The 60,948-nt window shown below is 46.5% G+C and overlaps 2 protein-coding genes across 2 annotated transcripts; one reads left to right on the top strand and one right to left on the bottom strand.

Moving 5' to 3' along the window:
- The first annotated feature begins 5,845 nt into the window (after positions 1–5,845).
- On the top strand, positions 5,846–9,793 carry bola1 (bolA family member 1). The gene is made up of 2 exons (XM_060820694.1): positions 5,846–6,016; positions 9,157–9,793. The coding sequence occupies exon 2, from the start codon at positions 9,182–9,184 to the stop codon at positions 9,620–9,622; it is 441 nt and encodes a 146-aa protein (XP_060676677.1). The 5' UTR covers positions 5,846–6,016; positions 9,157–9,181; the 3' UTR covers positions 9,623–9,793.
- Positions 9,794–11,792: 1,999 nt separating this feature from the next.
- Positions 11,793–29,063, bottom strand: LOC132805492 (synaptic vesicle glycoprotein 2A-like). The gene is made up of 12 exons (XM_060820601.1): positions 28,487–29,063; positions 23,102–23,282; positions 20,747–20,898; positions 18,087–18,220; positions 17,328–17,417; positions 16,531–16,641; positions 16,276–16,364; positions 14,309–14,473; positions 13,571–13,704; positions 12,997–13,200; positions 12,603–12,762; positions 11,793–12,107 (listed from the first exon to the last, which is right to left on the bottom strand). Exons 1-12 carry the CDS (start codon positions 29,061–29,063, stop codon positions 11,924–11,926), a joined length of 2,181 nt encoding a protein of 726 aa, XP_060676584.1. The 3' UTR covers positions 11,793–11,923.
- Positions 29,064–60,948: the final 31,885 nt, after the last annotated feature.

The raw sequence follows: 60,948 nt of genomic DNA, 5'->3' as shown, positions 1-60,948 counted from the left end.
GCTGCCTTGTAACCCTCAATCACCCAAACTGAGCCTTTACATTTCATCCTAACATAAGCCTTCTTCTTCCTCTTGACCAGAGTTCCACTTCTTTCGTAAACCACGGCTTGCGCGCTCTACAACTACCTCCCTCCCTGACAGATACATACTTATCTAGGACACACAGGAGCTTTTCCTTGAATAAGCTCCACATTTCTAATATTCCTTCCCCATCCTATGCTTCCTAAACCTTGCCTAATCGCATCGTAATTGCCTTTCCCCAGCTGTAACTTTCCCCCAGTGGTATACACCTATCCATTTCTATCACTAAAGTAAACATAACAGAATTGTGATCGCTATCACCAAAGTGCTCATCTACTTCCAAGTCTAACACCTGGCTGGGTTCATTACCCAATACCAAATCTAACGTGGCTTCGCCCCTTGTTGACCTGTCCACATACTGTGTCAGGAAGCTCTCCTGCACACATTGGACAAAAACTGACCCATCTATAGTACTCGTAGTATAGTGTTCCCACTCAATATTTGGAAAGTTGAATTCCCCCGTGACAACTACCCTGTCTCTCTCACTCCTATCTAGAATCATCTTTGCTATCCTTTCCTCTACATCACTGGTGAAAATGTGTTGCTGGAAAAGCGCAGTAGGTCAGGCAGCATCCAAAGAGCAGGAGAATCGACATTTCGGGCATGAGCCCTTCTTCAGGAAAGGCTGCTCTTTGGATGCTGCCTGACCTGCTGCGCTTTTCCAGCAACACATTTTCAGCTCTAATCTCCAGCATCTGCAGTCCTCACTTTCTCCTCTACATCATTGGAACTATTCAGAGACCAATAGAAAACTCCCAACTGCGTGATCTCTCCTTTCCTGTTTCTAATCTCAGCCCATATTACCTCAGTTGACGAGTCCCCAAATATCCTTTCTGCAACTGTAATACTGTCCTTGACCAACAATGCCACACCTTCCCCCTCTTTTACCATCTTCTCTGTCCCTACTGAAACATCTAAATACCAGAACCTGCAACAACCGTTCCTGTCCCTGCTCCATCCATGTCTCCAAAATGGCCACAACATTGAAGTCCCAGGTACCAACCCATGCTGCATGTTCATCCACTTTATTCCGGATGCTCCTGGCGTTGAAGTAGACACACTTCAAACCAACTTCTTGCTTGCCGGTGCCATCTTGTGTCCCTGAAACTTGATTTCGGACCTCCCTACTCTCAACCTTTTCTATACTCGAACTGCAATTTTGGTTCCCATCCCCCTGCTGGATTAGTTTAAACCCACCACAATAGCCTTAGCGATTTTCCCCTCCAGGATATTGGTACCCCTCTGGTTCAGATGAAGACCATACTGCTTGTAGAGGTCCCACCTACCCCAGAAAGATCTCCAATTATCCAAGAATCCAAAACCCTCCCTCCTGGTCAGACTGACTCTAATCTAAAAAACGGATTTACAGACTCTTACATGGATTCATGCAGATTTTGAGCAAGGTAAAATGTAATTTTGCAAGTACAGATTAACCCCACAAACATATCTGTATGTATGCATACAGGCATGTGTGTGTGTATGTCTGTTGGGGGGATCATGGTTGTCTGTGAGAGAGTGTGCGTATGTGTGTGAGTGTAAAGTTATGTAAGTCTGTGAGAGGGTGTGTGTATAGTTGTTATTGAGATGAACAGCCACAGAGCCATCCATTTGACATGCTTCCTCCTCTAGTCTTTAACAAAGTTAAAAATCACACAACACCAGGTTATAGTCCAACAGGTTTAATTGGAAGCACTAGCTTTCGGAGCGATGCTCCTTCATCAAGTGGTAGTGGAAGGCTCAATCCTAACACAGAATTTATAGCTAAAATTTACAGTGTGACGTAACTGAAATTTAAAGTCTGGTTGAAGATTTGTAGCTCGGGTGTCCATTGTTGTGGTTCTGTTCGCCGAGCTGGAAGTTTGTGCTGCAAACGTTTCGTTCCCTGGCTAGGGAACATCATCAGTGCTATTGGAGCCTCCTGTGAAGCGCTGCTGTGATGTTTCTTCCGGTATTTATAGTGGTTTGTTCTTGCCGCTTCCGGGTGTCAGTTTCAGCTGTAGTAGTTGGTATGTGGGGTCCAGGTCGATGTGTCTGTTGATGGATGTTCTTGCCGCTTCCGGGTGTCAGTTTCAGCTGTAGTGGTTTGTATATGGGGTCCAGGTCCATGTGTCTGTTAATGGAGTTTGTGGATGAATGCCATGCCTCTAGGAATTCCCTGGCTGTTCTCTGTCTGGCTTGTCCTATGATGGTAGTGTTTTCCCAGTCAAATTCATGTTCCTGGTTGTCTGAGTGTATGGCTACTAGGGATAGCTGGTCGTGTCGTTTTGTGGCTAGCTGATGTTCATGGATGCGGACTGTTAGCTGTCTTCCTGTTTGTCCTATATAGTGTTTTGTGCAGTCCTTGCATGGTATTTTGTAAACTACATTAGTTTGGCTCATGCTGGCTATTGGGTCCTTTGTTCTAGTGAGTTGTTGTCTGAGTGTGGAAGTTGGCTTGTGTGCTGTTATGAGTCCTAAGGGTCGCAGTAGTCTGGCTGTCAGTTCTGAGACGCTCCTGACATATGGTAGTGTGGCTAGTCCTTTTGGTTGTGGCATGTCCTCGTTCCGTGGTCTATCTCTTAGGCATCTGGTGATAAAGTTGCGTGGGTATCCGTTTTTGGCGAATACCTTGTATAGGTGTTCCTCTTCCTCTTTTCGCAGTTCTGGTGTACTGCAGTGTGTTGTGGCTCTTTTGAATAGTGTCCTGATGCAGCTTCGTTTGTGTGTGTTGGGGTGGTTACTTTCATAGTTTAGGACTTGGTCTGTGTGTTGGTTTCCTGTGTACCCTTGTGGTGAATTCTCCGTTGGGTGTTCTCTCTACTAACACGTCTAGGAATGGGAGTTGGCTATCCTTTTCCTCTTCTCTCGTGAATCGTATTCCTGTGAGTGTGGCGTTGATGATTCGGTGTGTTTTTTCTATTTCTGTGTTTTTGATGATTACAAAGGTGTCATCGACGTATCTGATCCAGAGTTTGGGTTGGATTTGTGGTAGGGCTGTATGTTCTAACCTTTGCATAACTGCCTCTGCTATGAGTCCCGAGATTGGTGATCCCATGGGTGTTCCGTTGATTTGTTCGTATATCTGATTGTTGAATGTAAAGTGTGTGGTGAGGCACAGGTCTAGTAGTTTAAGTATGCCGTCCTTGTTGATAGGTTCGGCCTCCTGTGTTCTGTTATGTATGTCCAGTAGGTTGGCTATTGTTTCTCTGGCTAGGGTTTTGTCAATCGATGTGAACAGTGCCGTCACGTCGAATGATACCATGGTTTCTTCTTTGTCTATGTGTGTATTCCTGATGATGTCCAAGAATTCCTGTGTTGATTGTATGGAGTGTTTGGATCCGCTGACTGGGTGTTTCAGTTTTTGTTGTAGTTCTTTGGCCAGTTTGTATGCTGGTGTCCCTGGTAGTGATACTATGGGTCTGAGTGGGATGTCTGGTTTGTGTACTTTGGGTAGTCCGTAGAATCTGGGGGTGTTGTTGCTTTCAGGTTTCATTCTTTGCTGGTCCGCTTTGGTTATCTGTCCGTTTTTTTGTAGATTCCTTAGTGTGTTGATTATTCTATTGGTGAGTTGTGGAGTGGGGTCGGAATCCTTCATTTGGTAGGTGTTGGTGTCTGCAAGTAGTTGTTGTGCTTTATTGATGTAGTCTGATTTATCTAAGATGACCGTCATTCTGCCTTTATCTGCCGGTAGTATGATTATGTTCTTGTCATTTTTTAGTGCTTTCAGTGCTTCCCTCTCCTTGGTGTTGAGGTTATGTGTATGTCGTTTTCTTATCATCATAGGTACGACCGTTTGTCTCACTGTTTGTTGTGTCTCTTCTGTCAGTCCATTGTTCCTGAGTGTGCATTCTAGTGCTGCTAGGAATTTGACTGGGAAAACACTACCATCATAGGACAAGCCAGACAGAGAACAGCCAGGGAATTCCTAGAGGCATGGCATTCATCCACAAACTCCATTAACAGACACATGGACCTGGACCCCATATACAAACCACTACAGCTGAAACTGACACCCGAAAGCGGCAAGAACATCCATCAACAGACACATCGACCTGGACCCCACATACAAACTACTATAGCTGAAACTGACACCCGGAAGCGGCAAGAACAAACCACTATAAATACCGGAAGAAACATCACAGCAGCGCTTCACAGGAGGCTCCAATAGCACTGATGATGTTCCCTAGCCAGGGAACGAAACGTTTGCAGCAAAAACTTCCAGCTCGGCGAACAGAACCACAGTAACTGAAATTATACATTGAAAAATTGTTTGTTAAGTCTTTCATCTGTTCGAATACAGTGATAGTTTCACTTCTTTCATGTGTAAATCACAAAACCTTTTTTTTTAAAAATTGCATTCTCGGGTTAGCTGTTAACATTGGTGATAGTTAGACAATATGTTGAAGGTGTTGGCCCCCTGTGTTCTCTGTCTATGCCATGATGTTTAGATTGATTCTAATCTAAAAAGTGACATAACGGAGTTTTACATAAATTCATGCAGTTTTTGAGCTCAGAGTTCTACATGAATGCATGCAGTTTTTGAGCAAAGTACAATGTAACTCTGCAAGTACAAATTCACCCCACAAAATATATGTGTGTGCATGTCGGTCCTTGTCTGTGTGTGTGCGTCTGTCTGTCTGTCTGGGTTGGGGGTTGTGAGTGTGAGAAAGTGTGTGTGTGTGTGTAGTGAGTGAAGAGTGTCTTAAGTCTGTGAGGGGGTGCATGTGTGAGTGTGGGAGTATGTATGTCTATAAGAGTGTGTGTGGGTGTCTGTGTGTATCTGTGTCTGTGTGTATGTGAGAGTGTGTGTGTGTAGGAATATTTGTGTGTGTGTGTATATAGGAGTGTGTGTGTGTGTGTGTGTGTGTGTGTGTAGTGCAATGGTGATCACCTGTAATGTGACATGAACCTGAGGCCCTCCCTATGGGTACCGAACTTAGCTATCAGCCTCTACTCTGCCACTTTCCTCTGCTGCCTGTCCCGAAACCCACCTTGGAGGACGGTCACCCGAAGGTCCAAGGCTGAGTGTCTTGGACCACTGAAGTGTTCCCCAACTGGGAGGGAACCCTCCTGTCTGTTGATTGTTGTGCGGTGCCCATTCATCCGGTGCTCGGTTTCCCCAATGTACCATGCCTCCGGGCATCCTTGCCTGTAGCGTGTAAGATAGACAACGTTGGCTGAGTCACATGAGTACCTGCCATGTACAAGGTGGGAGGTGTTCCCACGTGTAATAGTGGTATCCATGTCCACACTCTGACACGTCCTGCAGCGTCCACCGTGACAGGGTTGTATGGAGTTGTCCTGAGAGCCAGGCAGCTTGCTACGAACAATGATCTGTTCGAGGTTTGGCCTTTGTTTAAGACAGAGAGCACAGGGGGCCAACACCTTCAACATATTGTCTAGCTACCACATATTGTTAACAGTTAACCTGAGAATGCAACATTTTTAAGAAACGTTTTGTGATTTACACATGAAAGGAGTGAAACTATCATTGTATTCTAACAGATGGAAGCTAGTGTGCTTCCAATTGAACCTGTTGGACTATAACCTGGTGTTGTGTGATGTTTAATTCCAACACTGGCATTTCCCAATCACTCTGCGGTCATTGTTTTTACCTCATTGACTTTAACGGACACCCTCGGCTTTCATTTGGACGCCCGCTTTCCCGCCTTCACGCCTGCGCAGTGAGTTGACAGCCGTGGCAGGAAGGAGTGCGCATGCGCTCTGACACACCACCCACTGGGACAACAACTCCCGCCGAGCCACGCGCCCATCTGCGCAGGCGCGCTGGCCGAACGCGGGCCGGAGCCGTTGGTTGACAGTTGCCCGGTCTCGCGCGTCAGAGAGAGGGCCCAGGCCTGAGCCTGAGGCGGACCCACAGCCCGAGCCCCTTCACCGGCCGCTCCGTCATTGGATTTTCACCCGTTCACCGGATCCTTCCTAACGATTCGCCGAGGTAGGACAAAGAGTGCCGCACTGTCGGAGGGTCAGTGCTGAGGGAGCGCCGCACTGTCGGAGGGTCAGTGCTGAGGGAGCGCCGCACTGTCGGAGGGTCAGTGCTGAGGGAGCGCCGCACTGTCGGAGGGTCAGTGCTGAGGGAGCGCCGCACTGTCGGAGGGTCAGTGCTGAGGGAGCGCCGCACTGTCGGAGGGTCAGTGCTGAGGGAGCGCCGCACTGTCGGAGGGTCAGTGCTGAGGGAGCGCCGCACTGTCGGAGGGTCAGTGCTGAGGGAGCGCCGCACTGTCGGAGGGTCAGTGCTGAGGGAGCGCCGCACTGTCGGAGGGTCAGTGCTGAGGGAGCGCCGCACTGTCGGAGGGTCAGTGCTGAGGGAGCGCCGCACTGTCGGAGGGTCAGTGCTGAGGGAGTGCCGCACTGTCGGAGGGTCAGTGCTGAGGGAGTGCCGCACTGTCGGAGGGTCAGTGCTGAGGGAGTGCCGCACTGTCGGAGGGTCAGTGCTGAGGGAGTGCCGCACTGTCGGAGGGTCAGTGCTGAGGGAGTGCCGCACTGTCGGAGGGTCAGTGCTGAGGGAGTGCCGCACTGTCGGAGGGTCAGTGCTGAGGGAGTGCCGCACTGTCGGAGGGTCAGTGCTGAGGGAGTGCCGCACTGTCGGAGGGTCAGCGCTGAGGGAGCGCCGCACTGTCGGGGGGGTCAGTGCTGAGGGAGTGGGCACTATCGGGTCAGCGCTGAGGGAGCGCCGCACTGTCGGGGGGTCAGCGCTGAGGGAGCGCCGCACTGTCGGGGGGACAGCGCTGAGGGAGCGCCGCACTGTCGGGGGGACAGCGCTGAGGGAGCGCCGCACTGTCGGGGGGTCAGCGCTGAGGGAGCGCCGCACTGTCGGGGGGTCAGCGCTGAGGGAGCGCCGCACTGTCGGGGGGTCAGCGCTGAGGGAGCGCCGCACTGTCGGGGGGTCAGCGCTGAGGGAGCGCCGCACTGTCGGGGGGTCAGCGCTGAGGGAGCGCCGCACTGTCGGGGGGTCAGCGCTGAGGGAGCGCCGCACTGTCGGGGGGTCAGCGCTGAGGGAGCGCCGCACTGTCGGGGGGTCAGCGCTGAGGGAGCGCCGCACTGTCGGGGGGTCAGCGCTGAGGGAGCGCCGCACTGTCGGGGGGTCAGCGCTGAGGGAGCGCCGCACTGTCGGGGGGTCAGCGCTGAGGGAGCGCCGCACTGTCGGGGGGTCAGCGCTGAGGGAGCGCCGCACTGTCGGGGGGTCAGCGCTGAGGGAGCGCCGCACTGTCGGGGGGTCAGCGCTGAGGGAGCGCCGCACTGTCGGGGGGTCAGCGCTGAGGGAGCGCCGCACTGTCGGGGGGTCAGCGCTGAGGGAGCGCCGCACTGTCGGGGGGTCAGCGCTGAGGGAGCGCCGCACTGTCGGGGGGTCAGCGCTGAGGGAGCGCCGCACTGTCGGAGGGTCAGCGCTGAGGGAGTGGGCACTATCGGGTCAGCGCTGAGGGAGCGCCGCACTGTCGGGGGGTCAGCGCTGAGGGAGCGCCGCACTGTCGGGGGGTCAGCGCTGAGGGAGCGCCGCACTGTCGGGGGGTCAGCGCTGAGGGAGCGCCGCACTGTCGGGGGGTCAGCGCTGAGGGAGCGCCGCACTGTCGGGGGGTCAGCGCTGAGGGAGCGCCGCACTGTCGGGGGGTCAGCGCTGAGGGAGCGCCGCACTGTCGGGGGGTCAGCGCTGAGGGAGCGCCGCACTGTCGGGGGGTCAGCGCTGAGGGAGCGCCGCACTGTCGGAGGGTCAGCGCTGAGGGAGTGGGCACTATCGGGTCAGCGCTGAGGGAGCGCCGCACTGTCGGAGGGTCAGCGCTGAGGGAGCGCCGCACTGTCGGAGGGTCAGCGCTGAGGGAGCGCCGCACTGTCGGAGGGTCAGCGCTGAGGGAGCGCCGCACTGTCGGAGGGTCAGCGCTGAGGGAGCGCCGCACTGTCGGAGGGTCAGCGCTGAGGGAGTGGGCACTATCGGGTCAGCGCTGAGGGAGCGCCGCACTGTCGGAGGGTCAGCGCTGAGGGAGCGCCGCACTGTCGGGGGGTCAGCGCTGAGGGAGCGCCGCACTGTCGGAGGGTCAGCGCTGAGGGAGCGCCGCACTGTCGGAGGGTCAGCGCTGAGGGAGCGCCGCACTGTCGGAGGGTCAGCGCTGAGGGAGCGCCGCACTGTCGGAGGGTCAGCGCTGAGGGAGCGCCGCACTGTCGGAGGGTCAGCGCTGAGGGAGCGCCGCACTGTCGGAGGGTCAGCGCTGAGGGAGCGCCGCACTGTCGGAGGGTCAGCGCTGAGGGAGCGCCGCACTGTCGGAGGGTCAGCGCTGAGGGAGTGGGCACTATCGGGTCAGCGCTGAGGGAGCGCCGCACTGTCGGAGGGTCAGCGCTGAGGGAGCGCCGCACTGTCGGGGGGTCAGCGCTGAGGGAGCGCCGCACTGTCGGGGGGTCAGCGCTGAGGGAGCGCCGCACTGTCGGGGGGTCAGCGCTGAGGGAGCGCCGCACTGTCGGAGGGTCAGCGCTGAGGGAGCGCCGCACTGTCGGAGGGTCAGCGCTGAGGGAGCGCCGCACTGTCGGAGGGTCAGCGCTGAGGGAGCGCCGCACTGTCGGAGGGTCAGCGCTGAGGGAGCGCCGCACTGTCGGAGGGTCAGCGCTGAGGGAGCGCCGCACTGTCGGAGGGTCGGCGCCAAAGGAGTGGGCAGTGTCGGAGAGTCTGTTTCTTGCTACTCCAACAATTGTTCTCCCTCTCCCTGCATAGTGCATCATTTCAGTGCCCTTTCATATTTATTGAGTAGCTGACAGCACGACTCCCGCCCTTTCCTGGTGCACACTTTCTTGTAATAGCAGAAATGTTGAGTGATTCACATTTAAAATACCTAACATATCTTTGCACTTAGTGGTGTGTCCAAGAATTTCTCCTCTTTCACAGTCGGCATTTACAGTATTGCCTACCCCAAATTTAATGTCTTTGAAAAAGGATGGCGGGGAGTTTATTTAACTTCTCTTTCTTGGATACTACCTAATCTATTGTGGTGATTCAGTAATCTCAAGGAGGCTGTGAGGAATATGAATGTTCACCTCTTCCTCTAATCTCAATCATTTCCCTGGGATCACTAACCAGCCTTACTACTTCAGTTGGCAGGTGATAACAGCAGCCTGGATGAGCACCCTGCTGAAGCTGCTCCGATCTGTGCCAGTCCTTAGCTCAAGAGCAGTGATAATGACCTCGGCAACTCATGCCATGGATGGGCCAGTGATGAGTGCCATTCACCTAAAGCTGGAGCAGAGACTGACACCCACACACTTGCAGGTCATCAATGAGAGCTACATGCATGCGGTGCCTCCTGGCTCAGAGACCCACTTTAAGGTGGTGGTGGTGAGTGAGAGATTTGAAGGGATACCTTTGCTCCAGAGACACCGGATGGTCAATGACATTCTGAAGGAGGAGCTGGCAACCAGGATCCACGCCCTTTCAGTCCAGGCCAAGACACCCCGGCAGTGGGGAGCTGAGCCTCACTTCGACAGGAGCCCGGCCTGTCTGGGAGGGTCCAAACATGACCCAAATGTGGCAGTCAAACTGGAAGCACTTTCAAAAGACTGAGGGGCTCTGAGGAGGTTATGCAGGCCCCAGGACAAAAGGACTGATTCAGACAGGAGTCACTGTCATATTAAACACCGCTGGAATGTTCCAACAAGGCAAGACTTTGGTCATGTGCTGCTTTAAATATGGCAACTGATCAAGAAAATAAATTTGTTTGCCTTGCAATTTCAATTATCTCTATCATGTTAAATAATTCCAAACAGAAAGCATCCATTTAGCTCATCACTCCTATACTAGTTGTTAAAAAGAATTGTTTGATTTGTCGTACTCTCCCCAAGCCCTACAAACCTACCATTTTAAGGATTTATTAAATTTCCTTTAAAATATTATTTGTAAATCTGCTCGTCCAGGCAGATTACAACAACTGATCGCATGAAAATCATCTCCCCTTTCACTTTTAAACTTGTGTCCTTTGGTTTCTGGGTCTTCTGCTTGTTTTCCCCCATATACTCTGTTGAAAACCCTTGTATAAAATCTGATTGAAGATTTGTAGCTCGGGTGTCCGTTGTTGTGGTTCTGCTCGCCGAGCTGGAAGTTTTTGCTGCCAACGTTTCGTTCCCTGGCTAGGGAACATCATCAGTGCTGTTGGAGCCTCGTGTGAAGCGCTTCACACGAGGCTCCAACAGCACTGATGATGTTCCCTAGCCAGGGAACAAAACGTTTGCAGCAAAAACTTCCAGCTCGGCGAGCAGAACCACAACAAAACCCTTGTACTTTTGAAGACCTCACTAATCTCTGGTTCTCTAGTTTCTTAAAGTGACACAACTGCCTCATTGGAAAAGTTTCTTCAACATTGAACTTCCTCCCTGGGTAGTGATCCAAATGTGTGAATCAAGACAGTGTGTTGGTAAGTTTTGACTGTTGGGTCCTCAACCCATCTTCATCCAGTGTCCAGTTAGAGTGCAGGAGACTGACTTGATTTTTCTCTTCACGATCCTGAGTGTTAAAGTAACTGTAGCTCCTCGGGAAATATAGATCAAAGGCAATCCAAAACAATTAAGATAAGGGGCACAGCCAGCAATGGATGGTCCACAGTTCTTTATTTATTTTGTTACAGCTTGGAGTAGATCTTTGCCATTGAGAGGCCTCTTTCTTTAAATATAATACAAAACAGCTAAAATTCAGACACACTACAATTGTACTCTATTATATCTGAAACTATACAGATAACCTCCATCTATCACAGGGTTTTATACAGACAGACAACAAGGCAGCAAGGAATAGTCGCACAACTGCACAAAAACAGTTACACACTCACACATACTAGTTTCTAAATCTATAGCATTCACAAGTCTGAACAAACCTCTCACCAGAGAATTAAAACGAGACGCAGAGTAGAAAAATATTTGGCGATTGACAACGGATCACTCCTTACAACAGCCACAGAGCCACTGATTGTCACCACATCGGCCTACTGTTAAGTGAGCACCATGGGTCGAGACAGGTACAGGAAAGGGAGACACAAGGAGTGAGGGATGGAAAAGGGAAAGGAGTTTCAACTTGTAATAAGATTCTGATTTTAATATTTCATTTGTAAATGATGACCAGACTCAAAGGGCTCAATTAGTGTGCTTAGGTTCATTAATTGGGTCTGGTTAGGAATTAACCAGTGACTGTGATGATTGTATCACTTCCCGCACACCAAGCCAGCCACAATCCTTTACTCCTTTGCCCCTCAACACATCTCTCTCACATACACGCACATACTCTCCAGTAATCACCAGTTTCAAATTGGAAGGAATAAATTCTCCCTGTGCTTCCCCAACATACCCAACAGCCCTGTGCTTCACCCTCGGACTTGATTATTGTATTGAATCTAACTGGGTAAGGTTACTCTGGACAGCTACACTAAAAATTGCACAAACTCTGCCTCATACCAGTAAATGAAAAATTGGATCACTGTACAGATCACATGATTAGGGCCTAGCAAACTATGCCTCAGGATTGGGCCTGGAATCTCAACCACACAGTATTTACACTTTGAGAATAATCCAGGAAATACATACATAACACTGCCATTCCTGAGCTTACATGGCAGATGATTTGTGCTCTGGGGGTTGTCAGGTTATTCTACTCTATGGGTTCTGTGCTCCTCCTACACCTTGTACCACTGTGGTCTGTACAGTGAGATTTGTGTACACAAATACCAGAAGGGTTTATTTACACCAGCAGGAGTTGGTAATGAGTTCTATAGAGTTTCATTTCTTGTCCACATGGGAAAACATACAAAAACAATATGAAAGAACGGAGAAAGATGAGTCACAGTGTCTACATCTACAGGGGCTCTGGCTGAAGCCAGACTCACTGCAGCACCTGGCCACGAGTCTCTGGGAGTTTTAGAGCCAGGTAACTGCCCAATGCCAGGGCAACAGAGGCCAACATGATGGGCACTGCTCTGGTAACTCCCACAAAGGATTGGAATATACTGATGCCCAGTACGGCCGCCAGCTTACACAGAGCATTGAGAAATCCGAAGGCTGTGGTCCTAGCAGAATAAAAAAAACACTGATTTAATAAACAGGGCAAAAGAAAACAGAATCAACACAGCTCGAACCATCACGAAAACCAACCTCCCACCCGTGGATTCCATCAACACTTCTCATTAATGTTTGCATCAAAGATTCCTCCCACCCTGGTTATGCTCTCTTCCAACCTCTCCATCAGGCAGAAGGTACAGAAACTTAAACACATGTGCCAACAACTTTGCTGTCTCAGAGAGAGAGAGAGAGAGAGAGAGGAGACTGGTGGTGATTTAACATGAGGGCCACCATACTTCAGGTAAGGGGAGAGTCCTTCATGGTAACCTCAGCCAGTGATGGGAATTGAACCCACGCTATTGGCTTCTTATGCATCACAAACCAGCTATCCAGCCAACTGAGCTAAACCAATCCAAGGGAGGGGTGCAGCCCATGGTTGACAAAGACAAGGTAAGGGTAACATTACCAGGAAACCAGCACCCTTGCAAGAGACTGACTCATACCGCTTATCAGATGGATAGAGCTCCACTGTAATGACATCGAGTGCGTTCCATGAAGCAATGCTGACTCCCCCGAATAGACAGAGCAGTGCGATCATCGCAGACTCATTATTACCAAAGGACACAAAGAAGCAGCTGATGCAGGAGAGTGTGCTGGAGCCAGCTAGTGGTAGGGGGGAAAAGAGATTAGAGAGAGAAAAGTTATTACACACTACAAAACTCCAGAAAATCTATCATCTGGATTATGGTATGGCCCAGTGATATGGTATAACTTGACTGGCTAGGACAGGGCTAGCAGTAAGGTGTAAGGAGGCACTTGCACATCAGTCAAAACAGCTGGAGCCCTGAGGAATGAGACACCATTCCATATACCTCATTTACTACTGCTGCCACTCACCCAGCATCCTAAGCCGACCGATCTTGTCCAAGAGAAGAGCAGACACTATGTTTCCAGGCAGTACAGCTAGAGATCCCAGGAAGCTAACAAAGTAGATCATGTAGGCATTGTTGTCATCGCTGAAGTCAAGCTGACAGCCCTCCTTACTGTGAAGGAACGTACTGTTTATCAGACGGCAGCCCATCAACTTATAGTCAAAGAAATCTGTATAAGCAATAACAGCAATAACAGTTCATCAGCATGACATTGCAAGGACATTCTAACTCTCCAGACAACTGAGAATCCAATTCCCCACTCCACCCTACATCTGAGTACTAATCAGGAGCAGACCCTCTAACTAAACTTCCAACCCCGAACATACATACATTCCCCATTGAGTCCACTCAGAGACACACTGTCCACTAGCATGCTGTTCCAATTAATATTGGGAAGAGCTTCAGACAGTCAACTTTCTGATAGATGCCCATAGGTTCCCCTTGATAATACAAACAAGCTCTCACCACCTAAGACAGTTAGATGGAGGGGAAGTGAGAGCAGTTGGTAGTCACAAGCACAAGACACGCAGCTAGTAAACCTGTATTGTAGAAGAGTGTTGAGATAAAGGTGCAGTTCTTGAAGAAACTGTTACTCGAGGTAATGTCTTCAAAATAACATTCTTCAAACAGGGAGTCCTCGAATATCACTGATTTCAGCTTCATCCCAATAAATCTGTCCAAGATAACAAGAAAGTAATATCATAATTATCTCTTAATGCTGCACTTTCAGCATGAAAATTGTTCTAACTCCTCTGTGAACATAAGGAGAGTGAGAGATAAGACCTTGGTGTGAGCGAGGGATCCCAAGCAACATTGCAGCCTCACTGCCTCTGAGCTTGTGACCCCTAAATTCCAGCTCACAGACCCTGCCTGGGGGTTGTAAGATAGACTTTTGAAGCCTTGCCCTGAAAGGACAGTTTTAAAATTTTCATACCAAACCAAGCATAGACAGGTAATGTCAAACAGATCCGCAATGTGTAAATGAATGGTAAGATAATCCACACCGTAAGGACTGGGAACACCTGATCTCTAATCTCAGGTCAGATAGAGATCAACTAGAGTTTCCAATCTGATTCCCAGCCTCGCATCTGGTGAGGCCATAACATGAGGTGGAGTGTGATGCCTGCTCAACTCCATTGCTTTCCCTGTCCCTCGGAGTGGATCCGTCTGGAAGACAACCAGTGCCCACAGCTGTAGGGAAGGTTGTGCTTCCATTAAGACTCTAATATTACACCTAGGACTCTCCGTGTCTTTGATGTAATTTTGTGGGCACTCACTTGTCATTGTAGTAATCACCATTCTTGTGAATTTGATTTTCAAGGGTAAAGTTAAAGGTGAAGTGTTCAACCTTCTCCTTGTAGAAGACTTTAGTGCGTGAGGAGTACTCCATCATCTGCAAATATTTGATCATGTCCGGGAACCATACTGTCAGACCATAGTAACTGAAGAACACAGAGCTTATGTCAGAAGGTTGTGTGGCAACCACACTCCAATTGTATTTCAGAAACATCAGTTTGGTTACAGAGTAAAAACTTTCTCTACATTGTTCCAATCAACCTCATCCAGAACAAGTATAGTGCAGTTTAGATACGGAGTAAATTCATCCTATGCTGTCCCCATCGAAACACTCCCAGAATAGATACAGTATGGGGTTATATACAGAAGAAACTTTCTCTACTATCTTAAACTGAAAGTAAAGTTGCCTTAATACTGTCCCCATTAAACACTCCTGGGATAGTGATAGCACAGGGTGAGATACAGAGTAAAGCTACCTCTACCCTGTCCCCTGTTAAACCCTCTCGGAACAGGGACAGCACAAGATTAGATAACTTCAAATAGTGAAGCTACCTCTACTTTTTAAAACTATAAGTAAATGGAAGTAAAACTTCCTTAACACTGTCCCAGTCAACACTCACAATTTGGGTAAGGCACAGGGTTAGTTACACTGTAAAGCACCCTTTATACTATCTCCCTCCTGCACCCCTACTCCCCAGAAACAACATACACTCAGAGGATGGGGAAAGCATGGGATCAGATACAGAATAAAGCTCATTCTACACTTCTCAAATATTCCCAGGACATTAACAACAGAATAAACTCCTCTTTTAAACTGAAAGTAAAGCTACCTTGATGCTGACCCTATCAAACACTCCCAGGACAGGGACAGCACAAGATAGATACAAAGTAAAGCTGCCTCTTTTCTCAACTGAAAGTCAAGCTCTCTGCCTGTCCTATCAAACACTGCCAGGGCAGGTACACCACAAGTTTAGAGATAGAGTAAAGGTTCCTTTACCTGTACCATCAAATATTGTCAGAGCAGGGACAGACTGGGGTTAAATAGAGAATACAGCTTTCTCCATGCTGTTCCCATCAAACATTCTCAAGGTTTGATACAGAGTAAAGCTGTCTCTATACTGCCCTCATCAAACACTGCCAGGACAGGGACAACACATCGTCAGATACAAAGTGTCACAAAGCTAGTTCCTTTTTTCTCTAAAAGTTGTTCAAGGAGACTCTGTCCTTGATTTTTTTCAGAGGGGTAATTAACTGGGCCAGGCTCTGATCAGTCAGGTTTGGTACAGAGATGAAAAGGATTTTGAGAGGCCTTTTGTTTATATGTAAACAGATGAGACTTCAGGCCAAAGTGGTCATGTTTTAGAAGTGACCTGTATAAAGAAAGGGGAATGGTCAGCTGTCTAGCTGAGCTGAGCAGTTTTAGTTCAGTCTGACCTGGTGAAGAGTTAAACAAGGAGCTGTGTGGAAATCCTCTCTCTTTTCTGCCCTACAACTTCAACCTGTAAGCATATGTTCCATTTATACTGGTTTTTAAAGGGAGTTTGCTTATTGTGATTGGGTTGCGCTTATTCGGAACAGCATAATTAAGTCTAATTGGATAGGCCGAGTTCTGGACGGGTTCTTTATTCTGTTCTTTGTGTTTCATTGTATAATTTTGTGAATAAATCTTTGTTTTAAAATCAAGTAGTCAACCTAGCTAACTCGATCTGGGTAATTATCACGGCACACTTCCTGAAACAAATGGCAAAGTTATGGTCTGAGCTGCTTGCTTAAAAATGTTTTGAGTGGTCTGGCTTAGTCCATAACAAGAGTAAAGCTCCTGCTCTACCATCTCCATCAGACACTCCTATGAAAAGTATAGCATGGATTTAGACATAACCTCCTTCTCCTTCTCCCTCCACACCCCGTCAAACACACTCGGTCTGTCAGGACTGAATAACAAACCAACCTAAAGGCCATTGTGAACCACACTGCCATCATAAGGAATGTTGTGCGGCGGTACTGGATCGAGAAACACTTCAGGAAGTTGCTCCGAACCTGCACAAACAGAAAATAAATGAATGAATGCATTACTGTCAATCCAATGCACAACCTAGTTCCCTGCTTTACCTTTATCTGTGTTCCACACCCCATAGGAGGGAAATTCTCATGGTACATGCACTTCCTGGCTGCATGATTTATAATTATGACTGAGGATGTATACCTGCTGAAAGATGTTGGTGAAGCGGACTAGCCAGCGTCGGTACCAAGTGCCTGTATCTGACTGGATCTCGATCAGTTCATCCAGCTGTTTGGGGGTTTTAATGTGCGTTACCTGTGGAAACACAAACAAACAACCAGCATTGAGCAAAGACGTAGTGCAGCTCAATAAAACTACTCATAATTAACTTTACTGCAGTGTTCAAAATCTTCTATGGCAATGGATATGCAAAAGATGCAGGAGAGCCAACCAGTGAATAAACTAACAATTGACATGCAGAATAGCATACCAAACCACAGCATAACCTTCATTCAAAGGGAACAAAATGATTGTGAAGCTTAAGAAAAATTGTCACATTTAATTTATCAGATAACAATCATCACTTAACTTGCAACTGTTCACTGAGACTCTTCAGCACCTACAAGACAAATTCAGGAATGGGCTGCAACACTCTCCACTTTTTCTGGATTAGGGCAGCTGCTACAATACTCCAGGAGTTCAACAACATCCAAGAAAGATAGCCTGTTTGATCAGCAGCACAAACCCTGGGTTAGATAGCGAGGAGAAATTAGCCAGGGTTCCTGGTCCTGATCATTGTCCAATGACCCCAGATAAGAGAGAGAGAGGTTAAATCAGCTAGAGCTTCTGCTCATGATCCATATCCAATGATCTGGAATTTAGAGAGGAGGGAAATCTCCATGCAGGGACTAGTTTATTAAAGAAAGCTAGCCTTGCCACAACCTGAAAAGCCTATCATTGACTCAAAGTTCAGTGAGTTGTGACCAAATCAAGATACTCACAGAGAAGACCCGTTCCGGGAAGCCTTTGGCCCTCATGTTGACGTCATGAACCTGCTTGAGAATCATCCAGCCCTCATCGTGTTTGCCATTCTGTCAGAAGATAGATAGAGCAGGTCACTCTGCCGGAATAATCTGCAAACTTTTCAGACTAATCAGATTTGTCACTGTCTCTCTCTGTCCGGTAGTTCCTCTAATGTGAGCAGTGCTGACACCTTTCCAGGTCTGAACTACTTGGATCCAAATACCAGCAGTTCCAATATCATAGCAATAAACTCAAGACAGAGACCCATACAGCATCTCATTCCAGACCACATTATGAAGGAAATACAACTCTCATTTTCAGTCAAGGAAGATACAGCACAGGGTGAAATACAGAGTAAAACTGCCTTGACTTCTAAACAAAGTAAAGCTTACTCTACACAGTCCCCATCAAACACTCGCAGGACAAGTACATCATGGGGTTACATACAGAAAAACATTCTGTCTACTCTTTTAAACTGAAAGTAAAACTCCCAAGTAAAGAGCTCTCTACAGTGTCCCCATCAGACACTCCAGGACAGGGACAGCACAGTTTTTGGAACAGAGTTGAGCCTTCTCTGCACTGTCCTCATCAAACACTCAGTATGGGGACAGCATGGGATTCAATACAGAGTAAAGCTCTCTAAATTAATGAAAATCTTCTGCCAGCCTTGTGCCTGTGGGTTGTGCTGAGGATTGTAAGCAAGCATGTAGTGAAAGAGGGGAAACAGTGGTAGTTACCTCTAGGTAGAAGCGAGGACTCTCAGGCATGAAGTTGAGGGCCACAATCGCAAAGACGGAGGGAAAGGCACAGACAAGAACAAAGACTCGCCAACTGTGGAACTGGTATGCTGATCCCATCTGGAAACTCCAGCCTGGAGGGAAAGGGAAGGAAAGGGAGAGGTGGGGGATGGAGGAGAGTGATTGAATTGAGACAGTGCAGGAAATTAAGAGAATTGGATGAGGACAGGATATGGGGATGGAACAAGATGGGAAGGGAAAGGATAGTGACAGGAAGGAGATCAAAGATGGGAAAGAGAGCAGTATGTGACATTAACACAAATAAAAGAGAACAGAAGTGTTGATATGAGATTAAAAACCCAATATCAAGGAAGATCATAGCATGATAATAAGCAGGGTAAGTAGATCAGAGGTAGGGGAGAAATGATAGAGAAAGTTCAGAGAAAAGAGTGTGACACAGTGTTACACAGAAGGGCTGAGTTACAATATTGTTGCATTTTATGAGGGTTCAATGATTTAATGCAAACCAGTCCTTACCTTCGGTAACGTTCAAGCAGCAGTGAACCTGACCTCGGTGGTGGGCAAGTTGTTGGAGGGAATCCTGAGGGACAGGATGTACATGTATTTGGAAAGGCAAGGACTGATTAGGGATAGTCAACATGGCTTTGTGTATGGGAAACCATGTCTCACAAACTTGATTGAGTTTTTTGAAGAGGTAACAAAGAAGATTGATGAGGGCAAAGCGGTGGACATGATCTGTCTGGACTTCAGTAAGGTGTTCAACAAGGTTCCCCATGGGAGACTGGTTAGCAAGGTTAGGTCTCATTGAATACAGGGGGAACTAGCCATTTGGATACAGAACTGGCTCAAAGGTAGAAGACAGAGGGTGGTAATGGAGGATTGTTTTTCAGACTGGAGGCCTGTGACCAATGGAATGTCACAAGGATCGGTGCTGGGTCCACTACTTTTCACCATTTATATAAATGATTTGGATGCGAGCATAAGAGGTATAGTTAGTAAGTTTGCAGATGACACCAAAATTGGAGGTGTAGTGGACAGCGAAGAAGGTTACCTCAGATTACAATGGGACCTTGATCAGATGGGCTAATGGGCTGAGAAGTGGCAGATAGAGTTTAATTTAGATAAATGTGAGGTGCTGCATTTTGGGAAAGCAAATCTTAGCAGGACTTGTACACTTAATGGTAAGGTTCTCGGGAGTGTTGTTGAACAAAGAGACTTTGGAGTTCAGGTTCATAGCTCCTTGAAAGTGGAGTCTCAGGTAGATAGGATAGTGAAGAAGGCGTTTGATATGCTTTCCTTTATTGGTCAGAGTATTGAGTACAGGAGTTGGGAGGTCATGTTGTGGCTGTACAGGATATTGGTTTGGCCACCTTTGGAATATTGCGTGCAATTCTGGTCTCCTTCCTATCGGAAGGATGTTGTGAAACTTGAAAGGGTTCAGAAAAGATTTACAAGGATGTTGCCAGGGTTGGAGGATTTGAATTATAGGGAGAGATTGAATAGGCTGGGGCTGTTTTCCCTGGAGCATCGGAGGCTGAGGGGTGACCTAATAGAGGTCTATAAAATCATGAGGGGCATGGATAAGATAAATAGACAAGGTCTTTTCCCTGGGGTCGAGGAGTCCAGAACTAGAGAGCATAGGTTTAGGGTGAGAGGGGTCAGATATAAAAGAGACCTAAGGAGCAGCTTTTTCATGCAGAGAGTGGTGCGTGTATGGAATGAGCTGCCAGAGGAAGTGGTGGAGGCTGGTAAAATTGCAACATTTAAAAGGCATTTGGATGCGTATATGAATAGGAAGGGTTTGGAAGGATATGGGCCGGGTGCTGGCAGGTAGGACTAGATTGAATTGGGATATCTGGTCGGCATGGACGGGTTGGAACAAAGGGTCTATTTCCATGCTGTACATCTGTATCACTCAGTGAGTCAGTGTAATATATCAGTATTAATTAGTTTCCCAGCACCAGTACAGAATGGGATTTGGTAGAGTTATGCTTCCTCTCCATTGTCCCCATTGAACACTCCTAGCACGTGTATAGTATGCGGTTACATACAGAGTAAAACTTCTTTGATGTTGTCCCCATCAAACACTTCCCCATACGAGACCAGCACAATTTATCTGTATTAACCACACTGGTGGTGCACCTGTTATTTGTGAACCGTGCTGGAATTTCACACCTAGTTTTAGATTAGATTCCCTACAGTATGGAAACAGGCCCTTCAGCCCTTCCACACACCCTCCGAAGAGCAACCCACACAGACCCATTCCCCTACATTTACCCCTAACTAATGCACCTAATACTGTGGGCAATTTAGCATGGCCAATTCACCTAACCTGCACATCTTTGGACTGTGGGAGGAAACTGGAGCACCCAGAGGAAACCCACACAGACACAGGGAGAATGTGCAAACTCTACACAGACAGTCGGCCAAGGCAGGAATCGAATCTAGGACCCTGGTGCTGTGAGGCACCAGTGCTAACCACTGAGTCACCGTGCCGCCGTGTTTTAGACACAATGATTGTGATATTGGCCTTGAACTCCCTGCATTATTGTCTGGTCCTTGACCCATCCTCAGTACTCCATCCCAGGTTGACTTGATATTTGTTGTGTAGCTCTTGCACCTGACTTTGATGCCCTTACCGTAGTGAGGGATGATGGCCCACGCCATTGCTGAGGCATAAATTCCTCCGATCATCCAGAACAGGCAAAGCCAGCTCAGGTGCTCCCCTCTCTTCTCCTGGGCGAGGAACTCCGAGAAGTAAGAAAACACAATGGGAATAGAACCACCAATTCTAGAGCAAGTGAATGAAAAAGGCTTGGTTACACACCACGATCTTACTTCAGTTGTTGGTAAAGTGTTGGAAAAGGTTATAAGAGATAGGATTTATAATCATCTAGGAAAGAATAATTTGATTAGGGATAGTCAGCATGGTTTTGCGAAGGGTAGGTCGAGCCTCACAAACCTTATTGAGTTCTTTGAGAAGGTGACCAAACAGGTAGATGAGAGTAAACTGGTTGATGTGGTGTATATGGATTTCAGCAAGGCGTTCGATAAGGTTCCCCACAGTAGGCTATTGTACAAAATGCGGAGGAATGGGATTGTGGGAGATATAGCAGTTTGGATCATGAATTGGCTTACTGAAAGAAGACAGAGGGTGGTGGTTAGTGGGAAATGTTCATCTTGGTGTCCAGTTACCAGTGGTGTACCGCAAGGGTCAGTGTTGGGTCCACTGTTGTTCATCATTTTTATAAACGATCTGGATGAGGGCTAGTAAATTTGCAGACGACACTAAGGTCGGTGGAGTTGTGGATAGTGACGAAGGATGTTGTAGGTTACAGAGAGACATAGATAGGCTGCAGAGCTGGGCTGAGAGGTGGCAAATGGAGTTTAGTGCAGACAAGTGTGAGGTGATTCACTTTGATCGGAGTAACCGGAATGCAAAGTACTGGGCTAATGGTAAGATTCTTGGTAGTGTAGATGAGCAGAGAGATCTCTGTGTCCATGTACACAGATCCTTGATAGTTGCCACCCAGGTTGACAGGGTTGTTAAGAACTGAAAATGTGTTGCTGGAAAAGCGCTGCAAGTCAGGCAGCATCCAAGGAGCAGGAGAGTCGACGTTTCGGGCATGAGCCCTTCTTCAGGAATGCCCAAAACATCGATTCTCCTGTTCCTTGGATGCTGCCTGACCTGCTGCACTTTTCGAGTAACACATTTTCTACTCTGATCTCCAGCATCTGGAACCATGAGGTTATGCTGCAGCTGTACAAACTCTGGTGCGGCTACACTTGGAGTATTGTGTACAGTTCTGGTCACCGCATTATAAGAAGGATGTAGAAGCTTTGGAAAGGGTGCAGAGGAGATTTACTAGGATGTTGCCTGATATGGAGGGAAGGCCTTACAAGGAAAGGCTGAGGGACTTGAGGCTGTTCTCATTAGAGAGAAGAAAGCTGAGAGGTGACTTAATAGAGACATATAAGATAATCAGAGGGTTAGATAGGGGGGACAGGGAGAGCCGTTTTCCAAGAATGGTGACGGCAAGCACGAGGGGGCATAGCTTTAAACTGAACGGTGATAGATATAGGAGATGTCAGAGGTAGTTTCTTTACTCACAGTAGTAAGGGTATGGAATGCTTTGCCTGCAACGGTAGTAGATTCGCCAAGTTTAAGGGCATTTAAGTCGTCATTGGACAAGCATATGGATGTACGTGGAATAGTGTAGGTTAGATGGGCTTCAGATTGGTATGACAGGTCGGCACAACATCGAGGGCTGAAGGGCCTGTACTGCGCTGTAATGTTCTGTGTTCTATAATTTGTTCAGCACCATCATTGAAGCTGGTTTTCCTTTCAACAAAGAAATTTGCAGCGAGAGCAGTTTACAGGGAAATAGTGAGTGAGGACAGTTACCAGACATTTCTCCCAATACCTCTGCATGAACAGATAGTGAGATTTAGATGCTCTCTCTTTGCAGGCTATGAGTTTCTCTTTTATTGATCTCACATGACCAGGAACCTACAAAATGTTATCAGCTAGCTGTCACTTCATTCAGAAAACCACTGCCTCCGTTCTGTCTGGCTGTTCCAGGGAAAGGCAGTGTTATGTATATGTCTCTCAATGAACTTCAATAAACACAAGGTTTTAAACTATAAATATATCTTTACACAGCCTCTTTGTGTAGGCAGTGTCATAATCCAAAAATAATGTCATTATACCAGGAGGTGACTGGACAGTGATCAGGAGCAGAAACCCTGGTTAAATTTCCCCTCTGTCTTTAGCCCAGGGGTTAATGGACAGTAATCCTGCCTAATTTCCCCACCCTAGTAATGGCATGTACTCCCCATAAGAATTGTGATCTTGGCTAGTAAAAGGAATGATTCATTCCTGGATCACAGTGTGGGGTTCTCCTGGAAGTTAACCCACATCAGGGAAGGCAGGCTAACACAACACAACTTTCAGAATGAGGAAGGGTGCAAGGAAGCAGAGCAGTCTACATTACCCAACACCAGAGAGAAGTCTGCAGAACAGGAAGGTCCCATATCCTTGCACAAAGGATGAGAAGAAAGCGCAGACACTGTTTACTGAAAGAGAGATGAGCAGACACTGCCTGCGGCCCATTCTGTCTGCAAGACCTCCCCAGAGGAAGGCCCCCACCATCATCCCCAAATATACGATTAGCCCTGCAACAGAAAAACAACAGTCAGAATGAGACACTCAGTGTATACTGAGCTACCCAACTAGTTCAACCTCTTCACAGGCTGTCCTTAACCTGTCACACTTGAGTCTCCTGTTTGGCTGATCAACCACACACTTTACCGTTTTTTTTTTCTGTAGCTCAGTGAGCAGTATCACTCCATATATCACACGCCAAGTCTCATAACTCATTGTCCTGTCTTTCCTGTCATATATTGATAATGTTTCTAAGTTAAGAAGGGTCCTGCTGGAGATACATGGTGAATTCTCAGCAGTATCAGGATACATTGAGGGAGAAGAGATTTAGAGGGCTATTAGACTCGAGGTATTGGTCATTTCCCCACAGAAACAGAGTCTTCAGTTCACTTGCTTAGTCTTTTACCTCCTGTTTATCCTTGAATTCTTTAAAGTTATTTTATCTGAATTTCCTTTCAAATACACTGATGGTCTGTTTCCAACACACTAATGGGTAGCAAGTTCCTGATCGTCAGCATTTACTGCATCACTGAAGTGCATTCCACATTAAATGATACTCCACATTAAAGTCTGCCTATCCAGCTAGTCTCTCTGTGTCTGTAGTGAAACAGAATCATCCTCAGCATCGTAGCTTCAAGAATCATTGGTAACATCGGCAAATGTTGAAGTGTTACTCTGCATTCCATATCATTAATGTACATCAAAGGGATGCAGGGCTCCTAGCACAGACCCTAGGAGAACCTCACTGTCTGTCACTCTCTAGTCTAAGAAACACTCATTTGACACAACTCACTATTTTCAGTCCTTATCACTTTTTATCCAACTGTGATCCTCTTATTTCATGAACCCCAGTTTTGTTAACCTGAGTTTTTTGTGGTGGAACATTGTTAAAGACCTACCTAAAATCAATAATATTTATAGACTGTTACAATACGGGGTTAAACCCCCCCCTCCCCCACCCCCGCTAATTTTAAACCAGCAACACAGAAATGATTTATCCTGTGCAATAATCTGTGAAAATGCAAAAGGCCAAGAACTATTTAAAGTAAAAATTAACAACTTTATTTCTTACAATATAACAGAGAACAATTAACTAACAACTCTTTACAACTCCTTCCTATAACCTATCTTTTACTTTCCCTTCTATAATGCTAGTCTGACAAAACCTCCAATTAAGATTTACAGAAAAATTAAAATTTCAAAACCAGCCAGCTGTTGAATCTTCTCTTTGAATCTTCCTCTGTAGATTTGCTCTCCAAGTTGGTGTCAATCTTTTTCTCTGTGCAAACTCCTTCTCCAGACAGGTACCTCTCAGAGAGTTCTCACTAGCAGCCTACAGCTGTTGGCCCTTTGGCAGTTCTCCTCCAACTGTTCAATTTTGTTTCGGTTTTATACCCCAAAGCATTGGATCATTTCATCGGTCTTAATATCGTCAAAATACTAAATTCAAACTTGATTGGAGTTTGGTATTTTGGAGGATAATTTAAACTGATTGGCCAAATTGGAATTTGTTTTGTTGACTCCAGGCAACCCAGTTAATCTAGATGTTCGACCAAATATTATGTTGTTACCTTATTCAGAACACTTGGTGCTCAGGTAGTTCTGCTAGCTTTTAACTCTCTTACAGGTACAGTACCCCTTACACCTTCATAACAAGACAACAATGTATTCCTTTCAGCTACTTTCGCTGGAACTTCACCAAAAAATGGAATATACAGTAGCGCCTTGACATGCGAATGACCCCGTTCACAAACAAATCGGTTTACGAACAGGATCGTACATAAAATTTTGCTTCAACGTACATATGAAATTCAAGGTACGAACGAAGGTCCGAACGCAAAAAGCCCATGTGCGACCACGTGGTTTCATTGTTCTGCTTTGCTACGCGCTTGTTGAACGCAACAGCTCTCGGTCCCCTCGTGATCTCATTCAGTTTGTCTTTGGCGCGTGCACTGTGAACAGCGTTCGTTGCTACGTCCAAACATTCTTACACTATCCAAACAATGGGAAAAATTGATTCAGTTCGCGAACTTGTCGTTTCGCAAACCGGGTCCCGGAACAGATTAAGTTCGTAAGTCGAGGCGCTACTGTAGTTAGTAAAGCACAATCTGCCTTTCACACATTCATGCTAGTCTCCTTAACAAATACAAATCTCTCCTCGTGCCTGCTCACCTGCTCCTGGATCGCTATTTCTAAAAGCCCTCCTACCAGTAACGTTAAATTGACTTGCCGGTACTTAACTAAGAAAAAAACCCGAAAGAACTGTGGATGCTGGAAATCAAAACCAGAAACTGCTGGGGCAGCTCAGCAGGTCTGGTAGCATCTGTGGAGAGAAATCAGAGTTCACGTTTTGGGTCCAGAGTGACACTTCCTCAGAACTTAACTAAGAATGTCTTCACATTCTTTCTTCAGTAATTATGTCAAATTTCCCATTCTGCAGTCTTCTGCCATCTCCCCCGTGCCCAGGGCAGATTGGAAGATTATGACAACCCTTTAATGTCTCCACTGCTCATTTTCTTTAATTTTAAGTGATTTATCCACTCTTTTCCAATACATTCTTCCTATCAATTTTCACCTCATTCATTCACTACCATTTCTATGTACTAATTTTATCAGTTCATTCTTCCTTAGTCACTAATGCAAAGTACTTATGATATATTATAGCCTTGCCTTGCACCACTAAGCGTTGACCACCCTTTTTGTCCTGAATAGGAACCCTCTGTTGTTTATGATTGACGTATGATTTATATGTTGCTACAAGACGTTTTGGCTTCAATGTTAACTGCCGTTCTGTTCCCATATTCTTTTTGTTTGTCAGTCTAACTTTTTCCACTTCATTTCCCCTATTAACATACTGCATTTGGCCTGATCCTCACAAAAGAATTCCCCTGATGGGAATCATGCACTCTTTTATTGTTTCATTATATACTCCATTTCTCTGGTCATACATAGTCTAATGGATGAGGAGACATTTCCTCCAGTTAAATATTGGGAAGGCTAAAGCCATTGGCTTCGGTTATCAACACAAATTCTGTTCCTTAGTCTCTTTTCTACTCATCCTCCAGGTAACTGAGTCTGATCATGTTATTTAAAATTTTGCATCACATTTGACCCTGAGATGAGCATCTGACCAGATATCTACTCTATCACCAAGGAAGTCTCTTTCACAACATTGACCTGCTCCACACATCTCAATTAACCTGAAGTCCTCATTATTCATGCCTTTGTTAACTCTAGATTTGACTATTCCATTATTCTTGGTTAGTCTCCCAAATTCTAGTCTCTGTAATTTGAAGTAATTCAAAGGATGAGCCTTGGAGGCATGTAAAGGATATTAAATCAGTTACACGAGTGAGAAGATAGAATTCTATTTCACAGCCTTGAAGTGATGAGGACCCCTGAGACAGCATGTCCCTCTCTGAGTTACAGTGAGATGATGAAGGATATGTGAATGGTGTTGGACTGTTCTGATTTAATGCTCTTTCTATTCTATGTCCCTGAAGAGTGGGTCACTGTCATTGTGAGATGCACTTGAGCTGATTGCAAACTGCGACACCAACAGCCTCTAAAACACCTTGAGTATGTGAGCAGCCTCAATCAATGGTGGAAATGTGTTGCTGGAAAAGCGCAGCAGGTCAGGCAGCATCCAAGGAGCAGGAGAATCGACGTTTCGGGCATGAGCCCTTCTTCAGGAATGAGAAGAGTGTGTCCAGCAGGCTAAGATAAAAGGTAGGGAGGAAGGACTTGGGGGAGGGGCATTGGAAATGCGATAGGTGGAAGGAGGTTAAGGTGAGGGTGATAGGCCGGAGTGGGGTGGGGGCGGAGAGGTCAGGAAGAAGATTGCAGGTTAGGAGGGTGGTGCTGAGTTCGAGGGATTTGACTAAGACAAGGTTGGGGAAGGGGAAATGAGGAAGCTGGAGAAGTCTGAGTTCATCCCTTGGGGTTGGAGGGTTCCCAGGCGGAAGATGAGGCGCTCTTCCTCCAACCGTCGTGATGCTATGGTCTGGCGATGGAGGAGTCCAAAGACCTGCATGTCCTTGGTGGAGTGGGAGGGGGAGTTGAAGTGTTGAGCCACGGGGTTGTTGGGTTGGTTGGTCCGGGTGTCCCAGAGGTGTTCTCTGAAACGTTCCGCAGTAGGCGGCCTGTCTCCCCAATATAGACGAGGCCACATCAGGTGCAGCGGATGCAGTAAATAATGTGTGTGGAGGTGCAGGAGAATTTGTGGCGGATATGGAAGGATCCCTTGGGGCCTTGGAGGGAAGTAAGGGGAGGAGGTGTGGGCGCAAGTTTTGCATTTCTTGCGGTTGCAGGGGAAGGTGCCGGGAGTGGAGATTGAGTTGGTGGGGGGTGTGGACCTGACGAGGGAGTCATGGAGGGAGTGGTCTTTTCGGAACGCTGATAGGGGAGGGGAGGGAAATATATCTCTGGTGGTGGGGTCCGTTTGGAGGTGGCCGAAATGACAACGGATGATATGATGTATCTGGAGGTTGGTGGGGTGGTAGGTGAGGACCAGTGGGGTTCTGTCTTGGTGGCGGTTGGAGGAGCGGGGCTCAAGGGCGGAGGAGCGGGAAGTGGAGGAGATGCGGTGGAGAGCATCGTCGATCACGTCTGGGGGGAAATTGCGGTCTTTGAAGAAGGAGGCCATCTGGGTTGTTCGGTATTGGAACTGGTTCACTCCAGCCTATCACCCTCACCTTGACCTCCTTCCACCTATCGCATTTCCAACGCCCCTCCCCCAAGTCCCTCGTCCCTACCTTTTAACTTAGCCTGCTGGACACCCTTTCCTCATTCCTGAAGAAGGACTCATGCTCCTTGGATGCTGCCTGACCTGCTGCGCATTGCCAGCAACACATTTTCAGCTCTGATCTCCAGCATCTGCAGTCCTCACTTTCTCTTCCAGTCTCAGTCAATGGTCCGCTCTGTGTGTGTCTAATAACCTGCAGCACTATGTGTGTGTAGGCCACACACAGACCCCAGCAACCGAACAAACCCAGTGGCGAAGGTATCAAACCTACACGCGCACACAGGGAGTGTGGAGTCTGGTCTTGTCCCACATGCACATACAAAGGCAACAGAGCAGTATGTGGGTCACACAGCAGTGTCTGGGAACTACACAAATAGACACAGAGGAGCAGACCCCTGAGCATACATATACTTATGTGAATTCCATTGATTCTGTTTGAGCAGTTTTGGATTGAATGCTCATTGTACTTACCGAGCATGCCTTTGTTGGAGTCAGATAAACACATGTCCTTCTCAGCACTGGGCAGCACAAACCCAACCACAAAGACCTCCACCCCATCTGCCATGAGTGCCAGGCCCAGAACAAAGTACAAGGTCCACTGGAAGCGACCATGACCACATTCCTGTAAGATGAGCTCATACTGCTGGGCCAGCTGTTCCTTCTCCTTCTCCCGTTCCCCTTCCATCTCCTCATAGTCCCTGAAATCATCCACCATGGGCTGCGTGCTTGCTATGTGGTCATCTGCCATCTTGTTGGCGTGGGGGATGCCCTGATATTCCCCCTCATAGATCTCGTCTTCCTCATCATGGCCTTCAGTGGCATCGCTCGAGCCTCCTTCTTCATCGTTTCCACCTGAGTAGCTATATTGTGGCTGGTAGTCATCGTCATCGTCCTCTTCCTGGAAGCGTGTGTAAGAGCGCCGACTGTATTCATCGTGGAGTCGGTCTGTACCTTTGGCTACCTTTTTAGCTGCCTGCCGCTTCACTTCCTTAGCAATGTCCTTGGCCCCTCTGATGAAGGCTGTCCGGTCTTTGAAGTTGTCATCCATGGCGACCTGGCTCAGGAGATGTGTGGGGACTTTCAGGAAGTTTGACCGTGCCAGTCACATCCAGGAGTGAAACTTGGGTGAGGTAGTCACAGGGAACACAGGTTCCAGATGGAGAATCTCAGTGGAGCAGGCAGGAATTGGACAAGGAGAGTGACGAAGATGGAGAACAAGCAGTAGCTGACCCAGGACAGCAAATGGAAGCTGAGTCCAGAGAGGAAGCAGGAAACAAGCCAGGAGAACAAGTAGGAGTCCAAATCAAAGATGATCACACAAAGACAGGGATATACCTAATGATTTAAAATAAAGGCAGTATTAGGGAGTAGAGTAGGATGGTAACTTTGTCACAATGTATTAGCTTTAATTGCTGGTTCAGCTGATCCTAAAAAAAGAAATAAAGAGTCAAATGGATTTTATTGGTCACAGTGACACCAGCATGGACTTGGAACTGTTTGAGCAGAGTTGTTCGACTAAAGGAAGCAGAATTGTTGAAACTATGCCAAGGTAGGGGCTCACAGTTTGCAGCCTGTCTCCCACACTGAGCCCTGTGAAAGTTTAATTACACCAGAGTGGATCAGACAGAAAGTGCTCCCACAGGAGTGAAGGCTGGAATAATGCACAAAGATTAGATTTCTTAGATAGTTGACAATTTCACGGCATTAGCGCAGCAGGTCAGGCAGCATCCAAGGAACAGGAAATTCGACGTTTCGGGCATAATCCCGAAACGTCGAATTTCCTGTTCCTTGGATGCTGCCTGACCTGCTGCGCTTTTCCAGCAACATATTTTCAGCTCTGATACTCCAGCATCTGCAGACCTCACTTTCTCCTCAATTTCACAGCATTAGACAGCCGACCAGTGGGTGGGTTGGAGACAGTTAGCCAGAGCTTGTATGACAGTACCCTCTCGAAATGGATAATGTAGGACTGGTCTTTACCCGGGACTGTGTATGTGGCTCCATATTAAGGAGCAGAGACAGATTGCAAAGCTGGACAGAGAGAGAGAGAGCCAGACAAAGAGAGGAGACAGAGACAGGGAGACTGGGCCAGACTCGGAGAGGGAGGCAGGACTGTAGAGGGACAGAGGGTTGTGCAGAGAGAGAGAGACATGGGCAGAGAGAAAAAGGACAAGGGCAGAGAAAAGGAGACAGGGGACCAAGAAAGATGAGGTGGGGGCAGAGGGGTAGAGACATGACAGAGAGATCAGAGAACCCTGATATCAAAGGACATAAATGTTAGAATTAAAAAGAAAAGAGAAGCTTATAGCAGATATCAAAGGTTCACCAAGGCAGAGACCCCAGAGAAGTCTATAAAGTACAGGGGAGGAGGATCATAATGAGGAATTTAGGAAATCAAAGAGAGTGTATAAGAAAGCATTGACTGGTAGAATAAAGGAAAATCCAATGGGACTTTTTAACCACATAAAGAGCAAGGGAATAATTAAAGAAAGAGTAGGACCTATTAGGCACCTTAGAGATAAGACATAGGCCCAGTCTGAATTGAATACTTTACCGTTGTTGTGGGTATGTTCACCGAGCTGGGAAGTTGATTTGCAGACATTCTGTCCCCTGTCTCGGTGACATGTACAGGGCTCTGGAGCCTCCTGTGAGGTACTGCTGTACGGTGTCTTCTAGGATTTGGTTCTGCTCCTGCTGCTTCAGGTTACCACTCCCATTAGTTCACTGTTGTGGCCTGTATATTAGGTCTCTTAGCTATATCAGGTGTTTGTTGATGGAGTCCATGGACGAGTGCCATGCTTCTCGATCCAATATTCTGGCCACTACAGCAAACTACCGGAACCGGCAGCCAGGAAAGCCATTTAGTCTAAGGCGGATGTTATTAGAAAGAATGCTGAGGGACAGAAGATATCTGCACTCAGAGGTATACAGATTAATCACATGTACTCAGCATGGACATGTTAAGGGAAAGTCATGTTTGACAACTTATATCAAATTTTTTGTGGTGGAAACCAGGAGTAAAAGTAATGCATTTAATGTGAGGTGTTGCATTTTGGAAAGGTAAATTGGACAGGACTTATACACCTAACGATAAGGTCTTGGGGAGTGTTGCTGAACAAAGAGACCTTGGAGTGCAGGTTCATAGCTCCTTGAAAGTGGAGTCGCAGGTAGACAGGATAGTGAAGAAGGTGTTTGGTATGTTTGTTGTGGTTCTGTTCACCGAGCTGGGAGTTTGTGTTGCAGACGTTTCGTCCCCTGTCTAGGTGACATCCTCAGTGCTTGGGAGCCTCCTGTGAAGCACTTCTGTGATCTTTCCTCCAGAGGATGTCACCTAGACATAGGACGAAACGTCTGCAACACAAGTTCCCAGCTCGGCGAACAGAACCACAACAATCAGCACCCGAGCTACAAATCTCCTCCCAAACTTTGATTTGGTATGTTTGTTGTTATTGGTCAGTGCATTGAGTATAGGAGTTGGGAGGTCATGTTGCAGTTGTACAAGACATTGTTTGGGTACATTACTTTTGGAGTACTGCATGCAATTCTGGTCTCCCTGCTGTAGGCAGACTGTTGTGAAACGTGAAAGGGTTCAGAAAAGCTTTACAAGGATGTTGCCAGGATTGGAGGATTTGAGCTAAAGGGAAAGCCGAATAGACTGGGGCTGTTTTCCCTGGAGCGTCAGAGGCTGAGGGGTAACCTTATAGAGGTTTATAAAATCATGAGGAGCATGGATAGGGTAAACAGATAATCGGGAATCCAAAACTAGAGGGCATAGGCTTAGGGTGAGACGTGAAAGATTAAAGGACCTAAAGGGCAACTTTTTCACCCAGAGGGTGGTACGTGTATGGAATGAGCTGCCAGAGGAAGTGGTGGAGGCTGGTACAATTACAACATTTAAGAGGCATCTGGATGAGTGTATGATTTGGAAGGGTTTGGAGGGATATGGGCCAAATGCTGGCAAATGGAACTAGATTAATTTAGGATATCTGGTCAGCATGGAGGAGTTGGACAGAACTGAAAATGTGTTGCTGGAAAAGCGCAGCAGGTCAGGGGAAAGAGCAGGAGAATTGACATTTTGGGCATGAGGCCTTCTTCAGGAAAGAAGCCTGTTTTCATGCTGTACATCTCTATGACTTGGTGTGGTCTGCATGAGCTTTAGCAAGGCTTTTGATTAGATCCCTCATGGCAGATTGGTCAACAATGTGAATTCATGGGATCCAAGACCAGGAGACACATCAGATCCAAAATTGGCTGTGAGGCAGGAACCAGAGGGTGATGAGTGAGACATATTTCTGTGAATAGAAATTTGTTTCTAATGAGGTTCCATAGAGCTTGGTGCTGGGGCCCTTACCACTTGTATATATTAATGATTTGGACTTAAATGGGAGGGGGGTGGGGGGGGGGGGGGGGAAAGAGTGCCATCAACAAGTTTGCACATGACACAAAAATTGGTCAGGTGATAAATAGTGAGAAGGGTAGCCGTAAAGTGCAGGAGGATGATGGTCAGCTCAGCAGGATAGTGGCAAATGGAATTCAATCAGGAAAAGTGTGAAGTATTGCACTTGGAGAGGCCTAACAAGGCAAGGGATGACACAGTTGAATGAAAGGACCCTGTAAAGTACTGAGTGACCTTGGTGAATAGTTCTACAGGTGCCTAAAGGTGGCATGGCGTGTAGATAAGGTGGTTAAGAAGGCGTGTGGAATACTTGCCTTTATTAGCTGAGGTCTGGCACACAAGAGCAAGGAGGTAATGCTGGATCTGTATAAAGTGCTGCTGTGGCCACATCTAGTCTACTGTGTGCAGTTCGGGTCCCCACGTTATGGTCAGGATGGGAAAGCACCAAAAGGAGCAGAGGAGGTTTACAAAGATGCTGCCTGGACCAGAGAGTTTGAGCTATAAGGAACGAATTGGTACATTTGGGTTGGTCTCCTTAGAACAGCAACGGTTGAGAGACGATCTAATAGAGGTGTATAAGATTATGATGGCTGAATGGTCTCTGTGGAGAAGGTGAGGTCTGCAGATGCTGGAGATCAGAGCTGAAAATGTGTTGCTGGAAAAGTGCAGCAGGTCAGGCAGCATCCTGATGAAGGGTTTATGCCCGAAACGTCGAATTTCCTGTTCTTTGAATGCTGCCTGATCTGCTGCGCTTTTCCAGCAACACATTTTCAGCTCTGAATGGTCTCTGTGCAATGAATGTCCAAGAGTCAATTAGGGCCAGAGAGAGGGGTATGGTAGAGAGAAAGATGAAGCAGAGAGAGAAAAGGATGGGCAGAGAGAGGGACAGAGACAAGGACAGAAAACATGGAAACAAGGGTAGAGAGAGTATTGGCTAAGGAGGTGAAAGGGGCAATGGAATTAGTGATGATGTTAATATTGAGAATGACAAGGGGAGAATGAGAGGCCGGGTCAGAGTGAGACAGAGTCAGAGACACAACAGGTCAGGCAGTGCATTCCAGATATATATAATCTCCAGTTATCAGCATTCCACCACTGGAACCAATTGCTTCTTGTGTATTATAATTCAGTCCATGTCATCTCCAGGAAGACCTGAACCCGTGATTAGATTCCACTCCTGTGCTACCTGTTAGTCTATTAACAAACCAACTGATTAGATTCCAAATTGCAACTCAGTCCCAGGTCTCTCTTATTACTGTTACAATCCATTTGAAAAAGTGCATTGATGCTTAAGCACTGTTCTCTGTGATCATTAAAAAAGTTAAATATTTGATCAAAGTCTCCAATTTACCTATCTGATAGACTCAGATTGACAGAAAACACTGTGCGGGTAATAACAGAGCTGCCGTCAGACTGATGTCTTCTGGCATCTACAACTGGTGATATTTGTACAACTTACTGCTGGTGGAATTTCACCCTACACACACACACACACACACACACACACACACACACAACAAACCCCTGGAGTGTTAGCTCGCCTCTCCCCATGCTTGAACAAAGCAGCAGTGTAAACATAGCTCACAATGAGTTCCACTAACACGTTTACAAAAATACAGGAATTCTTTCCCCTGCCCTTTGGCTTTAAAACAACCTTTTGCCATTTAGTTCACAAATCAAAAGTACAGCAAAGTAAGAATACATGGGCTTCCCCAGTTAAATTCCACCCCACAGTAACTCACATATGGATTTCAACTAAATCACCACCAGGTATCGGTTATGCTATATAAAAACTCCACCCAATCAAACTGCAGCCTTGAATTCACTGGTATTTATAAGATTAGATTAGATTACTTACATGTGGAAACAGGCCCTTCGGCCCAACAAGTCCACACCGACCCGCCGAAGCGCAACCCACCCATACCCCTACATTTGCCCCTTACCTAACACTACAGGCAATTTAGCATGGCCAATTCACCTGACCCGCACATCTTTGGACTGTGGGAGGAAACCCACGCAGACAAGGGGAGAATGTGCAAACTCCACACAGTCAGTCGCATGAGGTGGGAAATGAACCTGGGTCTCTGGCGCTGTGAGGCAGCAGTGCTAACCACTGTGCCGTCATGCCGCCCATTTGTGTATAGGATGAGAATGTTCTTCCCAGTATTTGTTGCCCATCCCTAGTAGCCCTTGTGAAGATGAGGTGAGTTGGAACCTTGAACTATTGCAAACCATTTAGCGTAAGAAGACCCACAATGTCACTCCGGAGTTCCAGGATTTTGACCCAGCAACAGTGAGGAAGCAGTGATACACTTCCAAGTCAGGATGGTGAATAGCTTAGAGGGTATCTTATGGATGGCTGTATTAACAAATATCTGATGCCCTTGTGGGTTTTGAAAGGTGCAATACATACTGATTGTAATGAGGTCAGCCAGGTAGACCTCATACAAAATGAGTTCCCTGATTGGGGTTATTAGATTAGATTACTTACAGTGTGGAAACAGGCCTTTCAGCCCAACAAGTCCACACCGACCCTCCGAAACGCAACCCACCCAGACCCATTCCCCTACATTTACCCCTTTACCTAAAGGTTAACATGGCCAATTCACCTAACCTGCACATCTTTGGACTGTGGGTGGAAGCCCACGCACTCACGGGAAGAATGTGCAAACTCCACACAGTCACAGTCAGTCGCATGAGTCAGGAATTGAACCCGGGTCTCAGGCGCTATGAGGCAGCAGTGCTAACCACTGTGCCACCGTGCCGCCCATTAATCTGACAGATAAGAGCAGGACTGTCCAATATCCTGTTCACTCTGAGGGAGCTGGATCAGTGTTGAGGACTCTCCACACGTAAATAAAAAGCGACTTGGCGATGGGATACTGCAGAGTTATTTCAGAGTTACTTAGTGACATCCAAATCAGAACCAACCAAAATAAACATCTAGTTAAATGGTCACCTGGTTCTAATGGAGATTGAGTAAAAAATGAGGTCTGCAGATGCTGGAGATCACAGCTGCAAATGTGTTGCTGGTCAAAGCACAGCAGGCCAGGCAGCATCTCAGGAATAGAGAATTCAACGTTTTGAGCATAAGCCCTTCATCATTCCTGATGAAGGGCTTATGCTCAAAACGTCGAATTCTCTATTCCTGAGATGCTGCCTGGCCTGCTGTGCTTTGACCAGCAACACATTTGCAGCTAATGGAGATTGATACCAGCACAGCCTTTTCAGTGATCGCAGAATCAGTCTTTAACAAAATTCACTCTGGACACTAACTCTCAAATTTGTACAAGACCTCGGCTGGACTGGGAAACCTTCACAGATTAAGGATACAACTTTGGTCTCTTCTGAGAAGCAGCTGGTTTAGTTATCACTCATTATAGTAAAAGACTCAGGCCCAACCCTGATGGGGTGAAACTGTTTGAGAAGTATTCATCTAGATTGGCTTGATACTTATCAGTTTGAAAATGGCTGCCTGAGTGAAGTTTTAATTAAATACCCTGAAATTAGGGACTATCAGAGGAGTCAAGGCCATCTTATATGTTAACCAGGAAGCAATTCCACTATTCTGCAATGGAGTCCAGTGTCATTTGCCCGTCGGGCAAAGATAGGGGCAGAAATCAGAAGGCCGGAAAAGCAAAGGGATCATCAAATCAGTCCAGTTTTCAGAATGGGCAATACCAATCGTGAAGCCTGATGGGTTGGTTCATCTTTGCGGGGATCTTAAACAAACGGCAAACCAATTTTCGCTGCTGGGTAAATATTCAGTCCCTCGCTTTGAGGATTTATACACAAAGGTGGCAGTGGCGGTGGGGGAAGGGGTTGGGGGGGGGGAGCTGTCCTCCATGAAGCTGGACATGAGTCAGGGGTACTTGCAATTGCAGTTGGACGAGAATTCCCAGAAACATGCTACAATTAACCTCATATGGGTTTGTACCAATAAATGAGATTGCCACTTGAGGTATTGTCGGCGGACAAAGAACAAAGAGCATTTACAGCCCAGGAACAGGCCCTTTGACCCTCCAAGCCTGACCTAAACAGGACGATGGAGAATACTTTATAAGGTTGATCCCCTGGTCATCATTTATCCAGATGATATGCTCATAACATGGAAGACCACAAAGCATAACTAAGAGGATTGGACCTGGTCTTTAAACATTTCTCCCAAGCGGGTGTGTGCCTTAGGAGGGGTAAATGTGTTCCAGGCACCCCAAGTTATCTACGTGGGCTACAGAGTCAACCTGCAGGAAGGTGGAGTGAGGGCAAGCGAAGTTGCCCCAGCTCCCATGTCTGTTCTGGAGTTTAAGTCTTGCCTGGGGCTGGTGAATAATAATGAAAGTTCGTATATAACCTGACCTCCATCCCGAAATGTCGAATCTCCTGTTCCTTGGATGCTGCCTGACCTGCTGCGCTTTTCCAGCAACACATTTTCAGCTCTGATCTCCAGCATCTGCAGACCTCACTTTCTCCTCCATCCTAACACCTTTGCATGTTGGAAATGGTCACATAGCCAAGCCATAGCCTTCAGGGAAGTGAAGAGCAACTATCATCCTTTAAAGTGGTGGCACACTATGATTCCAAGTGAGACCCGCTATTGACATGCAGTACCTCCCTGTGCAGCACGAAAGTAGTATCAGGAACACCAATGCAAGACACAAGCCTCCCCTCAGCGAGAGAGACGGTTTACTTCATGGGGCAAAGTTTGGTTTAGGAACCATGGGTAAGAGGCATGGTCGATGTGACGTTAGGTCAAGGGTCCTGAGCAAGCACGTGGACCGTCTGAAAGCTACAAGCTTGCAAACAATGTGAGAGCAAAACATGCCCTGTTCCTCGACAGCCATATTGATTGTTCCAGTAGCCATGGGTTCGCCCTCTCCATCATGCAATGACAATACCTTGCAACCGAGATGACATGGTGGATGCTGCCACCTGAAGAAGAGAATGAATTTCTTCCAAGGTGCTCTGGGTGAAAATCGGTGGTGGGAGGGGGGAAGCAGTGAGAGCTACTGTGCATTAACATGCTGACTATATCTAAGGCAGTGTTGGAGGAGCTGACCTGGTGCTAAAATGCCTCAGCAGGAGCTGCAAAAAAAAGGAACTGACCTCTGTCCTTGGACTCAGAGGGTGAGGGATGTAGTAATTGTAACAAGATCAGTCAGGTGGACCTCATAGAATATAAGTTCCCTTAATGGGGGGGACTGTTAATTTGGTCCAATCAGGGAGCCCTGGCTGACAAATAGGAACAGGAGTGTATTTTGATTTAGTCCCTGCCCTCCCCTTCGCTGTTTGATCACACAGCATTGCCCTCTGAGAAGGGCACTGCTTGTCACTGGCCACTCGGGTGTTTCCTATCTTCCTGGTGGTGGAAATTTGAATAAAGATTCGTACACCTTGTGTCTCTCACTGTGTCTCACACCTGCACACACACACACACACACACACACACACACACACCATGGGTGCTGGGGAATATAAACACTACCGCAGTTAGGGGATAAATAAAAAGAAAAAAAAAGCAGGAGTGTCCACTCTGAGGGCTGGCTCTGAGGGAGCTGGATCAGTGTCAAGGACTTCCCACATGTAAATAAAGGGTGACTCGATGACATCATACCAGTCTGTTTTGAGTTATTTCACAGTAGAAGGGGTCTAGGTGAATTTCAGCCGTGCATCGTGTAGCTGGTACACAGTGCAGCTCCTGAGTGTCAGTGATGAAGGGAGTGGATGCTTGTGGATGTGGTACCAGCCAAGTGGGCTGTTTTGTCCTGGATTCTCGAGTGTTGTTGAAGCTGCCTCAATCCCGGCAAGTGGGGAGTATTCTATCACACTACTGACTTGAGCCTTGTTGATACTGGACAGGCTTTGGGGAGTCGGGAGGTGACTTACTTGATGCAGGATTCCAAGCTTCTGTCCTGCCCTTGTAGTGGCTAATCCAGTTCAGTTTCTGGTCACTGGTAACCCGCAGGATGTTGATAGTGTATAATTCAGTGATGGTAATGCCTTTGAGTGTTAAGTGTGATAGTTAGGTTCTCTGTTGTTGGAGATGATCATTGCCTGGTGGTTGTATGGCGTGAATGCTATTTGCCCAATGTCTGCCTCAAATTACTTATACCCCTCAATTAGATTTCATCCTGTACCTCAGAGATACCTGTTATCCTATATCCATGCCTCACCCCTGAAAACCCTCAATTAGTTTCCTAACTGTAGCTTATTCCTGGACATGTGTTATCTTTCCCCTCCAACTCCCAAACCACTGATAGGTATGCAGTCTGTGCCTCACTCTCAGGTATCTGATATTCTACAAATACACATCATATTCTAGACCCTGTGATTACTTTTCAGTTTGTAGCTCACTGCTGTACATCCAGTATTCTATATTAAACTACCCAAACCCCTCAATTAGATTCCAGCCGGTAAGTGAATCCTGCATTAACTATTAGTCTATCAAACCCCTTGATTGGATTTCAGTCTATCTCACTCCTGAGTTATTATGACTTCATTTATAAACCATCTGAGCCCCTTGAATATAATTGCACTCTATACCTTAGTAAATGATATCAGTTATTCTGTATATAAACTACACTAAATCCTCATTTTGATTCCAATCCATACCGTACTCAGGGATGGGGGTCAGTTATTCTGTATATAAACTACACTAACCCCTCATTTTGATTCCAGTCCATACTGTACTCAGGGATGGGGGTCAGTTATTCTATATATAAACTACACTAACCCCTCATTTTGATTCCAATCCATACCGTACTCAGGGATGGGGGTCAGTTATTCTGTATATAAACTACACTAACCCCTCATTTTGATTCCAATCCATACCGTACTCAGGGATGGGGGTCAGTTATTCTGTATATAAACTACACTAACCCCTCATTTTGATTCCAGTCTATGCCGTACTCAGGGATGGGGGTCAGTTATTCTATATATAAACTACACTAACCCTGCATTTTGATTCCAGTCCATACCGTACTCAGGGATGGGGGTCAGTTATTCTAAATAGAAACTACACTAACCCCTCATTTTGATTCCAGTCTATGCCGTACTCAGGGATGGGGGTCAGTTATTCTATATATAAACTACACTAACCCCTCATTTTGATTCCAGTCCATACCGTACTCAGGGATGGGGGTCAGTTATTCTATATATAAACTACACTAACCCCTCATTTTGATTCCAGTCCATACCATACTCAGGGATGGGGGTCACTTGGCTGGGCAGATGATCTCCAATACAGTGACACCAATAGCCTGGGATCAGTTTCTCCTCTGGCTGAGGGTTACCATGAAGGATTCTCCTTTTCAACCTCTGTGTGCCTGAAGTGTAGTGATTCTCAAGTTAACTCACCACCAGAAGTCTCTCTCTCTCTCTCTCTCTCTCTATCTCTCTCTCTCTTGCTTTCTTTAGTGAGAGAGAGCAGCCTTATGGTCTGGTTCGACAATGGTGACTTTACCATAAGACCATAAGACATAGGAGTAGAAGTAAGGCCATTCGGCCCATTGAGTCCAGTCCGCCATTCAATCATGGCCGATGGGCATTTCAACTCCACTTACCAGCATTCTCCCCGTAGCCCTTAATTCCTCGAGACATCAAGAATCTATCAATCTCTGCTTTGAAGACATTTAGCGTCCCGGCCTCCACTGCACTCTGCGGCAATGAATTCCACAGGCTCACCACTCTCTGGCTGAAGAAATGTCTCCGCATTTCTGTTCTGAATTGACCCCCTCTAATTCTAAGGCTGTGTCCACGGGTCCTAGTCTCTTCGTCTAACGGAAACAATTTCCTAGCGTCCACCCTTTCCAAGCCATGTATTATCTTTTAAGTTTCTATTAAGTCTCCCCTTGATCTTCTAAACTCCAACGAATACAATCCCAGGATCCTCAGCCGTTCCTCGTATGTTAGACCAACCATTCCAGGGATCATCCGTGTGAATCTCCGCTGGACACGTTCCAGTGCCAGTATGTCCTTCCTGAGGTGTGGGGACCAAAACTGGACACAGTACTCCAAATGGGGCCTAACCAGAGCTTTATAAAGTCTCAGTAGCACAACGGTGCTTTTATATTCCAACCCTCTTGAGATAAATGACAACATTGCATTCGCTTTCTTAATCACGGACTCAACCTGCATGTTTACCTTTAGAGAATCCTCGACTAGCACTCCCAGATCCCTTTGTACTTTGGCTTTACAAATTTTCTCACCGTTTAGAAAGTAGTCCATGCTTTTATTCTTTTTTCCAAAGTGCAAGACCTCGCATTTGCTCACGGGATCTTTACCTTATTCAAGGATTTTTTAAAAATTAATCTATTTTTCTAACCAACCTTTTCAGAGATGTTATTACACATCACTGGAGCAGGTGGAACTTGAACCCAGGCCTCCTGGTCCAAGGGTAGGGACAGTATTATTGTGTCACAAGACGACCCAATGCACTTTACTCCGGGGTATGTGTTATTCTGTATATAGAACACCTGAACCCCTTGATTACATATAAACCTGTAATTCATTCCCAGATTCTGTATCTAACCCCTCGATTAGATTCCAGAGTCTGTATTCTATAATAGACCACCTGAACCCTTGATTAGATTCCAGTCTGAAACTCTGTCCCAGAATCTGTTACTGTATATCATACCACATGAACAGCACAGTTAGACAGCAGTCCATAACTCTCTGCCAGATATCCCATATACAGGATCCCCAGAACCATCAGTTAAATTCTAGCCTGTTCGATATCTATTTTCTATATTTGGATCTACTGAATCACATCAGTTAGTACCTAGCGTGTAACTCACTCCTAGATATCAAATATACTGGAAATAAATCATTCCACACCCTTCTATCAGTTTCTATATGCTTTTCTGTACCTAAAGCCTATGGTATGAGTCCAGGCTGTAAATCACTTCTGAGTATCCGTTATTCAATGTATAAACCTCCCTGAACCTCATGATTACATTCCAGTTCATAACTTTCCCTCCCAAGTATCTATTATTCTATATATAAACCACCCTGAACCCCTTGATTAGATCCCAGTCTGTAACTCACTCCCAGGTATCTATTATTCTGTATATAAACCACCCTGAACCCATTTATTAGATCCCAGTCTGTAACTCACTCCCAGGTATCTATTATTCTATATATAAACCACCCTGAACCCCTTGATTAGATCCCAGTCTGTAACTCACTCCCAGGTATCTATTATTCTATATATAAACCACCCTGAACCCATTTATTAGATCCCAGTCTGTAACTCACTCCCAGGTATCTATTATTCTGTATATAAACCACCCTGAACCCATTTATTAGATCCCAGTCTGTAACTCACTCCCAGGTATCTATTATTCTATATATAAACCACCCTGAACCCCTTCATTAGATTCCAGTCTGTAACTCACTCCCAGGTATCTATTATTCTATATATAAACCACCCTGAACCCCTTGATTAGATTCCAGTCTGTAACTCACTCCCAGGTATCTATTATTCTATATATAAACCACCCTGAACCCATTTATTAGATCCCAGTCTGTAACTCACTCCCAGGTATCTATTATTCTGTATATAAACCACCCTGAACCCATTTATTAGATCCCAGTCTGTAACTCACTCCCAGGTATCTATTATTCTATATATAAACCACCCTGAACCCCTTGATTAGATTCCAGTCTGTAACTCACTCCCAGGTATCTATTATTCTACATATAAACCACCCTGAACCCCTTGATTAGATTCCAGTCTGTAACTCACTCCCAGGTATCTATTATTCTATATATAAACCACCCTGAACCCTTGATTAGATCCCAGTCTGTAAATCACTCCCAGGTATCTATTATTCTATATATAAACCACCCTGAACGCCTTGATTAGATCCCAGTCTGTAACTCACTCCCAGGTATCTGTTATTCTATATATATAAACCCATACCCCAAACACCTCGATTTGTGTCCTGCAACTTCTGGTCTGCAATTCACTCCTGGGTATCTGTTACATATATTAAACCAGCCTGAACCCCTTGATTAGATTACTTACAGTGTGGAAACAGGCCCTTCGGCCCAAGTCCACACCGACCCACCGAAGCGCAACCCACCCATTCCCCTACGTTTACCCCTGCCCCTAACACTATGGGCAATTTCCCATGGCCAATTCACCTGACCCGCACGTTTTTGGACTGTGGGAGGAAACCGGAGCACCCGGAGGAAACCCACGCAGACACGGGGAGAATGTGCAAACTCCACACAGTCAGTCGCCTGAGTCAGGAATTGAACCCGGGTCTCTGGCACTGTGAGGCAGCAGTGCTAACCACCATGCCGCCCTTGATTAGATCCTAGTCTGTCCCAGATACTTATTTATATAGATTCCGAAGCTCCCATTCGGACTTCCCTTTGTTAGCCTCGGGATGTACACAGTGTCTTCAGTCCATGTGGACAGCAATAGAGAAAGGAGAGAATAAAATGATGACTGTTGAGAGGGGAATGTGTTTAAATGGCAGGTGGGACTAGATTGGGTTGGGATATCTGGTCGGCATGGGCGGGTTGGACCGAAGGGTCTGTTTTCCGTGCTGTACACCTCTATGACTCGGTGATAGTGGACCCCTGTCATTTGTGTGTCCAATGATCTTGTTCTCAATTTATCATTGGAGGTATAACAATATCAGGAATGGCTCCTGTGGGTCAGGTTTCTGAGTTCCAGCTCTATGGTAACTGCCAAAAATTCCCCAAATTGCTATCAGGGATCAAAAGAAAGGGAGAAGATGGTGGTTGTGAGGATTTCACCTTGATCTGAAGGATATCTCTCTTTCTTATCGTTCTGTACTGATATGTCTGCTGTCTCTCAATTTTAATTCCATATCTCCCTCTCTTTGCAAGCTGTCCCTTTCCCTAACTCCTGTTGCACTTCTTCACCTCCAACCTTATTCCTTGATCTTATTTTATCTCTCTTCCTCCATCTCAGGGTCTTGCCCTTTTATGTGCCTGTCTCCATTTTTCTGTCTTCCTCCCTCCATCTCTTCCTCCAGCATTTTTTTTTTCTCTCCTGCTTTCCCCACCATTATTTTTCTCTACTCGGTTCCCTTTAAATCCTGTCTCTCCACTTCCCTCTCTCTAGTCTTTTGCTCCTCATCTTTCGAGCTGTAAGCCCCTGCAGTGCTCCTCATTTCCCCGGTCTCAGTCACATTGTAATGTCGCATTATGCTCCGCAGCCCCATGTTCACTGAGTGCCCGGGGGCAATTCTCTTGAATTGCATGACAGAGACTGAAGCCTGGATACAAGAAGGCACCACGCCAGCTGTGCCAGGGTATCTCTGGCTCGTCTACCCAACTGCGTGTTTATCCCCACAAAGAGGAGTTTAATCAGTGAGACAAACCATCATATCGACACGCAAAAGCAGCAGCATAATCTGAAACATGCCGTGTGCCACTTTAAATAGAACCAGGCACCCTTGCGACTTCAGCCTGCATTGTTGTCACACAGTCTACATCTCAACCCATCCTGAAGGTTCACATACTGAGCAAGCAAAGGATTTTTCTCCATCATTTCCAAAGCCAGAAATATTAACAAGAGCAGGCCTTGACACACAGTATGTCCAATAACCTTCTGCCTTGGCAAATCTGATTGTATGTTAAACATACCAGTGAGATCATTTTTTTTTCAAATCTGGGTGTACAAATTCTTCAGCCGTGTCTGGGGAGAGTTCCGGTTATACAGGGTGACAATAATCAGCACTGCCAAGGTCAAACTAACAGCTCATTCCATCAGTTCCATCTCTCTCAATTCACAGCTTCACATTTCTGTCCCCTGTGGACCACATGCCTGCCATTACGCTGTTACAATTAACACGAACAATCGAAATCACAGAGCTCTTAAAATGAATCTTTCCACAAAATGTAAAGACCGGGGGGGGGAAGAAAAAACAACATTCAAGGATTCTCAGGACAAAATGGCCACACTGACAAACAGGCAGAAGAGATTTTGGAAATTACTCCCTCTGACATTCCAAAACAAAAATGATTATTTTGCAAATTTTTTTCTGTTTGAAAATGCAAAGGTAGATGAATTGTAGTGAGTTTATTTTTTTTACCTGACTGTTGAGAGAGGGGTCGATACCACAGTCTCTGCTGGATGCAGGGTATTGCTTGCTGGATGCAGGCTCAGAGATCTGGGTACCACAGTCACTGTTTCTTCCTCTCTCTCTCTCTCTCTTTCTCACATACACCATCCCACAGGAAGAGTCCACATGAAGAGTTGGGCAGGGGGGATGGGTGGAGGTGGTTAAGAGTCAAGATTATCCAGCTGTTGTAGATTCTGTCCGGAAGGACAGCTTGCTTGATGAGCCGACAGAAACATTATAATTAAAATATTTTAATGTTGCTAAGATGAGGATTTCAACTGCGTTTTAGGGCCAAAGGCTGCTCCTGCTCGTTTTCCTCTCCACTAATTCCCAGCTCGTTTTTCCCTCATTCCCAATTTGTTAATGTACCCTTTCACGTTCCCATTCTTTCCTGGAATTCCAGAATTGGCTCCATTCAGGGTTTTAATCACCTCACAGTCTCAGGCAGAAAAGCAACCTGACGTTCATGTGGGGAGCTGGGATTAGAAGCTGTCCCTGACATTGGGACCTGTCCTTGGAATCAAGCAATGGCTCTGGGGAATTTCTGGCATCGAGAGCTCTTGGGAGATTTTTCTGGAATCAGACAGTATTCCTGAGATTAGAGGGTTTCTGTGGGGATCAGGAAAACCTGGTGACTGAGGGCTTTAACTGGGATTGGGGTATACCCCTAGCATAAGGTGGTTTCTGGGATTAACAGAGTCAGCAGGTATCCCCAAGTTTGGGAACAGGTAACATCGGTGGCATCAGGAGATGTCTCTGAGATCAGGAAATATTTCTGGGATTGGGAACTGTTCCTGGCATCAATGAATAAATTTTACAATTCTATTTGGGTATATCTAACACACAAAAGAAGTTGCATCAAGACACTATTGAAAAGGGCCACAAGACACTGCAGCACACCAGAACTGCAAAAAGAGGAAGAAGAACACCTCTATAATGTATTCGCCAAAAACGGATACCCGCGCAATTTCATCAACAGATGCCTAAGGGAAAGACAACGGAACAAGGACATACCGCAACCCAAAGGACTAGCCACACTCCCATACATCAGGAGCATTTCCGAACTGACAGCCAGACTACGGTGACCACTAGGACTCATAACAGCACACAAACCAACAGCCACTCTCAAACAACAACTCACCAGGACAAAGAACCCGATACCCAGCATGAGCAAAACCAATGTAGTGTACAAAATCCCATGCAAGGACTGCACAAAACACTACATAGGACAAACAGGAAGACAGCTAATGACCTGCATCTATGAACACCAACTAGCCACGAAACAACACGATTAGCTATCCTTAGTAGCCACACACTCAGATGACAAGCAACATGAATTCGACTGGGACAACACCACTATTATAGGACAAGCCAAACAGAGAACAGCCAGGGAATTCCTAGAGGCATGGCACTCATCCACAGATTCAATCAATAAGCACATCGACCTGGACCCAATATACCGGCCACTGCAGCAGACAGCTGGGACTGACAACCGGAAGCGGCAGATTCAAACCAGTACAAATGGCAGAGGAAAGATCACAGAAGCGCTTCACAGGAGTCTCCCAAGCACTGAGGATGTCACCTAGACAGGGGACGAAACGTCTGCAACACAAACTCCCAGCTCGGCGAACACAACCACAACAACAAGTACCCGAGCTACAAATCTTCTCACAAACTTTGAATATCTAATTCAATCATGGAATATGGGCATTGCTGGTTAGAGCCAGTCCCAGCTGCCCTTGAGAAGGTGGTGGTGAGCTGCCTTTTGGAACCACTACAGTCCATGTGAGGGAGGGAATTTCGGGATTTTGACAGTGAAGGGATGGTAATATATTTCCAAGTCAGAATGGAATGTGACTTGGAGGGGAACAGGCAGGGTGTGGTGTTCCTGTAACCTTGCCAGTTGGAAGAGATTGTGGGTTTGGAAGAAGCTTTTGGTGAATTTCCACAGTGCACCTTGTACATGGTTCACAGTGCAGCTACTGAGTATAGGTGGTGGAGGGAGGGGGACGTTTGTAGATGCAGTGCTAGCTAAGCAGGTTGTTTTGTCCTGGACAGTATCAAACTTCGTACTGATGTTGGAGCTACACCCATCCAGGCACTTTCGGTGTATTCCATCACACTCCTGACTTGTGCCTTGTAGATGGTGGACAGGATTTGGGAAGTCAGGAGGGGAATTACCCACCCCAGTACTTCCAGACTCTGACCTGCTCTTGTAGCCACAGGATTTATGTCGTGATACCAGCTCAGTTTCTGGACAAGGATAATCCCTCCCCCCCACCCCTAAGGATGTCCATAGTGAGGGATTCAGCAATGGTTTGGCTATTGAATGTGAAAGGAAAATGGTTAGATTCTCTCTTATTGGAGAAAGTCATTGCCTGGCACTTGTGTAGTGGAAATGTTACTTGCTATTTGTCAATCCAAATGAAAATCTTATCTAGCTCTTGTTTCATTCGAACATGAACTGCTTCAGTGTTGAAGGTGTTGCAAATATATACAAGATGATTAGGGGTTTAGATGGGGTTGACCATGAGAATCTTTCTCCACGTATGGAGTCAGATATTATGAGGGGGCATGGCTTTAAAGTAAGGGGTGGTAGGTATAGGACAGATGTTAGGGGTAGATTCTTTACTCAGCGAGATCATGGAATGCCCTGCCAGTAACAGGGGTGGACTCTCCCTCTTTATGGGCATTTAAACGGGCATTGGATAGGCATATGGAGGAAAGTGGGCTAGTGTAGGTTAGGTGGGCTTGGATCGGCGCAACATCGAGGGCCAAAGGGCCTGTACTGCGCTGTATTTGTCTATGTTCTATGTTCTAAATGGTGCTAAGTATTGTGCCATCATCATCGGCGAACATTTTCAAATGATCTTTTCGTGGACAAAGTTAATTGTTGAAGCAGCTGAAGATGGTTGGGCCCGGGACACTCCCCTGAGTAAACCCTGCAGCGATGTCCTGGAGCGGAGATGTCTGATCTCCAACAACCACAACCACTTTCCAAGGTGCCAGGAATGACTCCAACCACCAAAGTGTTTGCTCTCTCGGAGAACCGTTGAAGCCAGTTTTGCCTGAGGCTCGGTCGAATGCAGCCTGGATGTCAAGGGCTGTCACTCTCCCCTCCCCTCTGGAACCCAGCTCTTTGTCCATGTTTGAACCAGGGCTGGAATGAGTGCCCTGATGGAACCCAAACTGGGTATGTGTGAGCAGGAGGTTGTTTACAAAATGCTCCTGGAAAGCACTGATGCTGACTCCTTCTGTCCAGTACCCTGCCTGGATGGCTTCATCTCCTGTGCGACGACACACAGTCCATATCCAGCAGGATATTCAACCATGTGAGGACTCACAATCAGTTCGACCCCATTCTCATTTTACAAAGAAGACAAGACAGGCAGCAGAAGGTAATTTATGATTAACAGCATAAAAAAAAGGATAATCCCTACCTCTGTCCATAAGTTCAACTGAAAATGTGTTGCTGGAAAAGCGCAGCAGGTCAGGCAGCATCCAAGGAACAGGAAATTCGACGTCGAATTTCCTGTTCCTTGGATGCCGCCTGACCTGCTGTGCTTTTCCAGCAGCACATTGTCAGCTCTGATCTCCAGCATCTGCAGTCCTCACTTTTTCCCCATAAGTTCAACTGACCCAACATAGAATAGAAGTGGAAGTTTTTTTTAGATTAGATTATTTACAGTGTGGAAACAGGCCCTTCGGCCCAACAAGTCCACACCAACCCGCCGAAGCGCAACCCACCCATACCCCTACATTTACCCCTTACCTAACACTACGGGCAATTTAGCATGGCCAATTCACCTGACCCGCACATCTTTGGACTGTGGGAGGAAACCGGAGCACCCGGAGGAAACCCACGCAGACACGGGGAGAACGTGCAAACTCCACACAGCCAGTCTCCTGAGTCGGGAATTGAACCCGGGTCTCTGACGCTGTGAGGCAGCAGTGCTAACCACTGTGCCACCGTGCCGCCCAACTTCCACACTGTCTAGACTGGGGCTGTACTCGATGCAGTTTGCAACTTTATACACAGCTCGTAAACTCAATTCAGAAAGTTGGTTCCTTGTCTCATTAGTTTAGATAGAATATCAACAGTGTGGAAGTAGGCCATTCTGCCCACCAAGTCCACACCAGCCCTCTGAAGAGCATCTCACTTAGACCCACCCACCTACCGTAACCCTGTAACCCTGCATCCCCCATGGCTAGCTTCCACACCCCTAGGGTCAGTTTAGCGTGGCCAATCCACCCTGACCTGCACATCGTTGGACTGAGAGAGGAGCACCCGGAGGAAACCCACGCAGACACGGGGGGAACATGCCAACTCCACACAGACAGTCGCTTGAAAGTGGAATTGAACCCAGGTCCCTGACGCTGTGAGATAGCAGTGCTGACAACTGAGTCACAGTGCTGCAAGACGCCTGGATCATTGAACATGATCATGGACGATGAGCTCATGATAGCACTGGACTTGGGGAGTTGGAGAGCGGTGTAGATCAAAGTCTACGGCAGTCACTCGCAAGGGGAGGTGAAGGGTTAGGTCCAAACTGACACTGGGAATCAAGTGGGACATACCCTGTACATGTATTATGTGTTTAAATGCTGCCCCCTGACAGTTACCAGTGATGACAAGGTAACGTTAACAGCTCATTCTAAGGCAATCAGCATTGACTTGTCAAATGGAACAGCAAGCAATCCCTGTGCTCCTCCTGCGTTTCTATCTGAGTATCGAGAATGATTCCATTCTGAACTAACTGACTGGTGCGTGAGAGGCAGGTGAAAAGGAATCCACCCCCTTCCTGCCTCGGAAAATCTCCAAATGGAACATTCCCATCTATTCCCAGGAGCCACCATCTGCTGCAGTAACCAGGGATATGAGAGCAGGCCGGGGATAGCAGGAGGGTGACAGTGTTCAGGGGAACGATCAAGTGGCGAGGAGAACAATCAGAAAGGGCAGGCACGAATGGCCAGGGGAGCACCTGACAACAACAACTCCCATTTACACAGCGCCTGACAGTAACAACTCCCATTTACACAGCGCCTGACAGTAACAACTCCCATTTACACAGCACCTGACAACAACAACTCCCATTTACACAGCACCTGACAACAACAACTCCCATGTACACAGCACCTGACAACAACAACTCCCATGTACACAGCACCTGACAGTAACAACTCCCATTTACACAGCACCTGACAGTAACAACTCCCATTTACACAGCACCTGACAACAACAACTCCCATTTACACAGCACCTGACAACAACAACTCCCATTTACACAGCACCTGACAACAACAACTCCCATTACACAGCACCTGACAGTAACAACTCCCATTTACACAGCACCTGACAGTAACAACTCCCATTTACACAGCACCTGACAACAACAACTCCCATTTACACAGCACCTGACAACAACAACTCCCATTTACAAAGCACCTGACAACAACAACTCCCATTTACACAGCACCTGACAACAACAACTCCCATTTACACAGCACCTGACAGTAACAACTCCCATTTACACAGCACCTGACAACAACAACTCCCATTTACACAGCACCTGACAACAACAACTCCCATTTACACAGCACCTGACAGTAACAAATCCCATTTACACAGCACCTGACAACAACAACTCCCATTTACACAGCACCTGACAGTAACAACTCCCATTTACACAGCGCCTGACAACAACAACTCCCATTTACACAGCGCCTGACAACAACAACTCCCATTTACACAGCACCTGACAACAACAACTCCCATTTACACAGCACCTGACAACAACAACTCCCATTTACACAGCACCTGACAACAACAACTCCCATTTACACAGCGCCTGACAACAACAACTCCCATTTACACAGCAGCTGACAACAACAACTCCCATTTACACAGCACCTGACAGTAACAACTCCCATTTACACAGCACCTGACAACAACAACTCCCATTTACACAGCACCTGACAACAACAACTCCCATTTACACAGCACCTGACAACAACAACTCCCATTTACACAGCACCTGACAACAACAACTCCCATTTACACAGCACCTGACAGTAACAACTCCCATTTACACAGCACCTGACAGTAACAACTCCCATTTACACAGCACCTGACAACAACAACTCCCATTTACACAGCACCTGACAACAACAACTCCCATTTACACAGCACCTGACAACAACAACTCCCATTTACACAGCACCTGACAGTAACAACTCCCATTTACACAGCACCTGACAACAACAACTCCCATTTACACAGCACCTGACAGTAACAACTCCCATTTACACAGCACCTGACAACAACAACTCCCATTTACACAGCACCTGACAGTAAAAACTCCCATTTACACAGCACCTGACAACAACAACTCCCATTTACACAGCACCTGACAACAACAACTCCCATTTACACAGCACCTGACAACAACAACTCCCATTTACACAGCACCTGACAACAACAACTCCCATTTACACAGCACCTGACAACAACAACTCCCATTTACACAGCACCTGACAACAACAACTCCCATTTACACAGCACCTGACAACAACAAATCCCATTTACACAGCACCTGACAACAACAACTCCCATTTACACAGCACCTGACAACAACAACTCCCATTTACACAGCACCTGACAACAACAACTCCCATTTACACAGCACCTGACAACAACAACTCCCATTTACACAGCACCTGACAGTAACAACTCCCATTTACACAGCGCCTGACAACAACAACTCCCATTTACACAGCACCTGACAACAACAACTCCCATTTACACGGCACCTGACAACAACAACTCCCATTTACACGGCACCTGACAACAACAACTCCCATTTACACAGCACCTGACAACAACAACTCCCATTTACACAGCACCTGACAACAACAACTCCCATTTACACAGCACCTGACAACAACAACTCCCATTTACACAGCGCCTGACAACAACAACTCCCATTTACACAGCAACTGACAGTAACAACTCCCATTTACACAGCACCTGACAACAACAACTCCCATTTACACAGCACCTGACAGTAACAACTCCCATTTACACAGCACCTGACAACAACAACTCCCATTTACACAGCGCCTAACAACAACAACTCCCATTTACACAGCACCTGACAACAACAACTCCCATTTACACAGCACCTGACAACAACAACTCCCATTTACACAGCACCTGACAACAACAACTCCCATTTACACAGCACCTGACAGTAACAACTCCCATTTACACAGCGCCTGACAACAACAACTCCCATTTACACAGCACCTGACAACAACTCCCATTTACACAGCACCTGACAGTAACAACTCCCATTTACACAGCACCTGACAACAACAACTCCCATTTACACAGCACCTGACAACAACAACTCCCATTTACACAGCACCTGACAACAACAACTCCATTTACACAGCACCTGACAGCAACAACTCCCATTTACACAACACCTGACAACAACAACTCCCATTTACACAGCACCTGACAACAACAACTCCCATTTACAAAGCACCTGACAGGAACAACTCCCATTTACACAGCACCTGACAGAAACAACTCCCATTTACACAGCACCTGACAACAACAACTCCCATTTACACAGCACCTGACAGAAACAACTCCCATTTACACAGCACCTGACAACAACAACTCCCATTTACACAGCACCTGACAGAAACAACTCCCATTTACACAGCACCTGACAACAACAACTCCCATTTACACAGCACCTGACAGTAACAACTCCCATTTACACAGCACCTGACAGTAACAACTCCCATTTACACAACACCTGACAACAACAACTCCCATTTACACAGCACCTGACAACAACAACTCCCATTTACAAAGCACCTGACAGGAACAACTCCCATTTACACAGCACCTGACAGAAACAACTCCCATTTACACAGCACCTGACAACAACAACTCCCATTTACAAAGCACCTGACAGGAACAACTCCCATTTACACAGCACCTGACAGAAACAACTCCCATTTACACAGCACCTGACAACAACAACTCCCATTTACACAGCACCTGACAACAACAACTCCCATTTACACAGCACCTGACAGTAACAACTCCCATTTACACAACACCTGACAACAACAACTCCCATTTACACAGCACCTGACAACAACAACTCCCATTTACACAGCACCTGACAACAACAACTCCCATTTACACAGCACCTGACAACAACAACTCCCATTTACACAGCACCTGACAACAACAACTCCCATTTACACAGCGCCTGACAACAACAACTCCCATTTACACAGCACCTGACAGTAACAACTCCCATTTACACAGCACCTGACAACAACAACTCCCATTTACACAGCACCTGACAGTAACAACTCCCATTTACACAGCACCTGACAACAACAACTCCCATTTACACAGCACCTGACAGTAACAACTCCCATTTACACAGCACCTGACAACAACAACTCCCATTTACACAGCACCTGACAACAACAACTCCCATTTACACAGCACCTGACAGTAACAACTCCCATTTACACAGCACCTGACAGTAACAACTCCCATTTACACAGCACCTGACAACAACAACTCCCATTTACACAGCACCTGACAACAACAACTCCCATTTACACAGCACCTGACAGTAACAACTCCCATTGACACAGCACCTGACAACAACAACTCCCATTTACACAGCACCTGACAACAACAACTCCCATTTACACGGCACCTGACAACAACAACTCCCATTTACACAGCACCTGACAACAACAACTCCCATTTACACAGCACCTGACAACAACAACTCCCATTTACACAGCACCTGACAACAACAACTCCCATTTACACAGCGCCTGACAACAACAACTCCCATTTACACAGCAACTGACAGTAACAACTCCCATTTACACAGCACCTGACAACAACAACTCCCATTTACACAGCAACTGACAGTAACAACTCCCATTTACACAGCACCTGACAGTAACAACTCCCATTTACACAGCACCTGACAGTAACAACTCCCATTTACACAGCACCTGACAACAACAACTCCCATTTACACAGCACCTGACAACAACAACTCCCATTTACACAGCACCTGACAACAACAACTCCCATTTACACAGCACCTGACAGTAACAACTCCCATTTACACAGCACCTGACAGTAACAACTCCCATTTACACAGCACCTGACAGTAACAACTCCCATTTACACAGCACCTGACAACAACAACTCCCATTTACACAGCACCTGACAGTAACAACTCCCATTTACACAGCGCCTGACAACAACAACTCCCATTTACACAGCACCTGACAGTAACAACTCCCATTTACACAGCACCTGACAACAACAACTCCCATTTACACAGCACCTGACAACAACAACTCCCATTTACACAGCACCTGACAGTAACAACTCCCATTTACACAGCACCTGACAACAACAACTCCCATTTACACAGCACCTGACAACAACAACTCCCATTTACACAGCACCTGACAGGAACAACTCCCATTTACACAGCACCTGACAGTAACAACTCCCATTTACACAGCACCTGACAACAACAACTCCCATTTACACAGCACCTGACAGTAACAACTCCCATTTACACAGCACCTGACAGTAACAACTCCCATTTACACAGCACCTGACAACAACAACTCCCATTTACACAGCACCTGACAACAACAACTCCCATTTACACAGCACCTGACAGTAACAACTCCCATTTACACAGCACCTGACAGTAACAACTCCCATTTACACAGCACCTGACAGTAACAACTCCCATTTACACAGCACCTGACAACAACAACTCCCATTTACACAGCACCTGACAGTAACAACTCCCATTTACACAGCGCCTGACAACAACAACTCCCATTTACACAGCACCTGACAGTAACAACTCCCATTTACACAGCACCTGACAACAACAACTCCCATTTACACAGCACCTGACAACAACAACTCCCATTTACACAGCACCTGACAGTAACAACTCCCATTTACACAGCACCTGACAACAACAACTCCCATTTACACAGCACCTGACAACAACAACTCCCATTTACACAGCACCTGACAGGAACAACTCCCATTTACACAGCACCTGACAGTAACAACTCCCATTTACACAGCACCTGACAACAACAACTCCCATTTACACAGCACCTGACAGTAACAACTCCCATTTACACAGCACCTGACAGTAACAACTCCCATTTACACAGCACCTGACAACAACAACTCCCATTTACACAGCACCTGACAACAACAACTCCCATTTACACAGCACCTGACAGTAACAACTCCCATTTACACAACACCTGACAACAACAACTCCCATTTACACAGCACCTGACAACAACAACTCCCATTTACACAGCACCTGACAACAACAACTCCCATTTACACAGCACCTGACAGTAACAACTCCCATTTACACAGCACCTGACAGTAACAACTCCCATTTACACAGCACCTGACAACAACAACTCCCATTTACACAGCACCTGACAACAACAACTCCCATTTACACAGCACCTGACAGTAACAACTCCCATTTACACAGCACCTGACAACAACAACTCCCATTTACACAGCACCTGACAACAACAACTCCCATTTACACAGCACCTGACAACAACAACTCCCATTTACACAGCACCTGACAACAACAACTCCCATTTACACAGCACCTGACAGTAACAACTCCCATTTACACAGCACCTGACAACAACAACTCCCATTTACACAGCGCCTGACAGTAACAACTCCCATTTACACAGCACCTGACAACAACAACTCCCATTTACACAGCACCTGACAACAACAACTCCCATTTACACAGCGCCTGACAGTAACAACTCCCATTTACACAGCACCTGACAACAACAACTCCCATTTACACAGCACCTGACATCAACAACTCCCATTTACACAGCACCTGACAACAACAACTCCCATTTACACAGCACCTGACAACAACAACTCCCATTTACACAGCACCTGACAGTAACAACTCCCATTGACACAGCACCTGACAACAACAACTCCCATTTACACAGCACCTGACAACAACAACTCCCATTTACACAGCACCTGACAGTAACAACTCCCATTTACACAGCACCTGACAGTAACAACTCCCATTGACACAGCACCTGACAACAACAACTCCCATTTACACAGCACCTGACAACAACAACTCCCATTTACACAGCACCTGACAGTAACAACTCCCATTTACACAGCACCTGACAGTAACAACTCCCATTTACACAGCACCTGACAGTAACAACTCCCATTTACACAGCACCTGACAGTAACAACTCCCATTTACACAGCACCTGACAACAACAACTCCCATTTACACAGCACCTGACAGTAACAACTCCCATTTACACAGCACCTGACAGTAACAACTCCCATTTACACAGCACCTGACAGTAACAACTCCCATTTACACAGCACCTGACAGTAACAACTCCCATTTACACAGCACCTGACAGTAACAACTCCCATTTACACAGCACCTGACAGTAACAACTCCCATTTACACAGCGCCTGACAACAACAACTCCCATTTACACAGCACCTGACAACAACAACTCCCATTTACACAGCACCTGACAGCAACAACTCCCATTTACACAGCACCTGACAGTAACAACTCCCATTTACACAGCACCTGACAACAACAACTCCCATTTACACAGCACCTGACAGTAACAACTCCCATTTACACAGCACCTGACAGTAACAACTCCCATTTACACAGCACCTGACAACAACAACTCCCATTTACACAGCACCTGACAACAACAACTCCCATTTACACAGCGCCTGACAACAACAACTCCCATTGACACAGCACCTGACAACAACAACTCCCATTTACACAGCGCCTGACAACAACAACTCCCATTTACACAGCACCTGACAACAACAACTCCCATTTACACAGCACCTGACAACAACAACTCCCATTTACACAGCACCTGACAACAACAACTCCCATTTACACAGCACCTGACAACAACAACTCCCATTTACACAGCGCCTGACAACAACTCCCATTGACACAGCACCTGACAACAACAACTCCCATTTACACAGCGCCTGACAACAACAACTCCCATTTACACAGCACCTGACAACAACAACTCCCATTTACACAGCACCTGACAACAACAACTCCCATTTACACAGCACCTGACAACAACAACTCCCATTTACACAGCACCTGACAACAACAACTCCCATTTACACAGCACCTGACAACAACTCCCATTTACACAGCGCCTGACAACAACAACTCCCATTTACACAGCACCTGACAACAACAACTCCCATTTACACAGCACCTGACAACAACAACTCCCATTTACACAGCACCTGACAGTAACAACTCCCATTTACACAGCACCTGACAACAACAACTCCCATTTACACAGCACCTGACAGTAACAACTCCCATTTACACAGCACCTGACAGTAACAACTCCAATTTACACAGCACCTGACAACAACAACTCCCATTTACACAGCACCTGACAGTAACAACTCCCATTTACACAGCACCTGACAACAACAACTCCCATTTACACAGCACCTGACAGTAACAACTCCCATTTACACAGCACCTGACAGTAACAACTCCCATTTACACAGCACCTGACAACAACAACTCCCATTTACACAGCACCTGACAGTAACAACTCCCATTTACACAGCACCTGACAACAACAACTCCCATTTACACAGCACCTGACAACAACAACTCCCATTTACACAGCGCCTGACAACAACAACTCCCATTTACACAGCACCTGACAGTAACAACTCCCATTTACACAGCACCTGACAACAACAACTCCCATTTACACAGCACCTGACAGTAACAACTCCCATTTACACAGCACCTGACAGTAACAACTCCCATTTACACAGCACCTGACAGTAACAACTCCCATTTACACAGCACCTGACAGTAACAACTCCCATTTACACAACACCTGACAGTAACAACTCCCATTTACACAGCACCTGACAACAACAACTCCCATTTACACAGCACCTGACAGTAACAACTCCCATTTACACAGCACCTGACAGTAACAACTCCCATTTACACAGCACCTGACAACAACAACTCCCATTTACACAGCACCTGACAGTAACAACTCCCATTTACACAGCGCCTGACAACAACAACTCCCATTTACACAGCACCTGACAACAACAACTCCCATTTACACAGCACCTGACAGTAACAACTCCCATTTACACAGCACCTGACAGCAACAACTCCCATTTACACAGCACCTGACAACAACAACTCCCATTTACACAGCACCTGACAGTAACAACTCCCATTTACACAGCACCTGACAACAACAACTCCCATTTACACAGCACCTGACAACAACAACTCCCATTTACACAGCACCTGACAACAACAACTCCCATTTACACAGCACCTGACAGTAACAACTCCCATTTACACAGCGCCTGACAGTAACAACTCCCATTTACACAGCACCTGACAACAACAACTCCCATTTACACAGCACCTGACAACAACAACTCCCATTTACACAGCACCTGACAACAACAACTCCCATTTACACAGCACCTGACAGTAACAACTCCCATTTACACAGCACCTGACAACAACAACTCCCATTTACACAGCACCTGACAACAACTCCCATTTACACAGCACCTGACAACAACAACTCCCCTTTACACAGCACCTGACAACAACAACTCCCATTTACACAGCACCTGACAGTAACAACTCCCATTTACACAGCACCTGACAACAACAACTCCCATTTACACAGCACCTGACAACAACTCCCATTTACACAGCACCTGACAACAACAACTCCCCTTTACACAGCACCTGACAACAACAACTCCCATTTACACAGCACCTGACAGTAACAACTCCCATTTACACAGCACCTGACAACAACAACTCCCCTTTACACAGCACCTGACAACAACAACTCCCATTTACACAGCACCTGACAGTAACAACTCCCATTTACACAGCACCTGACAACAACTCCCATTTACACAGCACCTGACAACAACAACTCCCATTTACACAGCACCTGACAACAACAACTCCCATTTACACAGCACCTGACAGTAACAACTCCCATTTACACAGCGCCTGACAACAACAACTCCCATTTACACAGCACCTGACAGTAACAACTCCCATTTACACAGCGCCTGACAACAACAACTCCCATTTACACAGCACCTGACAGTAACAACTCCCATTTACACAGCACCTGACAGTAACAACTCCCATTTACACAGCACCTGACAACAACAACTCCCATTTACACAGCACCTGACAGTAACAACTCCCATTTACACAGCACCTGACAACAACAACTCCCATTTACACAGCACCTGACAACAACAACTCCCATTTACACAGCGCCTGACAACAACTCCCATTTACACAGCACCTGACAACAACAACTCCCATTTACACAGCACCTGACAACAACAACTCCCATTTACACAGCACCTGACAACAACAACTCCCATTTACACAGCACCTGACAACAACAACTCCCATTTACACAGCACCTGACAGTAACAACTCCCATTTACACAGCGCCTGACAACAACAACTCCCATTTACACAGCACCTGACAAAAACAACTCCCATTTACACAGCACCTGACAACAACAACTCCCATTTACACAGCACCTGACAGTAACAACTCCCATTTACACAGCACCTGACAGTAACAACTCCCATTTACACAGCACCTGACAACAACAACTCCCATTTACACAGCACCTGACAACAACAACTCCCATTTACACAGCACCTGACAGTAACAACTCCCATTTACACAGCACCTGACAACAACAACTCCCATTTACACAGCACCTGACAGTAACAACTCCCATTTACACAGCACCTGACAGTAACAACTCCCATTTACACAGCACCTGACAACAACAACTCCCATTTACACAGCGCCTGACAACAACAACTCCCATTTACACAGCACCTGACAGTAACAACTCCCATTTACACAGCACCTGACAGTAACAACTCCCATTTACACAGCGCCTGACAACAACAACTCCCATTTACACAGCACCTGACAACAACAACTCCCATTTACACAGCACCTGACAACAACAACTCCCATTTACACAGCACCTGACAACAACAACTCCCATTTACACAGCACCTGACAACAACAACTCCCATTTACACAGCACCTGACAGTAACAACTCCCATTTACACAGCACCTGACAACAACTCCCATTTACACAGCACCTGACAACAACAACTCCCATTTACACAGCACCTGACAACAACAACTCCCATTTACACAGCACCTGACAACAACAACTCCCCTTTACACAGCACCTGACAACAACAACTCCCATTTACACAGCACCTGACAACAACAACTCCCATTTACACAGCACCTGACAACAACTCCCATTTACACAGCACCTGACAACAACAACTCCCATTTACACAGCACCTGACAACAACAACTCCCATTTACACAGCACCTGACAGTAACAACTCCCATTTACACAGCGCCTGACAACAACAACTCCCATTTACACAGCACCTGACAGTAACAACTCCCATTTACACAGCACCTGACAACAACAACTCCCATTTACACAGCACCTGACAGTAACAACTCCCATTTACACAGCACCTGACAGTAACAACTCCCATTTACACAGCACCTGACAACAACAACTCCCCTTTACACAGCACCTGACAACAACAACTCCCATTTACACAGCACCTGACAACAACAACTCCCATTTACACAGCACCTGACAACAACTCCCATTTACACAGCACCTGACAACAACAACTCCCATTTACACAGCACCTGACAACAACAACTCCCATTTACACAGCACCTGACAGTAACAACTCCCATTTACACAGCGCCTGACAACAACAACTCCCATTTACACAGCACCTGACAGTAACAACTCCCATTTACACAGCACCTGACAGTAACAACTCCCATTTACACAGCGCCTGACAACAACAACTCCCATTTACACAGCACCTGACAACAACAACTCCCATTTACACAGCACCTGACAGTAACAACTCCCATTTACACAGCACCTGACAACAACAACTCCCATTTACACAGCGCCTGACAACAACAACTCCCATTTACACAGCACCTGACAACAACAACTCCCATTTACACAGCACCTGACAACAACAACTCCCATTTACACAGCACCTGACAGTAACAACTCCCATTTACACAGCGCCTGACAACAACAACTCCCATTTACACAGCACCTGACAACAACAACTCCCATTTACACAGCACCTGACAGTAACAACTC

The sequence above is a fragment of the Hemiscyllium ocellatum genome, chromosome 50 (genome assembly GCF_020745735.1).
Source record: "Hemiscyllium ocellatum isolate sHemOce1 chromosome 50, sHemOce1.pat.X.cur, whole genome shotgun sequence".
NCBI classification, from domain to species: Eukaryota; Metazoa; Chordata; class Chondrichthyes; order Orectolobiformes; family Hemiscylliidae; genus Hemiscyllium; species Hemiscyllium ocellatum.
Note: the sequence above shows the minus strand (reverse complement) of the source record. Positions and strands in the feature narration are given on the sequence as shown.

What these genes read in the sequence shown, in the direction of transcription:
- bola1 (XM_060820694.1), top strand. Translation starts at nt 9,182, where the DNA reads ATGAGCACCCTGCTGAAGCTGCTCCGATCTGTGCCAGTCCTTAGCTCA.
- LOC132805492 (XM_060820601.1), bottom strand. Translation starts at nt 29,063, where the DNA reads ATGGATGACAACTTCAAAGACCGGACAGCCTTCATCAGAGGGGCCAAG. An exon ending in GGCCATCATCCCTCACTACG is followed by an intron (nt 18,221 to 20,746) that starts GTAAGGGCATCA and finishes CTTTCCCTCCAG; the next exon opens with GCTGGAGTTTCCAGATGGGA. An exon ending in GGTGATTACTACAATGACAA is followed by an intron (nt 13,705 to 14,308) that starts GTGAGTGCCCAC and finishes TATCTTGGACAG; the next exon opens with ATTTATTGGGATGAAGCTGA.